This window comes from Gossypium hirsutum, chromosome A07, assembly GCF_007990345.1.
Source record: "Gossypium hirsutum isolate 1008001.06 chromosome A07, Gossypium_hirsutum_v2.1, whole genome shotgun sequence".
NCBI classification, from domain to species: domain Eukaryota; kingdom Viridiplantae; phylum Streptophyta; class Magnoliopsida; order Malvales; family Malvaceae; genus Gossypium; species Gossypium hirsutum.
The window spans coordinates 5811138-5879304 of NC_053430.1; the positions used below are offsets into that span (position 1 = coordinate 5811138).

At 32.8% G+C, this 68167-nt stretch overlaps 11 protein-coding genes and 1 long non-coding RNA gene across 20 annotated transcripts; 2 read left to right on the top strand and 10 right to left on the bottom strand.

Annotated features, from left to right (window-relative positions):
* Nucleotides 1–1080: 1080 nt before the first annotated feature.
* Nucleotides 1081–2696, bottom strand: LOC107937986 (light-harvesting complex-like protein 3 isotype 1, chloroplastic). The gene is made up of 3 exons (XM_016871007.2): nt 2150–2696; nt 1928–2065; nt 1081–1527 (listed from the first exon to the last, which is right to left on the bottom strand). The coding sequence occupies exons 1-3, from the start codon at nt 2496–2498 to the stop codon at nt 1268–1270; spliced, it is 747 nt and encodes a 248-aa protein (XP_016726496.1). The 5' UTR covers nt 2499–2696; the 3' UTR covers nt 1081–1267.
* A 107-nt stretch (nt 2697–2803) lies between these two features.
* Nucleotides 2804–6691, bottom strand: LOC107937987 (mediator of RNA polymerase II transcription subunit 31). Its single transcript, XM_016871008.2, has 7 exons — nt 6351–6691; nt 6139–6236; nt 5365–5461; nt 5120–5198; nt 3932–4219; nt 3746–3806; nt 2804–3090 (listed from the first exon to the last, which is right to left on the bottom strand). Exons 1-6 carry the CDS (start codon nt 6395–6397, stop codon nt 3789–3791), a joined length of 627 nt encoding a protein of 208 aa, XP_016726497.1. The 5' UTR covers nt 6398–6691; the 3' UTR covers nt 2804–3090; nt 3746–3788.
* A 1864-nt stretch (nt 6692–8555) lies between these two features.
* LOC107938036 (polyadenylate-binding protein 1) lies at nt 8556–12170 on the bottom strand. 2 transcript variants are annotated; one of them, XM_016871071.2, is made up of 7 exons: nt 11973–12170; nt 11711–11869; nt 11505–11607; nt 11209–11279; nt 9934–10125; nt 9733–9857; nt 8556–8942 (listed from the first exon to the last, which is right to left on the bottom strand). In XM_016871071.2, exons 2-7 carry the CDS (start codon nt 11858–11860, stop codon nt 8897–8899), a joined length of 687 nt encoding a protein of 228 aa, XP_016726560.1. In that variant the 5' UTR covers nt 11861–11869; nt 11973–12170; the 3' UTR covers nt 8556–8896. The 2 variants fall into 2 exon arrangements, with proteins under 2 accessions (XP_016726560.1, XP_040973265.1); XM_041117331.1 differs by having other exon boundaries at nt 11214–11279; nt 11711–12070.
* Nucleotides 12171–22418: 10248 nt separating this feature from the next.
* LOC107938028 (uncharacterized) lies at nt 22419–23421 on the bottom strand. The gene is made up of 2 exons (XR_001694808.2): nt 22600–23421; nt 22419–22498 (listed from the first exon to the last, which is right to left on the bottom strand). It is a non-coding gene; the product is annotated as an uncharacterized lncRNA (long non-coding RNA).
* A 3520-nt stretch (nt 23422–26941) lies between these two features.
* LOC107937988 (probable pterin-4-alpha-carbinolamine dehydratase, chloroplastic) lies at nt 26942–30913 on the top strand. Its single transcript, XM_016871009.2, has 3 exons — nt 26942–27455; nt 30364–30556; nt 30642–30913. Exons 1-3 carry the CDS (start codon nt 27096–27098, stop codon nt 30731–30733), a joined length of 645 nt encoding a protein of 214 aa, XP_016726498.1. The 5' UTR covers nt 26942–27095; the 3' UTR covers nt 30734–30913.
* A 1421-nt stretch (nt 30914–32334) lies between these two features.
* LOC107937992 (superoxide dismutase [Fe], chloroplastic) lies at nt 32335–36554 on the top strand. 4 transcript variants are annotated; one of them, XM_016871014.2, is made up of 10 exons: nt 32335–32667; nt 32772–32815; nt 33060–33134; nt 33882–34070; nt 34147–34318; nt 34409–34527; nt 35008–35034; nt 35148–35171; nt 35288–35545; nt 36062–36554. In XM_016871014.2, the coding sequence occupies exons 1-9, from the start codon at nt 32613–32615 to the stop codon at nt 35510–35512; spliced, it is 930 nt and encodes a 309-aa protein (XP_016726503.2). In that variant the 5' UTR covers nt 32335–32612; the 3' UTR covers nt 35513–35545; nt 36062–36554. The 4 variants fall into 4 exon arrangements, with proteins under 4 accessions (XP_016726503.2, XP_016726505.2, XP_016726504.2 ...); XM_016871016.2 differs by having other exon boundaries at nt 32436–32667; nt 36122–36554; XM_016871015.2 differs by lacking the exon at nt 36062–36554 and having other exon boundaries at nt 32436–32667; nt 35288–35709.
* On the bottom strand, nt 35977–39066 carry LOC107937991 (anaphase-promoting complex subunit cdc20). Of its 4 annotated transcripts, none has more exons than XM_016871012.2 (8): nt 38660–39066; nt 38472–38570; nt 38169–38354; nt 37151–37420; nt 36959–37061; nt 36567–36883; nt 36339–36500; nt 35977–36253 (listed from the first exon to the last, which is right to left on the bottom strand). In XM_016871012.2, exons 1-8 carry the CDS (start codon nt 38747–38749, stop codon nt 36110–36112), a joined length of 1371 nt encoding a protein of 456 aa, XP_016726501.2. In that variant the 5' UTR covers nt 38750–39066; the 3' UTR covers nt 35977–36109. The 4 variants fall into 4 exon arrangements, with proteins under 4 accessions (XP_016726501.2, XP_040973266.1, XP_040973267.1 ...); XM_041117332.1 differs by having other exon boundaries at nt 38472–38547; nt 38660–39065; XM_041117333.1 differs by having other exon boundaries at nt 38169–38375; nt 38660–38687.
* Nucleotides 39067–40072: 1006 nt separating this feature from the next.
* LOC107937995 (protein FRIGIDA) lies at nt 40073–44263 on the bottom strand. Its single transcript, XM_016871018.2, has 3 exons — nt 43251–44263; nt 41394–41569; nt 40073–41300 (listed from the first exon to the last, which is right to left on the bottom strand). Exons 1-3 carry the CDS (start codon nt 44194–44196, stop codon nt 40227–40229), a joined length of 2196 nt encoding a protein of 731 aa, XP_016726507.1. The 5' UTR covers nt 44197–44263; the 3' UTR covers nt 40073–40226.
* A 1504-nt stretch (nt 44264–45767) lies between these two features.
* Nucleotides 45768–51913, bottom strand: LOC107938029 (chaperone protein ClpD, chloroplastic). The gene is made up of 12 exons (XM_016871063.2): nt 51080–51913; nt 50301–50461; nt 49975–50204; nt 49783–49876; nt 49554–49699; nt 48908–49009; nt 48545–48826; nt 48360–48460; nt 47951–48245; nt 47128–47361; nt 46790–47023; nt 45768–46321 (listed from the first exon to the last, which is right to left on the bottom strand). The coding sequence occupies exons 1-12, from the start codon at nt 51721–51723 to the stop codon at nt 46010–46012; spliced, it is 2835 nt and encodes a 944-aa protein (XP_016726552.2). The 5' UTR covers nt 51724–51913; the 3' UTR covers nt 45768–46009.
* A 2618-nt stretch (nt 51914–54531) lies between these two features.
* LOC107938004 (pentatricopeptide repeat-containing protein DWY1, chloroplastic-like) lies at nt 54532–54993 on the bottom strand. Its single transcript, XM_041118060.1, has 2 exons — nt 54915–54993; nt 54532–54857 (listed from the first exon to the last, which is right to left on the bottom strand). Exons 1-2 carry the CDS (start codon nt 54991–54993, stop codon nt 54532–54534), a joined length of 405 nt encoding a protein of 134 aa, XP_040973994.1.
* A 137-nt stretch (nt 54994–55130) lies between these two features.
* LOC121232316 (pentatricopeptide repeat-containing protein At5g27110-like) lies at nt 55131–56050 on the bottom strand. The gene is made up of 3 exons (XM_041118061.1): nt 55907–56050; nt 55618–55849; nt 55131–55501 (listed from the first exon to the last, which is right to left on the bottom strand). The coding sequence occupies exons 1-3, from the start codon at nt 56048–56050 to the stop codon at nt 55131–55133; spliced, it is 747 nt and encodes a 248-aa protein (XP_040973995.1).
* Nucleotides 56051–56905: 855 nt separating this feature from the next.
* LOC107938030 (uncharacterized) lies at nt 56906–64204 on the bottom strand. Of its 2 annotated transcripts, XM_041117335.1 has the most exons (13): nt 63763–63904; nt 62619–63653; nt 62186–62320; nt 61958–62102; nt 60515–60784; nt 59978–60239; nt 59450–59616; nt 59223–59333; nt 58756–58807; nt 58566–58675; nt 58344–58472; nt 57864–57953; nt 56906–57701 (listed from the first exon to the last, which is right to left on the bottom strand). In XM_041117335.1, the coding sequence occupies exons 2-13, from the start codon at nt 63524–63526 to the stop codon at nt 57171–57173; spliced, it is 2910 nt and encodes a 969-aa protein (XP_040973269.1). In that variant the 5' UTR covers nt 63527–63653; nt 63763–63904; the 3' UTR covers nt 56906–57170. The 2 variants fall into 2 exon arrangements, with proteins under 2 accessions (XP_040973269.1, XP_016726553.2); XM_016871064.2 differs by having other exon boundaries at nt 62619–64204.
* Between the last annotated feature and the right edge of the window lie 3963 nt (nt 64205–68167).

Sequence of the window (68167 nt, forward strand, 5' to 3'; positions counted from 1 at the left end):
TCTAAAAATGTCGCCAAACATTAATATATTTCGTTATTGCAGGTTATTGCCTTTGCCTTTTCTTTTACTTTAATTCACGTGAAATTGAATGTTTTTGGTTGCCCTTCAAACAAATTATCTAATACCTTCGATTCTAAGTCAGATTTGAAAACTTATCATAAAAGCTTAGTATTAATAACTCACTTTTTAACTCAAACTCGAAAACTAGGACCTAAGGAGATGGAGAAAAAGTTATAAAATTTGACAGATAAAAATAAAAATTACATGTTAATAAAAATTATATTAAATTATTAATTTTTTAAGGTAAAAAACATTTTTTACCAATAAATGTTAGTACGTAGTCAAAAAATTTATTTGAGAGGATATATTTTTATGAGAGCTAAAATACAATTTCACGATATTATAATTAATTTATATCTTTATAATTTTTATAGAACTAAATCGAAATTTTACATTTTAAGGGGCTTTGCGCCTAGCGTCACATTTTTGAACATTGAAAATAATATTATTAGGATAGGTAGCTTTGAACCTCGAATGGACAATAAAATAGACTTGAAGCGCACCAAAAATTAATAATTTTTGAGAGGGGTTAAGCAAATTTCCCATTTAATAGGATCCAAGGCTCATTTGAATAAAAAATATTTAAACCTAAAATAATTTAAACCACCTAAACAAATAATCGAAATAATTCAAATTGAAGGACCCGAACCCAAAATGACCTAATTCAAAATGATCCAATTTAAGTTGGTTTGATCCAAAACCAACTTGAGCCATCTAATTGGTTGTAATCTAGATTCAAATTTTGTATTATTATAGTATTTTTTGACACAATAACAAATTTAAACTTTTTAATGTTTATATTTTTATCAATTCTGCCTTTATTTATTTTAGCTAAATTTGATATTGTTATTTTGTTAACAAAAATGTTAAATAAAATGTTAAAATTTTGTATATTTTATATTATTATTTTTTTTATAATTTTTAAGTTATTTGTACTGTACATGTTTTCACACATAAGAAAAAGATTTGACTGTTTTTAAAAAGTCAAAAGATTAAATCACAATGCAGACACTGATTGCATAAAAAGAAAAGTTAAAAAGTTATGGATAGAAACTTAACCAAATAAAAGCTGTTTTACAACATTTTAAGCAACCAAACTAAAACTCCCATAATTCCCATTTATAACAAATAAGCATCTCTGGCTGCAAATCATATCAAATTTGGCAATCACAAAATAAACATTTAACCAAATTATTTGTAAACTATTTTAAGAGTTTCCAGTTTTGTCTGAAGAACTTGCAGTTTCATCTTTCCAGGACGCTTGCCATTGTTTATCGTAGTAAGTAACTTCATCAGCAAGCTTCCTCAGGTTATCAAAATCTCGGGTTTTCCTCAATAAAACGATACCAATCACTGTCATAAACAATGCTGTTTTGCAAATGAAGTTGCCTGTTTGGCCGATTAAATCCATCCCCGTTAAACCGTCCACGACATATGCGGAGAAGAACCCTATCATCGCAGCTCGACCTGCAATGATATCAGTGGAAGAAGATGAAGAGGGATGATTATATAACTTCGAAAAAAGTAACAAAAATAGGTGAAAGTACAATAAAGGTAATTGTACTAGGAGATCGATTGCATTTTGTCCCTTCTACTCAAAAAAATGGATAAATTAATCTTAATAAGTTAAATCAAAAAGAAAATTAGTTTTTCTGTTAAAAATTCTATCCAGATGTTTTCTGTTAAAAGTTGGTCCCATGTTAACGTAAGGTACATGTGGTATCCTACATATATCTGTCTGATTATTTCGTCAGTCAAGCTATCTAATCTAATGTAAAAGGATTAATTTGTCCATTTTTAAAAAATAGGTAAAATGCAATCTAACTCAAAGTACAAGCCTCCAAGATACTTTTATCAACAAAAATACCATTGAGCAATTCAGCCTCTGGAAGATAAGTTCTCATGAACCATGCCCACCAGGGTACGATTGAGCTTCTAAACTGGACTGGTTCTTGGTTTGAACAAGTTTCTGTGTACATCTCCAAGTATTTTCTCCTCTTTGCTTCTATAAAAACCAGCAAAAAGCTTGCATTAATGGAGTCTCGTAAACATATCAAAATCAGTAACAAATATTAATGGAAAAGCTTACCTGCAACAATCACACTATCCCAATCCATCCTACCATTTCTAACAAACATATTCAAATCCCATGTCCCATTCTTCCACCGTTCGTCACTGAACTTCCGAGCAGAGGATTCAATCTCTAACTTGTTCGCCGACTTATCTTCAAGACCCTCTGAGTTATTAATTTGTGGAGATGGTTGATCTTTTTCGTCGATTTTAAAGCCTTTCTGACCTTCAACATCAATGGTGACAGCATCGATAGCTTGCTTTGTCCCTAGAGAATAAGCTGGTTTGGTTTGTGCATGTTGCTTCTTGGCAACATGATGTGAACTGCACGCTTTTTGTAAGGAAGCAGATATGGCAATGGAAGCCATTGTTGTTCTAAGATAATGTTTTTCCCCACTTTGCTTCTTTGATGTTCTCAGAAGCTCTTGTGGGGGGAAAAAGTAGACAACCTGCCCATACTTTCACAAAAAAGCAATATCATCTTTCCATAATTTTCTGTCAGAAGAGTTATGGGAATGTTTTTGTTTTATTTTACCTTTTTTCTTTTTTTTTCTTTTTTTTTTGTCTATTTTTGCTCTAATAGGGTAATGACTTTATCCAGTCAAAATATAATATGTATAAGCGAAATTATATTTGATTTAGTAATAGTTGAAATGATCTTCAAAGCTTTCAATGGCATGATAAGAAGCAATGCATTTAAACAATAATAGTAGCTTTTAAAAGGCATGATAAAGGGCACTAAAAATTCAATCTAGCATCATGGTTTATACTTTGTGGTAACCACTACAAAATAAATCGAAAAGGATTTAAATGCCGATGGCTACCCCAATACTAAATCAGTCTTTTACGGTGGTATAGCGATGATCTCTAACAATAATGCCATAATAATAAGATGATTCCACCGTTTCCTATGTGTTACTGTTCATCCGCAAATGGCTCCCCGAGTAATGGTCAATGAACCTGCACAATGGTTCTATGTTATTACAGATCTGATGTGATAATACCAACAGCAGCAAAAGCAGGGATATAACAAATAGCCTTCTGCATTTCACTTGAACATTGATCAGTGTCAATATATCGCAGAAATCAAGCATACATAGTGACAAGCCCTTGGTGTAATGTAAAAGTTCAGGTAAAAGTACCATGAAGACCTCTGTACTAGGAGTCAAATTATATTTTGCTCCCTTTACTAAAAAAATAAGTAAATTACTCCATTTACATTAGATCAAAGTGCAAACTGATCCTTTTTTTTTAAAAAATTTATCCATTTCTATTGTTAAAAATTGGAGTGGCTAACGAAATAACTAAACAATTACGTGTAGTGTATACTTCGTGCTGATGTACATGGGGCAATTTTTAATAGTAGAAATAGATGAAATTTTTTATAGAATGACCCATTTGCTCTTTAATCTTACATACAGGGACTAATTTGCCCATTTTTTGAGTAGAGGAGGCAAAATGCAATCTCACTCCTAGTACAAGGGCCTTCATGGTACTTTTACCAAAAGTTCATAATAGCTAATGTGAATGTTAAAAGTCACTAAAACATAATTTATATATTAATCAGTATAGTAGGGCTTTGACTTTATGAAATATAAGAACATAAGACTGTTACCTCATGAAATATACATCCTGTTACTTTCAACATAGATGGTTAGTCAATTTAAGCTTCTTTCCTGTGATAATCAAAGTGATATTCATCAGAATCAGGGTCTTTAAGGTCCTATATATATAATATGCATTTATTCATTAAAAGTTCTCAAATGAAAATAAGTTAAGAATTTTGGAGGTACAAACTTACATGCTTCCTTTTTCTTCGATCGATTCCAGTATTCCTCATATCATTTTTTGCAAGAGCAGATCCAGAGGGAAGACCATAAGGCATTGGAGAATGAGTTGAAGCAGGAGCTGGAGGAGCAGTAGTCATAGCAATATTGCTAGCAGGCAAAGACTGCTGAGGTGGAGCACTAGCAGGAGGCGGGGGTGCAGGTGTAGGAACTTCTTCGGGAGGAGGCTTAGGCAAAATGAATTTCAACCGATTGTTTCGGTAGTTCTTCCAGAAGAAAAATTGCTGTCTGTGTGCCACTTCCTATAAAATTTTGGTGCAAAAATGAAAAGACATCCCAAAAGTAGTACATATTAAATTTTTATTGTGCATATGGTTTACTAGACAATATCCAGTTAAATCAAATTATACTGTTGTGTTATACCAGAAAATATCCAGTAAAAAAACCTCTACAGTCTTTCTCAATTTTGAAATTGAGAAAACTGGTCCCTCTCAAAAAAATTGTAGCAATTTAATCTCTCAATTTCAAAAGTGAGCAATTAAGGACAATTAATCACAACATTAATGTCTTTGGTCAATTGTACATTGATTGGTATAACAACAAATATAGCTCTTGACATGTTTTGTCAATTTGGTCTAGATTTTAAAAAATTCAATAAATTTAACCTCAACATTTACATAAATATTACAAGCTAAATTTGTTAAATCATTACCAAATTAACAGAATGTGTAAACTTTAAATGCTAAATTTGTTATTATAGCAATCAAAATTATGTACAATTGGAAGAAAAAATTAACGCCGTGATTAATTGTCCTTAATTGATCATCTTCGAATTGACAGGGATTAAATTGCTCTAGTTTCTTTTAAAGGGACCAATTTGCTCAATTTTGAAATTGAATTTCGAAATTGAGAGAGAGACTAGAGAGGTCTTTTTACTAAAATATCCCTCTTAACATCTACAACTTGTTTGATGCAAAGCATATAACGAAAAATAACTTTAGAGCCTTATAAAAACAACTGCATTACTTTATGATTATCACTGTCAGCATCAGGTCAATAATAATCTTTTTTCTTTTTTTGCATGAGCTCATGGTCTTAACTAGGGGACCCCTAAGACCTTTAATACAAACATACAAACATGAATTTCAATGTGATAACAATTATTAGGCTAACAGCATGAGCAAGAAGCATTAGAGCTTAACCTTGTTGGCAGGATGTGCCATTGCATTTCGGAAATTTGCATTTTGAAGAAGTTCAAGGAAATATAGACAATGAGGATACCTGCAATCATCTTTTTTCTTAAGTTCATGTGTCACATAAAAAACCCCAAAAGAGGAAGCTATAAATTATGGAGCTATTACTCATCATTTATCATGTAGTAAAACGTATTTTAGTTTAAAGGAATTCAAGCCTAAAGTATCACGAGGAGAGCTTTCAAGTTGCTGACATGATAAATTTTATGTACTCCGGTCGTTGCCAGTATTGAAGATATTTCAAGTATCCAATGAATGCCTCATCTTCAAAATAGCGGTTTTGAGCCAAATCTACATCACAAATTTAATGAGCAATTATCAATGAAGAATGCATCCATTTTCTGAAATGAACAAATGAATACAAAACAAGTAAAAAAGAATGAAGCATAGACAAAAATACATCTAATGAATAAGATTAATTAAATTTTGACACAATGAACAGCCAAATCTACCCAATGTGTCGGCGTGTTTGAGTATTAATTCAGGTTGCATTTGACCTGACAATTGGTGGGTTGGCTTGGTTTTGAGTTGAGTCAATCTGGATCAAGTCCATTCTGATTTTAAAATTTTAGAGTCATTTTGTGTGAGTTCAATTTTGGGTTCAAGCTGAAAGAAGTTAAAAAAGAATGAAGCATAGACAAGTCAACAACACAATTAATGAATAAGATTAACTAAATTTTGACACAATGAACAGCCAAATCTATCCAATGTGGGAATGAGGTCAAGCATTAGTTCAGGTTGCATTCGACCTATCAATCGGGTGAGCTGGGTCAAATTGTTTTGGGTGCGGGATGATCAGGTCAGGAGTTCGAATCATAATTGATATGTCTAGGGTTCTTTTTCTATATATATATAAAGTTGATAAAAATTCTTCTCCTTTGATGAATTTAACAACACAAACAGCAAAAGAACTCCGTTTTGACAAATTTCGCAGGTTAACCCTAATTTACAAGGAATTGGGCACTTACAGTGGATATAAGTAGGGTTGGCAAGGCACTGCACGAACTCCAATTCGAGTAAGAATCGTTGCCGCCCATCGTCTGGATCCTTGTACACGTTTTTGGGCCTAAAAAATCATCCATTTATTCCAAAAAAGAAGAAGCAGGTAATGTTACATATTCCTCTCACAAATTCTGTTAAACGAGACGAGGAAATGAAAGCAAAAGAGATATAAGCTTACGAGGAAGGAGTATCGGAAGTGTTATCACTTTCTTTAGTGGAAGCCATTGATACAACAACCTTCACTCAAATATGAAAAACGGAGAAAAGGCGGTGATTCAATTTTAGCTACGGTTGATCAGTCGATCAGTGCCATATAGTGAAGTTCAATGAATCTCTCAATGATTTCAAAACCCCAACCCTAGATATAACAAAACAATGAAATCTTAGAAATTCAACAGTTTCAATACAAACAAAATGGCTTAAAAACTGGATTCGGAGGGAATCGGAGATTGGAGCGAAGCAAAGGGAGGAACAATGGTTCCCTTTTAAGGAATTTGTCAAGTAAAGTCTGATCGGTCCAAGCCCATTACGTATTAACAAATTATATTATTTTTTAGGCTAAACTTTATCAACAGTCCCTAATTTTGTTTAAAATTACATTTTGGTCATTTAACTAAACTTTCGAAATTATGTAGTAAGTAATAACGGTATCAGATTATTACATTTTAATCACTGGTTCATTAACTTATGTTACTACGATAGTGTGACACGTTAATCGAAAGGATTACTAACTAATTTGATCCTTGAATTATTGTTAAAATATCATTTGAATACATTAATAATTTGTTTTAATAATAATTCTAAAAGTATCAAAAAATTCTAATAAAAAACTTAAATTCATATTTTTAAAATAATTATAAAAATATTTAGTTATAATTTCAAAAATTATAATTTTAAGATTATTAATAATTTATGATAATTTTAGATTTTTCTAATTTTTTAAAATTATTGATAAGAAAAATGCTAAATGTATTAAAATAATATTTCAATAAATTTTATGGGACAAACTAGTTATTAACCCTTTGAGTTAATGTATAGTAATCTTAATATCATTAATGATTATTACGAAATTTTAAATAAAGTTTAAATATTGTCGGTGGAATTTACCCTTTTTATCTGTTTTAAGAACTATTATTGCTGTAACAGTGTCAACAAAATTAATAGAAATTATATTATTATTATCTAGTTAATACAGTTGCTCTTGTAACAATCATAACGTGAGTTGAGTAGTTTAAGATTTGCATAAAAAATTATTTTTTAAATGAAATAATTATTATTATTTAAATCAATTTAGTTAAAGTGTTTCACTTAATTCAATTACTGGTGAGTTTGGATAGGCGGGGTATCGTACGTTTAGATTATTTTTTGTCTCATATTATAGTATTGTTATAATATCTAATTTCACCATCACGGTTGTTTTTACACTCCACTCCAAACCAACCTTAAATTATCCTCTCAAGTTTGAAATAATACTAACGCTTTAAAAAGAAAGTTCGAACAAAAATATTGATACAAAGATAAAATTAGCTCTTAAAATTTATATTTTTTTGTCAATTTAGTCTTTATTATTATTTTAACTAAAATTTGCCCTCAACGTTATAAAATTGGTTGAATTTGACATTCAACTTTTTAAAAAGAGTCGGATTGTTTTTTTATTAGAAATACTAACTAAAAAAATTAAATTTCTAAACATGAAAACCTATATGGTAATTCACAAGTAACTCATGTTTTTTTTTTTAAAATATCAACTTTCTATATATTGATTAAAATTCTTTTTTTTTTAATTTTTGAATATTTTATGAAATTTAAGTTATTTGACATAGAATATAAGATATAGTGTTACGTCAACATAAATTACATGTGAACTGTTATACAGATTGCTAACCAACATCATTATGCCAAATTCTTTTTCAACGATTAATGGATAAATTTAGTTAAAAATAATAATAATGACTAAATTGATAAAAAAAAATATAAACATCAAAAGCTAAATTCATCATTATGCCAAAATATTATCTAAAAAATAAACTTTCAAAAAAACTAAATCCAACTCAAGTCTGCCAGACTCATTTTTTTTAAAATTTTTTATACTATATATTTATATCATATAAGAATTAAACATATAATAATATAAAAATAAAAATATTAAAAATATTTACTCTTAAATTTAATAAAAACATATTAAATTATAAAAATTTAAATTAAAAAACATATATCTTTTTCCAAAACTAAAAAAAAAAAAAAAACTTGAATTAGCCAATGGCAAAAAGATTGAGGAGCTAAGACAAATTTTGAGGCACATATTTAGAGCCCCAAAAGCGTTTTATCCCTTAAAAGCCCTCAACTTGCAGTAATTCATCTGGAAACTATAGCAACAAGCAACTGCAAACTGCTAACCTTTCCCTGCATTTATAATATCTATGCGAAAGTCGTGTTACTTTAGCAAACAAGAATCTCCAACATAAACTCATCAACACCCAGAAAATTAAAAAATTTCGAAATATTTCACTACAACATTTGCATATTTGCCTCATTTCTCCCTGTTGAATCAAATCATATGCAAGGTCAAATGAACGGCTCCCTCCATGTTGCATATTTGCCCTTCGGTAAGTAAATCGCAGTTCGACTTTCTCCCTCCGTGTTACATAACAACGCTACGACCATTATAAACTAGAAGTAATGCTCTTCTCAAATTTTGCAACATCCAACAACGTGAGATCCATCCTAATATGGCCTGTATCTGGTTGGCCGCCTGAACCTTGGAACCCTCCTGAAAATGAGGTTAACAAAGTTGATATATTCAATAACAAGGTTATCAAGAGGAAAAAATCGCATTCAATTCTTTCAAGTCTCAACAGATTACTGTTGAGCAGAGTAACTTTTTTCAGGAAAAATCTTCGAAGTGTCATCCGTCCAACAGCCAAGCTCAAGTGGTACCACACTTGAAAGTATGCGGCTTATATCCCTCACTTAGGTTGGTTCGAATCCTCCCACAGATAGGTGACTGATATAATTATTGTTACTCATTATATTGATACCTCTCCTCTGAGCTTTGCAGGTCGTATCTCCACCAACCGAGGTGTTTCCCTCCATGAACCCTACAGTGCTCTTAGCAGAAGAGGGAGACAAAACCCCAACACAGGAAAAATATCTTACCATCACTGGGGGTTTGGCCGGCTTCCCGGAAGATGACATTTCGAAGATTTATCCCGAAGGAATCAGCCCCTTCAACAATTACGAAGATCAGATAGAAGATTCTAAATGCTAGACACCAACCAAATCAAATTACTGTCAGGAAGGTGGTTTGGAACCCCTATAGCAAAAAAGCTTAAAGCTTAAACATTAGAGGCATAGAAAATGCAGGATAGCAGAGATCATAATAGGCATAATTTCTGAGCAACGGGAGATTGTTTCACTTCCATGCATCTCATCCGGAAAAAACAGAGGGTTATAGAAAAACCAACAACACTAGCTAAAAAAGATATGCAGAGTTACTGAACATATCAAGTTATCTTTTTTCTTATGCGACAACCAAACAAGAAACATATTTCCACGCTTACCCATAGCTATAAGGAGGATAGAAAACAGGACTAGGCATAAAAGGTCTTCGGGAGCGGAAATATGGGTTGGGTCGCCTTCCTCGATATTGTTTCATTCCAGGAACATTTGTCCTCTTCGCAGAGACCTGTGAGCAAACCAAACACACTTTTATCAACATGCAGTTTAGTTAATGAAGTAATAATCCAAATCAAGTTATAAACCTTCAACTGACGACCATGCAATTCTGTTTCATTTAACAACAGAGCATTTTGAACAGCGTCAATTTCAACAAATTCAACGTAGGCGAATCCTTTAGGTTGACCAAACTTGTCGGTCAAAATTGTCACTCTGTTAACTGTTCCACAGGATTGGAAATGCTGCTGAACTTCCTCGGGTGTACATGAGTAGTCTACCTGTTGTTAAAACGATATATAGAAAGAAACAAAGGGTTAGCGCACATTGAGTTACACTTCGTTACATCGGAATCATTTATTAATTGTACACCTCAACAATCCAGAAGTTGCCCAAAAAAAGCCAAACAACATAAAACAGCATATGAAAAGCAGCATCAGTATTCCTCAAAATAAGTTCATATCGGTCAAATTTGTTTAAATCACATTGACTTGTTATAGGTAAAATACCATGGAGGTCCATGTACTAGGAGTCAGATTACGTTTTGACCCCTTTACTAAAAAAAAGGGCAAATTAATCATTGTCTATTAGATCAAAGAGCAAACTGGTCCATTTTGTTAAAAATTCCATCCATTTCTACTATTAAAAACTAGCGTGGCTAACAAAATAACTAGACATTTATATGTGACATGTCAAGTGTACCTCATGCTGACATTCAGGGTCCAGTTTTAACAGTAAAAAAGGATGGAATTTTTAACAGAAGGACCAGTTTGCTCTTTGATTTAACGTACAATGACTAATATGCCCCTTTTTTTAGTAGAGGGGATAAAATGCAAATCGACTCTTAGTACAAAGGCCTCTATGGTACGTTTATCACTTGTCATATTATCCATGGATATGCACATAACAACTATGTTACTTGAACTTGGGTGTGAGTATCGGATAAAGGTATGTGTCCAACACAGATACAATCAGATTTTTCTAGTTTTCCATGTGTTTAGAGGATCCATGAAGGTCACATCCCCATATTCATCTGTTGGACACGAATGATGGAGATGGGTTCTTCAAAAGAAGTAAAGAGTTAAAGCAATATAGCATAACAAAGCATTTCAAGCATACAATATGCTCAAGCATAAAACCAAATTAGGTTGAAGGGATCAAACTGGTAAAACTCATCCTACATCCTTATTAGTCACACTTAAAGCAGACTCATAATTTCAGCTTTGCTTATAAGTAAATCTCATCATCATTCATCAAGACATTAATTAGATAGCAGATAAGGTAATCGTCACGATTTAGCCAAATAAACAAATAAAGAAGATTCAGAATTTAAAAAGACATTGGAAAGGGTTGATAAACCTCACATTACCAACATATATCGAGCGCGAATCGACTTCCTCCTTTTCAGCTTGAGTTGCAGAAGTACCTGAGGAATCTTCATATGTATCCAAGAAAATGAAAGTAAAACCAAATCAGTTTATTAGAAATAACAGTTCATTAGACATAACAATTCACACACACAATATTCCATAATCCAAAAATAAACATTCAAATCTATAACAGAGAAGCTCAATTTTATTTTCAAACTTAACAAGTTAATTTTTTCATCAATTTGTGTCGAAGTTGTTAAAAAAAAAACCAAAAATTCAGATAAAAAAACCTTGGACAGCGCCCATTTCCTTCTCGACTTTAGCTTGCATTTCACGTAAAGCTCCGGCCTCATCCTCGATCTCTTTAAGTCTCTTTTTCATGTCCTCCAAATCCTAAAATTATTATTATTTTAATAAAAAGCGCTTTTGATTAGACAAAAAGCTCAGCTAAAGCTAAAATTTATAAAAAAAGAAAATCAAGAAACAAGGGACTGACCTTGGAGTTGGAATTAGGATCTTGCTCAAGATCATGTTCGTTGCCTTCGTAATCTTCAGCTCCACCAGACATGTCAGCGTCCATCTCTCCTTCCTCATCAGGAATCTCCCCTCCGTACACCTCGTGCTCTTGCTCTTCATGTTGCTCCATTCTCTCCCTCTTTTGGATGTTGACAGTGAAAGTTTGTCAAATTAGGGTTTTGAATTTAGGTTTTTTGTTTTTTCAATGGAATTAAAAGAAATTAAAGAAAACAACGGTGAACCTGAGATTCTGCGCCGGCGTGTGCCTTCGATTAATTTTCGATACGAAGATCGACGGATGATAATGGCGAAAGAAGGTAAATTTAGTAGTTTTCAGTAATCATTGAGGGTAGGTTTGGGCTTTCACTTTCATGAGGCCCAATCCTAGAGTCCATTGTCTCCGACCTCTTCTTATAGTTTATCAATTTTTAGCTTTTGTTAGATAAAGACATGATATGCATATTACTTATACGGAAATTATACGGGTAAACTAACACCCGTACTAAAATAAATTTGTTTTTCTCTTATTAATTTATAAAAAATTATAAAATAGTCATTTAATTATTTAATTATTTTTATTATAAGTTATTAAATTATTAAAAAGAAGATAAAAGACAATATATAAAATTAGCATAATAGTAACTTTAATCATAAACATTTATATATTTTTATCAATTTAGTCTTGAATCTAAAAAAAATTAACTTTCAACATTTACATATTGTGTAATTTAATATTTTTTTTTACATTTTTTTCTTTGTGATATTAAGGGTTTTTGAATTTTTTGATGTTTCCATTTTTTATATATTTTCAATCAAAATTAGCTGATAATTTTTTTTTTGGCTTTTCCGGTGAAAGGGTGAAAAAAAAGCAAAACTCCAAAAAAACCATATTACACAATGCGTAAATGTCAAGGTTAAATTTTTTAGAACCAAGACTAAATTGACACAATGTATAAATGTTGAGAATTAAAATTGCTATTATGCATATTTTAAAAACTGACACATCATATTCTCATTAGCAATTTAATGACAAGTGACCAAAAAATACAAAATCGAATAGTTGGGTGACCATTTTGTAACTTTTCATAATTGAGTGACAAAAAAGAAACTTATTAATAATTGGGCGACTATGGATGACCTAATTATACATTCAAGTCTGACCCTCATTATATCACCTAGAATTGATAAGGATGGCAAAAAGATCCAAATTCGATGGATTCTAACACGACTCGATTTGTAAGGGTCAAATTATTTTTTTGAAAAATCGGATTTGAGGTGGGGGTCAAAGCAAGTAAAATTAGAAAAATAGTTCAATCGGGTTTGAGGTAAATCCATGTTGCCAAGATATATACAAAAATGCCTTTGATATATATATTGCTTTCAATATACATATTTATTAAGTTTTAAGTCTAAACTCAAAAAAAAAACTCACGTCAAGATAAATAAAAATAAAACAATTAAAAAATATATAATCTTATCTGCTTCAAAATAGAAAAAAAATTGAATTAAAATTTGGGTTGAGTTGGTCGGAGTTGTCTCTTATTAAATTTTGGTTTTATGGCAAAATTTTTTCTTAAGAGTTGGTGTCGGGTCGAGGCGGGCAAAAATCTGCCTCACCTCGCTGCCATCCCTAAGTATACACCTAATGCTTTAAGGTAGAATTTGATGAAACTTGGTCTTTTTAGAAACCTAATCTCATCCTTGCTAAGTGCCATGTCACATTAAGTGGACCTATGTAATCCCAAAATATAGTGTTTCTAAGTATCTCACATCGACTCCAATAGTGTTCTTAGTTGATAACTTGTCACTTTACCATCTGTATCTATGAGGTAAAGTGCTTGATAACTACGACCTGCAACAAGTTAACCTGTAACACCCCACACTCGATCCGAATGTGTGATGTCATATTATGTTGCAAAAGCATTTTAGACTATCTTATTACATAACCACAAATTTTAATTCATAATTATAAGTCAATTCAATTTAAACATTTATCATACTCACATGTATGCATTCATCATTTTTAGAATTCAATTAATCATATTACGGGGTTATGAAGTGTCAAATTTAAAGTTAGGACTCCAATCCAACTCAATTGTCAAATTTCAATATAGTGTTTTGAGACAGGGTCTAATTTTTTTTTGAAAATTTTAATTTTGATGTTAATATGTCTTGAGACACTAAAATTTGTGTCTCGAGGCAATGCCTTTTATGCCTCGAGATCGGGTATTGATACCAACCTCACATGTTTTCTTATTTTAGCTTCAATGAGTTCTTGTCTCAAGGCAAAGGCCACTCTATCTCAGGACATAAATGAAGTTGTCTTGAGACTAGCTTAGTAAGTCTTGAGACATCAAGCTTTAGATTTAACAATAAGTTAAATTTTATTTAAACGATCTTTGAGATATGATCTTTTTGTCTTGAGGCTAAATGGCAATCTAACCTAAACCACGCGTTTTTAAACCATTCCTGTTTATACCTAAAACTTATCTTAACATTTCACCAATACTTAATCCTCAAATTGGCACATGGAGATACAACTTAACATCTTCCAATCATAGCAATCCATGCCTAGCTAAATACTTTGCATAGCAAACCTCATATTACCTAACACAATTATCTACTAATCACAAAATGAAATCCGACAAACACTTAATACACTGAAATATCAACCTAAAACTACAAACCAAAAATCAACCTAGGTACATGCCAAAAACCAAAAACAGAAATATACGTACAAGTAGACAACAAATTGATTTCTGAGTTGAGTTGTCGAGTGGAATGCTTTACAATTTATATTCTACGACAACTCTCGTCTGAGACTTGCACATGAAAACAAACATAACCATACACTGAATATTGAATACTTAATAGTGCTAATACAATTCAAATTCAATACAATAATATTGAGGTAAATCAAATATACAAAACAAACATCAAATTCTACTATATTACTCTCTTTTTTTCTTTTTTCTTTTTTCTTTTTTCTTTTTTCTTTTTCATCATGATAATCATTTAATTTCTCCACATTTTTTCATTCAATATTTATTCAACGTTTTAAAATTTCTTATAATTATGTATTCAATATCCAACAAGTCATTTATCATCACTTTTATTACTTATTAATTTCGGTCTCTGTTATCTGATAATATAATAGACATTAAAACAAATACTCGAATTTGTATAACGAATGATTCACGATTCTCTGAGAATTGAGATTGATTTATTTTGCTATCTTGGATTGCCCGACAATAATGATTTTTAGTATTTGTTTATTCTATCATCTCGGGTTGTTTGGGAATAATGGTTTTTAATATTTGTCCGTACTGTTTATTTTGTCATTTCGGATTACCCAACTATAATTGAACTGCATCTAACATCATTTAACGGGACATGATTGTTATTATTATCAATATAACTAATATCAACATGGTGTCAAGAACAAATACTTGTATCTATCAAGTATATACGTGTATATATATATTAAGCACCATCAATTAATTTCAAGTTTTTTATTGTTACCTCGGTATTTATTTCATATGCATCTATAGTGACTAGTTAATTTATAAATAAGTTATTGAAAATGAATTATAGAAGTATAAACCAAAAACGATTATTCGTCAACAACTTTAGCTTTTCCTTTTGTTTTAAGACAGTCCTATGTCTTCTTTAGCTATGAAATTAAATCCAAATACAAAAACTCATTAATTACACGATTCGAAAATAATGTATGATAATTTAAACATGAATGCATTTGTTACAATTTATTCTTTCAAAATTCCTAATGTCTAAAAAGCTCATATATCACGATTTACCTGGTCGAATTTAAAATAAAATTCATAAATTTAGTATAAGGAGCTCCTATAACCATTATTTATTAACAAACCCAAAATTTTTTATTTTTAAAAATTGAGTCCCTATTACATAATCTTAACTAATTTCTTAAACAAACTTTCAACTAGAATCAACACATTCCTTAATTTTTTAACTTAATCCTAACTCAATCTAAACTCATTATTCAAGAATCCATCTCTATCCAAGCCAAATTTCATTAACATCCCCAACTTAAATAAAACTCAATAATAATTAAAATCTAACACTTGTGGACTAGAATTTTTAGGTCTGCTGTCCTTGGCACGCTACTATTTGTCGCTCTGGCAAAGTGATTAGGGTTTTTTTTATTTGTTTTTTTTTTGGTTTAGTTCTGTGGAGGCGGAGCTTCTTGGCTGTGATCTTTTGTGCATTGTTGATAGAAGGCATAGTTTGCGATTGGACCTGCAAAGATGGAAACCGAATTGGCTCAATTTTCAATTAATGAATAAGAAGATGGAATTATTCAAATATAGCCAGATCTGAATAGAGAAGAAAGATGGGAGATTTTCCAACCTGTGGGTTGTTTTCTTACTGCTAGCGTCATTCACTTTCAGCAATGAGGAGTACTTTGGCTAATTTGTGGCACCCTGTTTGGGGCGTTCAGATCCGATATCTGAGAGAGAAAAGGTATTTGTTTCAATTTTTTCATATTATGGATCTAGAAAGGGTTATTAAGGGTTCTCCTTGGACCTTCAACAACCATTTGTTGCTTCTTTATAAATTGAATTGGGGAGAGGATCCACTACAAGTACCCTTAGTTATGACGCCATTTTGGGTTCAAATACATGATGTTCCCATTGGATTATTTTCTGAGAGTTTGGCTGTTCAACTAGGGAATTTTTTGGGGGGTTTTTTGGAATATGATGGCTTTAATTTGGGTAAGGAGAATAGGAATTTTATGAGGATCAGAGTCCAAATTGATGTAAGGCATCCTTTAAAAAGGAAGAAGCAAATTCTGTTTTCTGGAAGAAGGTCATATGTCAATTTCAAATATGAACGAATATCGTTATTTTGTTTTTTTTGTGGAAGATTAGACCATAGCGACTCCTTCTGTGAAGCAAAGATGACACTTGGTGTGGAAGTAGCTGAAATGGGTTGAAATTTGTCTCTACAAGTCCAGACTCGAAGAGCGTTAGTAATGAAGAGTATCTAGCTAAGAGAGGATGGAGAGGGGAAAATGAGAGATGATGGGGGTCGTATGGTAGGAGAAGGGAATGGGTTTTGGAGGAAGGAAGATAAAAGAAGTTATGTAAAACTTGTGGACCCAGTTCTTGGATTTAATTTTGCAACACCCCCACGCCCGAAACCGTCACCGGAGTCAAGCTTGAGGTGTTACTAAACTTATCTTACCTTTTAAACAACTCTAAACCACTTATTTTAATTTTTGGAATAAACTGTTTTTCTGCGTCATGGTTGCTTAAAAATTCATTTCTCGAGTTTCAAAACTCAAAATTAAGATCCGTAAATTTTTCCTGAAACTAGACTCATATATCTATCAACTAAATTTTTTCTAGAATTTTTTACTTGGCCAATTAGTACAGTTTATTAGTTAAAGTTCCCTTGTTTCAAAACTCGACTACACTGACCTCTTCTTACTACGAACCATTTTTCTTCCTGTACAAAATTCATATGACTAAGCCGTTTGTTTCTCCCAAAACTAGATTCAACAAGGATTCTGACCATATAAATTACACCTTCTAATTAGTTTTTTACTATTTATGGTGAATTTTCAAAGTTGAAATAAGAGATCTAGAAATCGCTCTGACCCTATTTCCCTAAAACTCAGATATCTCATAAAATATAATACCTTTACCTGTTTTTCTTATTCCATAAGAAAATATACATAATAAGCTTTCATTTCATATATTATTCATCTTCAAACTATGTTTATACAATTTTTAGTGATTTTTCAAAGTTACATCATTTCTGTTACTTGAATCTGTTTTTAGGTTACTTTCACATTTTTCATAATTTTCATATGATAATCATCATTCAATCATACATATTAATAAACATGTACATCATTGGCTATTTTATTAGCTAATCACTAGCAAGTATTTACATATCATTCATTGTTCATATTATGCCAAAAGTAGCTAAGTTTCTATACATGCCATACCCAAAACAAAATGTCTAGTTATACCGAGTTATTTCTTTGATAGTGTGATCGGCCTCCGACGTTTCCTTTGATCCCCGAGTGACTAGATAAGTACTATAAGAAGAAGAAAATAAAGAGACTAAGCACTAGGCTTAGTAAGCTTACAAGCAAATAAATCACAACATTCAACATAATGGATAATTATGCATAATATCATCTAACATCATAAAATTCTTTACTTCTCAATTTCTATCTTCTTCTTTATTCCCTTACCTTCTTTCTTACCTGACTTTTCCTTTTTCATAAGTATAATTTACTTTTCCTTTACTGTTAATTCACTGTAATTTAACTCGTATCCTGACCCGTTGAACCACTCGGAATACTAAGGACACTAGGGTCGTCCCTGTCTATCAATATCCTGCCAATGCCATATCTTTGACATGGACGTACATGAATTATTCCTGTCTCCAATGCCATATATAATAAGGACTTACATGGCTCAATCCTGTCTCCAAAGCCATATTTCTAATATGGACTTACATGACTCATTTCTGTTCTGTCCTGTCAACCCTAATATCCTAACATTCCTAAGGTTCAACCGGGGCTTTCTAACACTTTTCCTCTGTCACTTCACCTTAAATTCGCCTTTAAATATTTTCATAACATAAATATATAAATGCTAAAAATTGACAATAATAATGTAAAATAAAAGAATATTGCATTTATTTACTATAACTTACCTTGATACAAAATGTGACTAAACTTTACAATTTAGTCCTTTACTTTTTCTTTTCCCCGATCTACTCCCGAATTTTGTTCTTCTTGATCTATAATAGCAAATTTAACTTATTTAATATTCACATTTATTAAAACAGTCATTGACCCAAACTTTCACATATTTACACTTTTGCCCCAAGGCTCGTAAATTAAACTTCATCCTATTTTCTTATGTTTTATAACATGCTGATCATTTTTCCCTTTTATGGCAATATCAAAATCACACTCTAACATATACTTATGACTATTGGTATTTTTTCCCATTTTAAGCCCTTTTACTCGTTTTCACTTAAAACCGAGTAGCATAAGTTGTTTAAAATAATTTAAAACCTCATATTCTATCATAAAATACCAAAATACACAAATTTCAGCCATGGGTATTTTTCCAAATATGAACCCTAAGTTAAATTATTGCTAGAATAAGCTTAATTAAGTTACCGGGACTCAAAAAACGTAAAGATCATTAAAAATAGGGCTTGGAATCACTTATTATGAAGCTTGAAAGTTGAAGAAACCCCAGCTATGGAGGAGACAAAAAATCGGCAAAAACTAATTGAGAAGATGACCATTTTTGTGTTAATTTTCCCCTTTTTAATTCATTTAATATCCAAATGACCAAATTACCCCTCCTTACTAAACTTTCAAAAATTCCTTTCATGTCCTAATTTTTGTCCATGAACTTAAAATTAGTCAAATTGTTATTTAAACCCTCCTAATTAATATTCTAAAGTAATTTCATACCAAAAACTTCTAGAATGCAAGTTTTCCAAATTATTCGATTTAGTCCCTAACCTCAACTTAAGCACTTTATGCATAAAATTTCATCACGAATTTTTCACACAATCATGCAATCATACCATGAACCTCAAAATAATAATAAAATAAATTTTTCTAACTCGAATTTGTGGTTTTGCAACCACTATTCTGTTTAGGCTCTATTTTGGGATGTTACAAATTTAGTAGGGGGATCATCCGGTTCTATTCAAAGGGTGACGGGTGTATTGTCAAAACAGATGTATGACACTATAGAGCATGATTTGGAGGACCCACCACTAATCGAAGAGGAGGGGAAGAAAAGATCCAGAATTGAATATGATAATTTCGTAGAAAATAATGATTATAGTATGGTGCTATCCAGTAACAGGAAAGTGGAGGAAAGCAATTTAATATTACCAGCGACTGTTAGGAGGCAAGCCAGCCGGATGCAATGAAAATTCTAAGTTGGAATGTTTGAAGTTTGGGGAAACCTCGAACAATCAGAAGACTTCGGCATTCGCTAAAGACTTACAATCCCCAACTAGTCTTCTTTATGGAGACTAAACTTTGTAGTTTACAAATGGAGAGAGTTCGAAGAAGTTGTGGTTTTGCAAATGAATTGAAGTTGATTCAGAGGGAACAAGAGGAGGCTTGTGTATGGCATGGAAAAATGATATCACAATAATTCTCAAAAGTTTTTCCAAGAGGCATATTGATGTGATAGTGGATGACGCAGAAATCAGTAGAAATTGGCATCTTACGGGCTTTTATAGTACCCCTTATGTCCGAGACAGAGAAGACTCTTGGGCTGTATTGAAAACTCTAAGTCACGAGGAAGATATCCATTGGTTTGTTTGTGGGGATTTCAACGAAATTTTGTATGGTTGCGAGAAACAGGGAGGCTTACCAAAAGAAGAGAGAAGGATGAATTTGTTTCGAAAATGCTAGAGGAATGTCATCTAAATGATGTGGGTTTTTCGATAAGGTGGTTTACTTGGGAGAGGGAAAATCTTCCTGAGACAAACATACGAGAACAACTGGATAGAGGGGTTGCTATTGCAAGTTGGATGGCTTTGTTTCCCGAAGTGGTAGTCCAACATCTGGTTAATTCTTTTTCTGATCATTGCCCCCTATTGATTGAGGCTTGTAAAGAAGAGGTCATGAGAAGAAAGGGTAATTTTAAATTCGAAGCATGATGGACGCTAGAAGATTCTTTTTATGAAGAAGTTAAAAACCTTTAGGAAATGGCAGTAAGTGATCTTTGGCAAAAGCTTGAGGTTTTGAGAATAGGGTTCAAAATGTGGGCAAGGACGATACGAATGAGCAGAAACTGGAAGAAAGAGATGTTAACAAAGAAATTATCAGAATTAGTCAATGCTGAAACGGAGGAAAGAAATTTAGCTGACTTGGTTGACACAAAAATTCAGCTAAACTTTGAAATTGAAAAGAAAGAATATTACTGGGAATAGAGGGCTCGGTTGAATTGGCTACAACTTGGCGATAGGAACACAACTTTTTTTCACAGCCATGCAAACAAAGGAGGGGGAAGAATCGGATTAAGAAGCTGCAATATAACAATAAGGAGTTTATGAAAGACACTCGGGAAATGGAGGACGTTGCATGGGTAGATTTTGAGAATTTATTTACAACAGGGAGGACTATTTTTAATGATCACACTTTTGCGGGTATTAAATGTTGTATCTTTGATGAAGTCAGCAGTAAACTCTTAGCGCCTTACGACAAGGAGGAAATTCGAGGAGCTTTATTTGAGATGGGGTCCACCAAGGCACTAGGGGAAGATGGATTTTCAGCCCTTTTTTACCAAAGATGTTAGGTTAGTTCTGAACGGTGAGATGGAGGTTAGTTCTGTTAATGCTACACAGATTGTGCTGATCCCGAAGATCTCTAATCCTTCTCATTTGACTCATTTTCGGCCAATTAGTCTATGTAATGTTCTTTACAAAATTGTGGTGAAGGTGATTGCAAATAAATTTAGAGTCATTGACAAATGTATTGATGAAGCACATAGTGCATTTGTACCAAGAAGACTCATAACAGATAATGCATTAGTGGCCTATGAAATATTACATTCGATGAAATAGAAGAGGGGGGAAGAAGAGATTTATGGCAATCAAGTTAGACATGAGTAAAGCCTATGACAAAATAGAATGGAACTTTCTCCAAGAAATCATGAATAAAATGGGTTTCGCTCAAAAATGGATTGATTCAATTATGAAATGCATCTCTAGTGTCTCCTATTCAATAGTGTTTAATGGCATTAAAGGAGACAATTTCTATCCAACAAGGGGACTTAGGCAAGAAGACCCATTAAGCCCTTTTTTATTCTTGATATGTGGGGAGGGCCTATCGGGTCTAATGCGAATGGCTACTGGGGAAGGGGTTATAAAAGGTGTCAAAACCAGCAGAAGTGGCCCTAGGGTGTCTCATCTATTGTTTGCTGATGATTGCTTACTGTTTGAAGAAGCATCAAGCAAAGGTGTAAGCGCACTTAAGCAGATCTTGCGAGAGTATAGAAATAACTCAGGTCAGTGCGAAAATTTTGACAAATCGACAGTATTTTTTAGCAGTAATTTATCTGAAGAAGTCAGGCAGATGGTGGTCACCCAATTCAGAATTCGTAGCTCTAATGAATTTGAAAGGTATTTAGGGCCGCCAACTTTAGTTGGGAGAAGGAAAAAAGAATCTTTTCAAGCATTGAGGACAGAATAAAACAATGGATTGATGCTAATCAACAATACCTTTCAGCCGGACATAGCGTCGAAAATCCTGAATATTCATGCTGACTTTCAGGTGTGGAGAGAGAAGCATTCAGGGGAGTTCTCAGTCAGAAGCGCCTATAAACCATTACATAATGCTAGCTTGAATCCTAATGTTTATCTTTTACAACCCGAAACAAGAAATTTCTATTAGAAATTATAGGATTTACAGATACCAGGTAAAATAAAGATACTGGTCTGGCGAATTTCCTGGAACTATATTCATTTACTAGTTAATCTAAGATCTAAGAAAGTAACAAAGTACGCTTGGTGTCCTCGGTGCAGACTTGAAGAGGAAGACAGTAGCCATATCTTTTGTCTTTGTCCTGCAATCAGTGAAATATGGAACCTCATCAATCTCTCTTGGACCAGAATTCATGGTAATCAAAGTTTTTGGGAATGGCTAACCTGGGTTCTTGAAAGGGGTACAATAGATCAATGCCGGTTCTTTTGCTGTGCGTTATGGTGCATATGGAGTACCCGAAATCTTTTAGTACATGAAAAGAAGATTATTCCAGTTAGGGAGTTAGCAAGGAAAGTAAGTAGTTACATAGCAGAACTGGATGGGATCCGAATGAAAATACCTACCTTTTATACCAAAAGGGGAATCAGTTATACCGGGGCGACGGAGGGCATCATAGCTCAGTTTGACGCAGCCTTTGATAGAAGAATGCTAGATCTGCCTCAGGTATAGTCGTTTGAGACCAGATGGGAGATTTAAAAGCCTCAAAGACAGTTATACATGAGGATATTCCCACCCCGTTCGTAGCAAAAGCCCTCGCAGGATTAGACGCCATGAAGTTAGTAATAGAAATGGGGTTAACAAAAGCAACGATAGAAGGGGATTTGAAAACAGTCATTCAAAAATGCCAAAGGATGGAAATGGATAAATCGGTTCTTGGAGCGATTATTTATGACATACAAAGCAGGAAATTCAGGGTAAAAGAAGTTATTTTCAAGTTTATTCATAAAACAAAGAACATTCAAGCCCACAATCTAGCAAAAGCAGCGTTAGTGAGAAGGGAGACACATACCTGGGAGGGGAAACGATGATCCACAGTATAGCAGAACCAGAGGGGAGATGGAGAGAACCTCCGGATTGAAGATGAAAGGACACGGAGTAGGGAGCAGTTCAGGATAGCAAGATTTGGATATCTTTTGGAATGGCTATCCATTAATGCGTGGCTGTTGGGAAATGAAAGGACGAGCAAAATAATAAATGGCCAGGCTGGCTGATGTGACTGGGAGATTTTCTTTGATTTCATTTTGTTTTCCATCTATTTATTTTATTTCTTTGCTGTCTGTCATTCTTTGTTTTTAGTTATGGGTTAGGTAATAGGTACGTTCATTTCTTTGTTTTGTTTTGCTCTTATGGGCAGACGAACTTGAGCCCAAAAGTTTATTTGGGTATTGTTTTATTCTTTTATTGTGAGCCCAGTCATATTATTCAAAAAAAAAAAAAACACTTGTGGACTAAGGGTGAGTTTGGATGGGCGGTGCGTTTACCTGCGGTTAGTATAAAAAAAGCGGTGGCGGTGAGATTAGATACTGTAGCGATACTGTAGCGATACTGTAGCGTGAGACAAAAAGTAAGCTAAACGCACCGCACCGCACCCAATCGTCCATCCAAACCCACCCTAAGTTTTGATAATTAAGATTCCATAAAAATTTCGAAGAAAATGTATTGTTTATCTTGGAATTTATGTCCATACGAAGAAAAATTGAATTTTCTTTCTTGTTCTCTCTTCCATTTAGTGGCGAAATGTAGTGGAGATCTAGGGACCATGATCCTCCTAAAATGGTGAAATTTTAATTTAAATCCTTTATAATTTATAAAATTTTAAATTAATAATGATAAAATTACATTTTAGTCTTCAAAAAATGATAAAAATTTAGTTTGATCATTTAAAAATTATAAAAATATAGATTATTAAAATAATAAAATTATATTTTTACTATCGTAAAAATATATAATTTAATTGGACAAAAAACATCCCTAACTTCGCCACAGTTCCGCTCACGGCAATATATATATTAATATATGTATAAAATTTAGTAGTTTAACTAAATTATTTAAGCCATTAATCCATCAATATTCATACATGTACAATTTTTCTTTTCTCAAATGATGAAAGAAAACCATTAAATCCCACTATCATACTATTATAATGGAGTAATTAATTCCAAGGGCATGTTTAATTACCAAGCAAGGACAGTCATAAAGCTTAAATCAAAATCTTTTCATTTTTCACATTTTAGCAGCTTAATCCTTGTACTATCGATTTAATTCAATCTCACTCACAAATTCGACCTCTCAACTCTGTATTTTACACATAATTATTCTATTATAATTTTTTAATAATTTAATTCATTAAATTCAACTTAATTCAAATTTTTCGACACCAATAAAAATTGAATTGTTACACAACCTCTCTCTATAAATGCTTTCCTCCAACATCAAAGTAAACGGAACATACTAAGTAAGTCGGTTATTATATGATCACTTTGCAAAAGCTTTCTTCTCAAGTTCTTTATATAACCTCCATCTTTAGTGATTTTTCACATCATATATACAACGTGAACTATCACTATAATCTATCCAAATATTTTGTACAACTTAAATGTTAAAATAATTGGCGTCGTCGGTGGAAACAAACAAAAAAACTATGCCTCTACTCTTAAGGAGCTATCATCGTCAAGAATAAGAATACCAAAAAGCCATCCATTATCAACACCAAGGCAATTCTGGACACCAAGAGTATTGTAAAAGCTTATCATCCATCCTTTCTACATTTTCAACGATGAAGAAACAAGCATGCACTTCCAATTTTCTTCTAATACATTGAGAATCATCACGATAAAAGATATTGTCAAGACTCATGAGTGAGAAAAGATTTCAAGCTTATAATTCAACAATATAAAGAGTTGCAAGCCTAGAACGAGTTTTTTTGAGTTTAACTTTATGAGTTTGCTCAAGAATATACCCTGAAGGACAATAAATATACAAGAAAGAAATAAAAAGAATCTTTTCAGGGCCAAACACAGTTATTAAGACACTAATATAAAATCAACCTCACCTGATCTACATCATCCAACACCTGAAGATAAAATTTTTGGCGAAGCCCAACCTCACCGAGCATCATATCATATAAAGTGGGCTATGCAATCCTCAAAAAAAAAATATAAGGAATAGCACCTATCAACACTCATCAATCCATCACTTCCCGAGCCTAACATCTCTATATATATCTAGTCACCTCATATCGACTCCATCAACGTTCTTAACTGACAACCTACTACTCTATCATCTGTTCTTATGGAGATGATTGGGACTTATGCCAAGTTAACCTCCCTTTACAAATACCTTCGTTGAGCACCAAAGCAAGGGACATAACAATTTAACTACTTAATATACAATCACCATACAAAAACTTTCAACGAACTTCTTTACGTACTCTAAACTTTCACCTTATGTGACTCTCCATATTGTATACAATATGAACCATCCCATAATCTACCCAAATGCTTTCTATTAACTTTGTTGTTATAACAATATCATTATAATTATATTAAACATTATTTTTATATTTATAAAATATGTTGTATTTATTTAATATTTAACTCTCATACTCGAACTTATTAAATATGCTTTCCACTATTTTTACTTAAAATATTAATTGAAAAAAAATCAGAAAATGGTAGTCACAAACGAACAAAAAAAAAAAGAAAAAGGAAAAGAGTGGGTCGCAGTCCCCAACCTCACGATAATATCAAATATGATAATATTAAAAACCAACAAAAATAATAAGAAATAATTATAATATGATATAAAAATGGTAAATTACAGTAGTAGTCACCTAACTATTAGTAAATTTCTTTTTTAGTCACCTGACTATAAAAAGTTACAAAATGATCTCTTAACTATTCGATTATTTTCATTTTTGGTTAGTGTTGGAGATTGAAGAAAAAAGTTGTTTGAGTTTTGGTTTTCAAATTTGTGAAGTTTAAAGTTGTTTCGTAGAAAAAAACTTAACCGTAGAAGAGAAGAGGAATGAAAACTTTCGGTTGATGCAGGTGGTGCGAATAGAAAATGCCATACAACAACGATTTGAACAGCCCAATAGAGATGCTCATGGGTCAAGTCGGGTCAGGTTCATGCAAGGCATCTAGACCAAATTTCCAAGCCAAGGTTCGACACGAAAAATGGACTTACTTTTTTGCCCAAGCTTGGCCCAGTTTAAGAAAAGTAAATTCGGGCCTAACCTGATCCATCCATATTTGATTTTTTTATATAAGTTTTTATTTAAAAATAAAATTTAAAAAAATATGTTACACTAAATGTTCTAAAAAAAGCTAAAATAAAAAAATTCTAACACATTAAAAATACATTAAAAAGTATTTATATTAAAAAAGCGGTTCCATAAAAATAATAAATGTTTTATAATATTAACAAAAGTAAATAAATATTTTATTGTATTAAATATGATTTTTAAAATTTTATAATTTGAGTTAGGGTATTTAGTTGGATAAGTTTTTTTATTTTAGGTTTTGAATAATGAGTTTTAATTGTTATTTAGTTAGTGATTTAATATAAATATATAAAAATATTATTTAACATATATAATTAATATGATATTATTTATAGCATAATATATTCGAGCTGGATCAGGTCAAGATCAGGCAAAAAAATCTTGCCCAAGGCTGGACCCTTATAGAAAGCGGGTCTTAAATTTTATTCAAGTCTATTCTTTAAGCCTCGTATTTTGCCCAAAACCTCACAATTTTTAGGTAGGCTTTCAAGCTTGGACGAATAATTTAACTCATGAACAATTATTTAAAGTAAAACTTTCAAATAATTTAGTGACTATTTTATTTAAATATTTTAAAATTAATATACAAACTTATTAAATATTTAAAATTTAATCGCCTTTTATATATTTTACCCATAAATTTAAAGAAAAAGAGCCAGGGACACAATTATAACGCGCAACTAGCCACTAACACACTGATTGGTTGGCAATCAGTTTGAACGACCGGATAAGCCTGCGCCACAAACAGTCTTACAGGCTGAAAGTCAATTTCCGATGGCCTCCGCCGCCGCACAGCTTTCCTTCAGCCTTCCCTTTCCGCCTTTCTCTTCTCCACGCCATCGCCCAGTAACTGCTTTTCCTTACCCAACCACTCAGAGTCAGAATCAGAGTCGAGTCTCCCTCAGAACTCGAGCTTTAGGTCCTGACTTTATGGGTGATTTCGGGGCACGTGACCCTTTCCCAGCAGAGATAGCTAGTGGATTTGCTGAGAAAGTGTTGGGAAACGTCGACACAGAGCATAAGATTCTTATCCCTAATGCATCAGCTCTCTCTCTTGCTAAGCAAGATTGCTCTCCTATTTCTCCTTTACAGCCTCCCTTGTCGGTGGATGAAGCTAAGGCTCTAATGAAGAAGGTGACTTTTTGCAATTTACCCTCTTTTCAAATGCTTTTCATTATCATGTTCTGAATTGAGGTCAATGGGATTGAATTGTTTTTTTGGTAAAAATGTATAATAAGTTTCTTAACTCTTCGTAAATTTGGAAATCAGTCCTATACTTTTATTTCTAGTAATTTAATTTTACTATTTTTCAAATTTTCAAATTTTCAAATTTAGGTTAATATTAATATTATTAAAACTATTTTGTTATACTTAGAGAATTAAATTCTTAGAAATAAAAATAAAAATACCAAATATTATATTTGTGAAAAGTATAGAGAGTTATGGTATATTTCAACGTTGATTTTTTTACTTAGTTTTTGTTGTAAGCTTTGTTCATGCTTTAGCTCTAAGTGTTCTCTTCTTTATTAGCAGCAATCTGATTTAGAATTTGAAATTTAAACCGAGTTTGTTTCACTCAAAATGGCTTATGAAAAATGTGTTTTTCTAATTTTTTGAAAAATAATTTATAAGTTAATAAATCTTTTACAAATTAATTTACCATTTTAAAAAACACAAGTTCTTTTTCAAAAAAAAACTCATTTATGAGTAATTTTATTTTATATAAAAATTAACTTAAATCAAATTTAATATTATCATATTAATAAATTTAAAAAATATATTTAAAATTATTAAAATCTGTTCAATATTATTAAACATACATATTTAATTATTTATATTTACTAAATAATTCAACACTTCAATAAATTATTTAATATTATAATTTAATTTTAATAATAAAACTTGAGGATAGTAATTTTAAATTTTAAATAATATTCTTAATTATTATTGAAAAATATTAATATTAATATTTTAGTAATAAATATATGTTACAATTTATAAATATTTAATAATAAATGTTTTGTAATATAGAATATAAATATTTTAATTATATAAAAATAAGTATTTATTTAAATCATGCTAGCTTTAATTATCCTTTCCAACTCTAGTGTGTCACTATCCACTCTCGTATATGTAATATATATTAATTTAAATTAAGTTTTAATTAGACATTGTTTATTTTTAAAGTTATATATGGTATTAGTTATTATAAAATAAAATTTTTTATTGTCAAAAGGAGATGCTATTTTAACATTTAGTAACAAATATATTTATGTTGTATTTGTTTTACTAAGAACAATTTTTAGAAAATGATTTTAAGAAAATTTATCCAAAAAACAAAAAATATTTTACGCAGAATCATTTAAACGCCAAAAACTATCAAGGTTTCTAGAAAATCAATCAAATTTTCAGAAATTATTTTACTAAGCTGTTTTCAGTGAAACAAACAAATTCATAAGAGCTTTTATGTTTCTTATTTTCATGTTTCATAATGTCAAAATTCTGCTATGCAATCTAGTCACTCTCAATTTCGATCCCTCTAAAAAATGTTGAAGCAATTTAATTCCTATCAATCTTAAAAGTGAGACAATTAATCACAATATTAATGATTTTCTCTAATTTTACATAATTTTGATTGATATAATAACAAATTTAATCTTCAAAGTTTTCTGTCTATTTCTATATATTTTTGTAGCTAACCTTTTTTTAAATATTCTTTTTGAATTTTTTATATATTTAAAAATTTTATACTTTTTTCAGATAATTTTATGGATTAGGACCGAATTAATAGAATATGTAAATGTTGAGAGTTTAATGTGTTAATATATCAATTAAAATATTGTACAATCGAGGGAAAACATTAATTGTTGTAATTAATTGTCTTTAGTTACTCATTTTTTAAATTGACAATGATTAAATTGCTTTAATTTTTTTTAAAGGGATATATTTGCTCAATATTGAAACTGAGAGATACAGAAGAGGTGTTTTTACCCTATGCAATCTTATGATCCTAGAAAAGCTCTTAGAAAACCTTAATTCATGTCTTATATTAGTAGCTTGAAGACTTTTGATTTAGTAAAAAGGAAATTCATGGCTTATAACATGTTTCTCTAGTGCTGCAAATCTCCTCCTAGAGTCTAATATTCCGTTTAAACAGTTTTCGACCGAGATCGAACATTGCATCCATTAAAGCAAATCCGGACCGGAAACTTGTATAAGCATCTTGTTAAAGATGCTAATATACAAATCCGGATCGAAAACTTGTGCTAGTAAGTCGTATATTTGTTGCTCGAAAACTCTGATTTAGTGAAAGGAAAAGAAATTTCTCCGGTGATCGATCATACATCGTTGTAAAGCTAGTTTTCTTAATCCGGGGAAGACGATTGAAAGATGTTAATGTTAACATCTTGTATTAGCATCTTTAGTTGTTTGTTTAGCTATATACAAGTCCGGATCGAAAACTTGTGTTATAAAGTCGTATATTAGTTGCTCGAAAACTCTGATGTAGTGAAAGGAAAAGAAATTTCTCCAGTGATCGATCATGCATCGTTTTAATCCGGGAAAGATGCTAATGGTAACATCTTGTATAAGCATCTTTAGTTATTGTATAGCTATATACAAATCCGGATCGAAAACTCATGTTATAAAGTTTTATAGTAGTTGCTTGAAAACTCCGATTTATTTGTAGGAAAAGAAATTTCTCCGGTGATCAATCTTACATCGTTCTAAAGCAAGTTTTTTAATTCGGGGAAGACGATGGAAAGATGCTAATGGTAACATCTTGTATAAGCATCTTTAGTTGTTTGTATAGCTATATACAAATCCGGATCGAAAACTCATGTTATGAAGTTGTATATTAGTTGCTTGAAAACTCCGATTTATTTGAAGGAAAAGAAATTTCTCAGGTGATCGATATCACGTCGTTTTAAAGCAAGTTTTTAATTTGGGGAAGACGACGGGAAGATGCTAATGGTAACATCTTGTATAAGCATCTTTAGTTGTTTGTATCGGTGTTGAAAAATAGGAATGTTTTTGCTCGTAGGTTGTTGGATGGAGGCTGTTAGATGAAGAAGGTGGACTTAAACTGCAGTGTTCATGGAAATTACGAGATTTCAAATCCGGAGTTGAACTCATCAATCGGATTTATAAGGCTACGGAAGCTACCGATCATTTCCCGAGCCTCCATTTGGAAGGACCGAATCAAGTCCGAGCTGAACTGTGGACTGCTTCGATTGGTAAAACCGAACTCCCCGACTTACTGTCTCTCCTTTAATTACCTTCTAGCAATTGAAGTTAACTTATTGTTTGCTTGAATTGCAGGAGGGTTGAGCATGAATGATTTCATTGTAGCTGCCAAGATAGATGAAATAAAAACATCGGATCTTGCGCCTCGTAAACGGATTTGGGCATAAATCGGAACACTGATTTTCTTTTTCCCGGGAAGTTATCGGAGCATATCCGATAAAAACCATGGAAGTCATAAGACTCAGGGAACTTCAATGCTCTTGATGAAAGATTCAAACATTTTTTGACATATACACTCCTTTTTTATCCTTCTAAGCCTTTGTATATGGAATTATTTGTTGATTTTACATCTTTATTAGTAACATCATTTTTTAACAATAAAATGGTGATTCTATCAAAATGTGTAGTCAAAGGTAACAAAAAACCTGGAAAAACCAAAATCAGAATTCAATAGTAATATTGGATTGACATAATTTCTTATTTGACCCTCTAACTTTACATCAAAAAAAGTCATTTTAACGATTCATTTAAAATTTCACTTCTTTTAAAACTTATCTTATTTGTTAGGTTACCTCAAAATGAATGGAAAAATTTAAGTCTATTAATTTCATTAACATGGCATGTAAGTGGATATCACGTTAAGAATTAATTAATTTTTTAAAATTTAGAAATTAAAAAAAAACTAAAATTTATTAAAATTATTAAAAGTATAAAAAAATATTTTTTTTATTTTAAATTTTTAAAGATTAATTAATTACTAACATGGCATACACGTGAACTACTACATAGATGTCACATCAATAAAGTTAATATAAATTAAAATTTTCATTTATTTTGAGGTGACTTGACAAAAAATATAATTTCGAGACTAAAAAAGTGAAAAATTAAATAGAAGAGGTAAAATATTTTTTTTATAAAGTTAGAGGGCCAAATAAGTAATTATGCCTATTCAATTTAATTCCAAATTTTTGTTAATAATTCCATTTGGTTTATATTAATAAGAGGTTTTAGTTGGACCGGTTCAATTGACTATTTAATAGTAATTAAATAAATAATTATATAATTATGAAAATTATAAAAAAATAAAAAATATATATTAATAGTTTTATAAAATTTATTCAACTAGTTCAATAGTTGATTTTTTTTTCCGACTTTCAGTTTTTTGTCTTGATTAATATACCAATCAATTTTTGGTCCGACAGATCCAATCCATTTCCAATCATACATATTGGTAGTATAGTAAAGTTTGACTTAGTTGAATTGGTGAGTAGTATTTTACCATTCTAACTCGATTTAAATTATTTTCGAATTGATTTGAGTGACTTGAATTCAAGTCCTGTCGAATAAGTTTGTTAAGGTTGAATTAAAACAAATTAAACTAACTATATTGAAATCTTGTTTACGATATGACTAAATTCTAAATTAAAAAAACATAAATTAGATAGCATATATAATAAGTATGATAAATAAAATAATAGCACGTTGTGAAATTATTAGGGACTCAAGAGATATTTACATTAATTTATTTTTTAAATTACTTAAATTATTTAAGTTGTAAAATTCAAGTATGATTCTAATTTGAAAAATTAATTATTAATTTAAATTAATTAAAAAAAACTGAATAACTCCCTTCAATTAATTTGAAAGTTGAATTTTATCGATTTATTTTTTAAATTATTCAAGTTATAAAACTGAAGTATTACTCTAATTAAAAAAATTAAATTATTAATTTAAGTTAATTAAAAAAACTGAATTTCTCTTTTCGATTACTTTGAAAGTTGAAAATTTTAAATTGTTTTTTGAATTGAATGGAATTTTGTTAGGCAGTACCATATAAATTTAGTACAACTACGTCCTGCTCTTCAAAGTAGTGGATGTACAACCAGACAAAGCATGTCCGAAACACCACGTGACGTGGCGGTCGTGATAGACTGCTGATATCGCAGTTAAACTTTCAAGCTTTCTTATCTCGCTTCGCTCTTCTCTAGTTACATTGTATGAGTTTTCCTTAAAAATAAAAGAAACCCGACGAAACTCATTCGAAGAATGGCGGCAACTACTTCCATGGTTACGTCATTAACCTTCACAATTCCTTCGCTAGGTTAGTCGGTCCTACTACTTTCCCACCATCGTTATCCGCTTCTTTCTCTATTAACAATCTTCCTCTGTTAATGTTAACTAATCTTGGAACTTGCTAAAAAGCAGGGTTTCGCCTACCCACTCGTAGCTACCCATGTGTAAAACCCCAGGTTTTGCTTTGCTTCATTGCTTTCCCTATTTCTTTATACTGTATTTCCTTTCTTTTGTTTTCTGTTTAGTGAAGTTTTGAGTTGTGAAAATGGAATGTGGAGTGATGTATCCTTCATGTTCGATGAAATGTTTCAATGATAAAAGAGGTTTCTAGTTTTTTGAAAGAGATGCATTAGTTATACGTCATTTGTTTTCCCCCCATGGTCTCATTCTTAGCCAAAGACGCTGTTTGTTTGTTTACAGAGACGTTTTGTGAGGAAGGCTGCTTCAAATGTTATAACGGCAACATATGAGTTGAAGGCACCTCCATATCCCTTGGTAAAAATCTCAAAACTTTTTACTTTTTATTAATATTGTTATACCCGCACTCGCGAGCACTCGAAGAACTCGCTAAACCCCCTTAAAGTTTAGGCCAACAGTGAAAACTAGATCCCACCAACCAAGAACTTGGATCCCCTACCTCACGGGCCTAGAGTTAGACAAGCACATGTCCGGGGACCATACCCCTGACAAAGGTGGCTTGCCTACAGCCGTACACTGCGTTTACTTATTATCCTGATAGGGTAGCCTTCACCTAGGATGAGGAACATCAATAGGTCGGTTAAACCAAATAGTATGGAACCATTAGCATAAAGATACGTGTAACCTCGAGAAGGGGCTGACAACACTCCTTATAAGGCCTCGGAGGCCCGGAACCAGCCAAGACACTCACTATATTCTCTCTTGCTCCCTCACTCTCTCGACTGATACTTTCTGCTTCTTCCTCTTTACCACCATACTTGACCACCTATGGTTCTCTATCTGCCAGGTGAACTGTCCACCACCATCTCCTCCATCATGTATCAACAAATATTGTTTTTATTGGAACTTTCTTTTTGGTTGCAATCTCAAAATACAAAAAAGGACCCCATTGCTAACTTGTTACTGCCTGCTGGAGACATTATCTGCTACTTTGTTTAGAGGCATCTAGAACATTTGTCAATGTTCATTTCCCAACTCCAATTCAAATATGAAAAGAATAATGCAAAGAATGTTAAAAATTTTGTTATTTCTTCATATTCTCAGAATGCATTGGAACCTCATATGAGCCGAGAAACCCTGGAGTATCATTGGGGAAAACATCACAGAACCTATGTGGAGAACCTAAACAAGCAAGTTGTAGGAACAGATCTAGAAGGGTTGTCTTTGGAAGACATTATCATTGTTACATACAATAAGGGTGATATACTCCCTGCATTCAATAATGCTGCACAGGTTTATGCCATAAGCATTAGTGAATCTCAAATTTCATATTATGTTTTTCTTTTTAAGTTTTATAACCCGTTTGCAGGCCTGGAACCATGATTTTTTCTGGGAATCAATGAAACCAGGTGGTGGAGGAAAGCCATCTGGGGATCTTCTAGATCTGATCGAAAGAGATTTTGGTTCATTTGAACGATTCATTGAAGAGTTTAAGTCCGCTGCAGCTACTCAGTTTGGTTCTGGCTGGGCTTGGCTTGCATGTAGGTGACTACTTAGAATGGCATCTTTACTTATTTCCATTAAAATTCTCTAGTTCTTAACGTAATTTGGACCGTAATGCGTTGATGCAGACAAAGCAAATAGGCTTGATGTGGAAAATGCAGTAAATCCTTGGCCATCAGAGAAGGATAAAAAGCTTGTAATAGTGAAAAGTCCAAATGCTATGAATCCCCTTGTTTGGGACTACTTTGTGAGTATCCTTGCTCTACACTCATAATTCATGTTACAACTGTATATGTATGTATATTAGCGGTAAAAGTACCATGGTTAGAAGTCAGATTGCATTTTGCCTCATTTACTCAAAAAATGGGCAAATTAGTCTTTGTACGTTAGATCAAAGAGGACATCGGTCATTTCTATTAAAATTTCATCCATTTATACTGTTAAAAGCTGGTGTGATTGCCACATGCATCTTATGCTGACGTACAAGAACAAACAATAAAAATTGATGAAATTTTTAACAAAAGGACCAGTTTACTCTTTGATTTAACGTGCAGGGACTAATTTGCTTATTTTTTGAGTAGAGGGGGCAAAATGCAATCCAATTCTTAGTACAAGGGCCTCAATGGTACTTTTACCGTATATTAGCTAATATAGAAAGCAATCTGGGGAGGCTATTATATTTGTTAGTTCAATGCATCTAACATTATCATCTGTTTCTTTTCTACAGCCACTCCTTACTATTGATGTCTGGGAGGTACTACATGTTTAATTTTACTTTTCCCTACTGATTCGATTTTTAAATTATTTCCAAATTCTTCGATTAACTAAAGACTAATTTTATTGGTGTGATATGCTCTATGTTAACAGCATGCTTATTACCTTGACTTTCAGGTAACATTTTCATTAGTTTTTAATTGCTTGGACTTGTCCGATGAAGAATTTATTTGTTGGTTTCTAATGTAATGTTGTCAAGTGAGTAAAACTTCGTAAATCTTTTCTACTGGCAGAATCAACGACCAGATTATATATCAGTGTTCATGGAGAAGCTTGTATCTTGGGAAACAGTTAATACTAGACTTGAAAAAGCAAAGGCTCGAGCTGCCGAGAGGGAAATGGAGGAAGAGAGGAGGAGAAAAGAAGAAGAAGAGGGCAAACCGACTAATGAAGAAGATGATGATGATGATTTAGAGATGTACGTAGATAATGACAATGATGATTCAGAGGCTGAATGAATTTAACATACAACAATGGTATTAGGATTCCATGTGAGTAAGTCTTTATAATACGCTCGAAATTTATATCGAGGTTAGTTTGTGCGGCCAACAGAATAGAAATCCTTTTTTTTTTTTTTTGTATCTATACTGGATAGCTAAACCCTGATGTAGAAAATCAAGTGATGTTTCAATAAAGTACTGCCATTTTTGTGAAATTCCTGCGTAATTTTTTTAGGTCAGCCATGTTCAATCACCAGTGTGCCGAAATCCTAAACACAAATATGTTAAATTGAACATGTCATGTGTTTGAAATGTCATGTCATGTTTATTACATTTTTATCTTGATCATTAGATTTGTTGTGTTTGGTGTCGTACATTGGCATTGATCATGCATCTTTTCCACATGACTGTATTTTGACATTCAGTTTCAGGTATTCACCGTATTTTCCAGATGTTTTTTCATATGCTTGAGGATGTATTGGTATCAGTCAAAATACTAGAGTTTCATTGCTTGCTTGATTGTAAAAATGTTAAGCATGCCGTTTGATTATATCTATATATTAACAGGATAATTTACATACCAGCATGTTTTGAACTGTTGCTCCGATGCTGTTACTATCTTATCAGAGAATTCCTTGAAGAGAAAAGACCTTGAAGATCCGATGCCATTGAAGTTCCAGTCATAGGGGGTCCAAAAACATCCCAAAACCGAAGAGTCTCATCTGCCACAGCCGATACAACAGTTACTCCATCAGGGCTCTACAACAGGAAAATACAAGAAACTTCAAATTTCTTTTCATACAAATTTCCTACTGGATTCTTAAAAGTTTGAATAGTTAAAAACCTGGCATAGGTTGATAATTCTGGGCTCATGGTTCCCAAACTCCCCCACTTTTGTCATCGAAGGGTACTTCCAGAGGCATAGTTTGTTTTGATCCTCCCCTGTACTGTATCCATGGCTACTCAATATCTCCTTGTGATGTCTGTTCCATTCCAGCCCAGAAATCTGCTCATTTTACAGAAAATTACTAATAGTTGAATAAAAAAACCGAATAATGCAGATGGATTTTACCTGTGCTTTGGTTTCAATACTGTGAATGCAGATTCCTTTCTGTGTATTCCATATCCTAATACACCTATCATTCCAGCCTCCTCCAGATGCAAGAACATTATGCTGATATGGGCACCAAGCAAGGGCCTTGACTGCGGCGCAATGATCTGTGAATAGATGGAGAAACTTCGATGAACTCATTTTGGAAGCTTCCCATATGTATAACTGCTTTTCACTGCCTCCACTTGCCAACCTATCACCTTCATTCGACCATTTCAAACCGCACACCTCATCGGAGTGCTTTTTTATGCTGGAGGCTAAATGATTCCGTGCTCTAACTGCAAATAAGATCATGTATGATGGATATTTTTACAAACTGTTCAAATATCTAGTTTGATAGTTAGAATATCTACTGTCATGATTGATAATGGACTTGTCCCGGCTTCCCGATGTTAAAATGTGGCCGTTCCATGCGGTGGATGTTATCCTTTCACTATGACCTTGAAGGCTCCTAATCTGCAGGTAAACAGATACATGATGAATGCTTTGAAGCAACCTTCTAAGAGCTCTGATACGGTAAATGAATAGAGAAAGAGAGAGGAGACAAGTTTCGAAGATTCAGCATCCCAGAGCTGTAGGTTGGAGCATGTATATCCAACAGCTAGAGTTCGGGCTTCCTCGGACCAGGTTATGCTTGTAGGCCAGTTGTCCTCTTCACGAACATGGAACAACTTGTGTATCCTCTGGTCTACTGAGTTCCATAAGTACAGTGTTGGGCCCAAACCAACAGCTAGAACGTTGTTTTTGCCCCAACTCATGATGTTCACATAGTAGTCATCCAAAAGCCCCGGTGCATCCAAAACTATCATTTCTGCCTGCACCACACACCGGATCGAACAACGAATGGTATAAGATCAGTCCCATCATTTCCTACGTCATCGGTACTCAAAGGTTCTTTTCAAATACAGATGTGTTCCATACGGGTGCCTTTTTTCCCCATTAATTGGTGGATCAAACTTCATATACATATTTGAATGTGTCAGTTGTCACACACGAGTTCTAAAGAGCCTAAGCAACATAGATCATTTCATGAAAGAATCATCTTTTCATGAAAACCAGCCCAACCATCAACTTTTATGAATCCCAACATTGGAGCTTACTCCATTCTACTCTAGGGAAACAAACAAAATGATAAAAATGTCACAGCTGATAATTTTGGAGTCAAATTTTTTGAACTTCCACTATTTTTGGAGTCAAATTTTTTGAACTTTCACTATTTTTTGTAAAAACATATCTAAAAACTACATTGAAAGTTTTTATAATATATTTTTTCAATTTTTTTAATCTATAATAAATTTTAAAGAATAAGATGTCAAAAGTTGAAAATTTTGAACCACTAAAAGTTAAAATGTGACAAGTTTACTGAGAGAGAGAGAAAGTTACTCCTAAAGTTAAAAGATAGCCCATAGATTGAAAAATATGAACTTGATTGTTTTTCTAGGTATTCAGGATGATACTCCTTATACGTGTCAGACGTGCTACATATAGAAGCTCTAGGAAAAATGAAGATTTCGGGAAAAAAATAAGGGGTTTTGTGCTACATATAGAAGCTCTAGGAAAAACCTTGGGGATGGACCGATATGGAGCCTGTTTGCTCTTGTTATCCGATATGGTAGCCATTTCTTGTCTCAACTCATCAACGAAACGAATGGATTTTGTGCTGGATTTTGAGCTTCCTTTGAAAACCATAATCCTTTTCCCTTCAGAATTTAAAGACTGACTCTCAATCAGTTTCTGTTGATACACTTCCTGCCATCAATGAAGAGAAAACTAAAAAAAACCATAAGTTTTCATCTTCAGATTTTTGCCATTTCTAAATCAATAAATTTCATTTTCAGAAACACAAAGGAATGGTGAAAAACGTACATCGCATTTCGAAGATTTGAAGTCGGTGGTTTTGTTGGTCAACAGAGTGTGAGCTCTATCAAGATCCATCAAACTTCTGTTGGGTAAAAACCGATCCCCCTTAATGAAGAACAAATGAATTCAAGAAACTTGCAGAACATTCAATGGAGAAAACCCCCCCCAAAAAAAAAGATGAAATTCATTTGTACCGGAAAATGGTATCGAGTGGGACTGTCATGGAGTCTTCTTGGAGAATACCAATAAGATTGAAGGAGTCTCAGCTTATCGCTTTGATCCATTTTCAAGGGTTTCCAAGAAACACAATTGTGGAGAAGAAAGAAAGTAAGAGAATGGAGGAAAATAAAATTACTGCAAACCCTTGAAGTTTGCAGTAATTTGCGGAAAATAGAGGAAAATGGAATTACTGCAAAAGTAAGTAAGAAACGCAACAAGGCTTTTGAACCTTTCTCTGAATCCCGCCAAAAGGAAGAACCGTTGATATGGTTCAAAGGTTTGGGTCGAAAATAGGTTTGAATTTGTTGATAATGGGTTAACGTCACAGTTTACCCCTAAACTTTCATTTAATGTGCAATGTGGTATATGTATAAAAATAACTTTGTCTCATACCGAATAAAAAATACGTGACATTAAATGATTGGTTTTGAGTTTTGAATATAATTTACTCTTCAATTTTCAACTGATATGTACTTTTTTCTGTTTAAAGTTTCTTTTTGAAATTTTGTTTACTGCTTAAAAATAGAAATAAGATGAAAATATCAAATAATTTAATTAACCTGTAAAAATCATATTCAAAACCCAAAATCAATCATATACCTTATAACGACACATGGAATTATTTATTAAAACGATTTTAAAGCTTCGGGGTACACTGATACTTCGCAGAATATAATCCATGTATCAAATTAGATATTTTCTTTGCAGAGGTATTATATTGCACATTATATAAAAGTTTAAGGACTGATTTTGACATTTACCCTTTAATATTCTTGCACTTGAATTGAATTCTTGTCTTGTTCATAACATTTTTGTATTAAGATTGTACTTCATAACATTTTTGTATTATGATTGTACTTAATTATGTTTATGTTAGTGTCTTATAATTAGATTTGTCAATTTTGACCAAAACTTAGAATCAGTTTCAAATTCAAACTCAACTTAATTCAATCTAATTATAAAAGACTCAAATCATATATAACTTCAATCCGGAAAGACCAAAAACTAAAATGACTCAAATAAATATCCAAAATAATATGAATTTGAGAATCAAGCCTGAAATGGCCCAATTAAAAAATACAAATAATTCGAACTTGAAATAACTTCAACCTAAAAATACCCAAACTTGGAACCCCATGTAATAGCATGACGATGACGGTCAAGAGTATTCACCGCTTAAAGTGTGGCCTGAATTCTAGTCGCGTTAGTTGTTCGGATTTAGCCCTATTATTGTAATTCCAAAAAAAAAAAAACCCAAAATTGAAACAGACCTTTAAAACTCAAATTGAAACCATCTAAATTGATCAAACCGGAATCAATCTAACCAATCCAAACCCATCTAATTGACATTCAAGCAAGTGGAAAAGGCAGTAACTGAATAGAATGGCTATCAAACAGAGAGAAAATGCCTTCATTGAGATCATACCCATAGAAACCATCTATGAAAGTAAAAGTGAACTGCACAACTAGGCAATCATATAGCAAGGGTGACAATCGACAACGTGCCGGTCCTGTGAGATCTACTGACACGAGACTTGTTTTTTACCCTAAAGAATCAGCAAACCGATATAGATCTGCCAATGTCCTAATAGTTCTATCTGGCAGACCAACAAAGCCTTCTATAGATGGTGATGACCCAAATAAATCAGCAAACCACTTGGATGTAGATTGTGCAACATAGCCTTGTTGCCATGTATATGCCAGACCATTGCCACTCATACCGCCGCTTCGTACATTGGTGGTTCCTCCTATCTGGTCCATCTCAGTTTTCGGAAAAGAATTGGTAGATCCATGTGGTGCAGCAGAGGCAACAGGATAATCGTTGGCATGACAAGAATTAGGGACCAAACCATCATATAACTTCATGCCTTCAGCAAGAATAGCAGACGGTTGCTCATGCGACTGATTTACATTAGATTTTGGCAAAGGGGACCCTTTGGTTGCAAATTGTGATTGCTTCATTTCTTTGCTCTTAACCGTACTCGATGATCCCATTTCATCCAGTTTTCTGTTTGGCTTTATTTTTTTCTCCTCAAGCCGTTTATGTAACTCTGCAACTCTTTCTTCCAACTTGACTATCTTCTTTTCAAATTGAATTGAACCAAGAAGCTCCGTTACATCATTACTAAGATTTTTCGGATACTGGACTATCGATTCAAGAGCATCTAATTGCTTTTCATTAGCCTTTCCCATCTGGGCTATCCCATTTTCGGGAAAACAACAGGTTGATCCATGTGGGGCAGCTGAGGTAACAGGAGAATTGTTGGCATTACTAGAAATAGGGACCGAACCATCGCCTTCGGAAAGAATAGTGGTCAGTTGCTCACACAACTGATTTGCTTCAGATTTTGGCAAAGGGGACCCTTCGGTTGCCAACCGTGATCGCTTCATTTCTTGGCTCTTAACTGTACTTGATGATCCCTTTTCTTTCCGTTTTCTTTTCTTCATTTTTTTCTCCTCAATAATTTTTTTTAGCTCAACAATTTCTTCTTCCAACGTCACTATCTTCTCTTTAATTTGCCATGAACCAAGAAGCTCGGTTGCATCAATACTACGATTTTCCGAATAATGGACTATAGATTTTAGAGCATCTAATTGCTTTTCATTAACCTTTTTCTGCGAAAGGCCATAATACAGTAAATGCAATGTTTAAGGATGAGAAAACATGTAAGATCATTTGTGTGAACAAGAGATTAAAAAGGACCATACCAGCACCACGTGGGACTTATTCGCTTCCTGTTTTGCCCCCTCGAATGCTTTTGTAGACTCTTGCAAGAATGAAGTCAACATTGTCTTAGAGGAGAATTTATCCTCAAGCCCAAAGATCGAAGCAACCTCAACAGCTTCGAAAGGCATCCCATTCTTCACCATACTCTCTATGATATCTGTAGCATACAAAAGTGTCTTACGTTAATCAGATGCAATTATATTTAGTTCGCCATTAATATTTGTCTGATTTCTGTGAGAATTCTTGTTATGGACACTTAAAAAAGTGAGGCAGAAACAATGTTTTCAAACGATTAATTACAGTCTTTGTGACTCTTTTTTCTACTTTCACTTGATATCACAAACCTCTCCTAAATCAAGGAGATTGAAATAAGAAAGACACTAATTACCGATCTCCAGGCAGGCAGGAATATAATGAAATCAAAGGGTGACTCAGAGCTGACTAAGTGACGAAAACAGATTCTAAAGCACACCAAGAAAGGCTATTCTTCATTTTTGTGCTGTTCTTGTCAATTAGTAAGCCACCTTCTCCTAAATCAAGACGATTGAAATAAGAAAGACACTAATTACTGATCTCCAGGCAGGCAGGAATATAATGAAATCAAAGGGTGACTCAGAGCTGACTAATTGACAAAAACAGATTCTAAAGCACACCAAGAAAGGCTATTCTTCATTTTTGTGCTGTTCTTGTCATTAGTAAGCCACCTTCTCTAAGGCATTCCACTTTTGAGCTAGAGAATAGTTATAAGGTTACATAGTAAATGAAACTACCCATATTGATTTCCCTATTTGTATTTACCATAGTAGCAATATAATTTGAAACTAATTTGTGAAGTTTGTAAAATCCACAGGGTCATAATCTTACCTAAACTGATTTTAACCACAAAGAAAACAAGGGTAATTATCATGAAAAGGATAGTTAGAATTTGAAACTAGGATAGACAATTCTTAGGAATAATGAAATTGTACATGGAAGGAACTTGAGCTCAAACTCAAGTTTGAGTATTGTTGAGGGGATCGACTTCTTTGGGAGAAGTGTTCGAAGTGTCATCTGCTGGGCAGCCAATCAAATCCCCAACAATGGTAGGTACTGTCCTCGTCTCAAGGTTTTGTCTGCCTCCTCCAACACGGGGATAATACCTATCATTGTTGGGGCTCCATTTACTGTTGAGGGGCCAACTTCTTTGGAAAAAATCATCGAAGTGTTGGCCGAATCCCCAACAATGGTACCACTTGAGCTATATATCCCTCAGGTTGATGGTTCAAGTACCCCGTGCATGTGATTTACATAATTAATGTTACGCACTATACTGATACCTCACTCGAGAGCCTTGTAAGTCGTATTTTCACCAACCAAGGCATTCCTCTTTGCAAACCCTTCAGGGCTCTCGACAAAGAAGGGAGACAAAACCTGACACCTGGACAACACCTACCATTGTTGGGGGTTCAGCCAACTGCCCAGTGGAGACACTTTTAAGACTTCCCTGAAGGAGTCTAGCCCCCTTCAACAATAAAAAGACAAAAAAGGAAAGAAGACAAAGACCCTGACACAGGACAAGAGCTACTATTGTTGGAAGTTCGGCCAACTGCCTGAAGAACAACATTTCAAACTTCAAAGACTTCTTCTGAAAATGTCAGCCCCTCAACAAGTATATAAATCGTGTAAGTGAACCCAAATAGTTCAATTTCATTCTATCAAGCTTGAGCGGATTAATCTAAACAGTGTTAACTACCATATAAGAACAATGACACTCCATATTAATGATGACATTGGTAGCATCCAAAAAAATTCATAAACTTATAAGCAATTCATATCAATGGAACCTGAAAAGCAATTACCTGGAATTTTCCCATGAAGAAAAGGAGAGCACTTTACTGCATCCGAGATGCCACTGAGCTTAGTCAACTTAAACAAAACCCCCAAATCCTCATTACTAAACACTTCGGGAATCCCAAAACAAGCAACAAAAAGCAACAAACCCTTTGCATCAGTTTCATTGGCTTTATCCAAACCACCCTCTCCAATCAACCTCTTTCGCCATTCAACAGCTCTTTTCCGTGCTTCTACCTTAACATTTGCAGCAATTAGAAACCCACCTTCACCTCTCATCATCAAAAGGAAAAATTCCAAAACCAAAACAGAAGCTTGCCTTGCCAAAGGTATATAAGGAACCTTGATTTGAGCCTTTTTGCCTAATAGAAAGAACCTCCCAATGCAATCTAAAACCAATTGGGCTGGTTCTGGTGCAAGCTTTAGAGCCGCAGGGACTTCTTCTCGAAGCTTTGGGATATCTGATAAATGGGTAATAATATATTTACGTACTCTTTTGCTACGCATCCTTTCGCAAAGGTTTCCAATTCCATAAAGCGAGGATACCGAAGGAGAAACTGTTTGGGGTACTTTTTGCGTTGATTTGGGAGAAGGTTGGGGTACAATTTGAGTGCTTTGTTCATTGAATTTGGAGCCAATGGCTTGGTTAATGAAATCGAGGTGTTTGGTTAATTCGTCGAATCTATATTTGAAAGCTTCGATTGCAGTGGAGAAGGAGGTGAGGTCGTCAATGAATTTTAATAAATGGGGTTGTCGTTCTTCTTGTTCTTTTTCTTGCAGTTGTAGTTGTAGTTGTTCTTGCTGTCGTTGTTGCTGTTCTGGTTCGGTTTTGACCACCGCTAACGGCGGCGGAATCGGTAACCGGGGAGGTAGGGACGGCGGCGGGGAATCAAGTGGATCTTGCTTGATGGCGGTGTAACTGAGTTTGATTGAAGGCAATGAAGGTTTGGCCATTACAACTTCACAAACTAAAATCCCGGCGGCTTTTCTATTTATAGTTTTACCCTGTAATATAAAAATTAGGGTTAAAATTTGTTGTTACTCATCCTTTATAGAATTTTAGGTTATCCTTTGTCAAATTTTGTTAATTTAATAGTGATGGAATATTATTTTAAAAGTAGATAATTAGTTTTTTAAAAAAGTTTAATATATGGATTCACCCTTAAAATAACCCATTTCTTTCCTAATTCCTTTTTTTTTTTCTTTTCTGAATCACATTGGTTAGTATCCGTTATACAAATCGATCCTTATAATTAATACCATTTTTTTTAAGGTTTAATATATAGATTGACCCTTGAACTTGACAATGTTTTTCATATTGACCCATAAACTTCTTTTTAAATCTATTATACAGATTGGTCCTTATATTAACACATATTTTTTTGAAGAATTTGTTGATGTAGACAAGTATGGGGTAACATGTGGAGAAATAAGGAGACAACACATTGATTCATCTTTAACTATTCTTAAAATATTTTAAAAGACCTTAAATTTTTGAAAAAAATTCAAAAGATATTCAAAATTTTAAGAAATAGTATAAATTATAAAAATTCAAAAAATTCAAAAAATTTAAAATTACAAAAAATATATTCAAAAATTGCATTTTATTTTTATTTTAGATAAAATAATTTTTTTAAAATTTTATGGGCCAATCTATATATTAAACCTTTTAGAAGTAGTATTTTATTTTTATTTTAATTAAATTACTTAATAAATTAACTAATATATCATTTTGATAATTTTTGTTTATTTCTTTCTCTCACAATTAAATTAATGTCTGCTTAACTTATAATATTAAAACTTAAATTAACATTAAATTTTAATTTTATAAAAGAATTTTTTTAAAATTAATTTTAATTTTTTAATATTACTTGTCCAACTAAATGCACTCTATCGAACCTAAACCAAGCTTGGATAAACAAAATTTGATCTCAAGTTGACCAAATCCAAAACAAAATACTATTCATTCATTAAAGATTAAAATATGCTATGTACAATTCTAAATTTGGAATTTAATCCATTTACTTTTATTTTAAGGAATTTAATCCTACTTTTTGGATTTAAAAATGCAACAACTTCAATAGTTAATATTATTAAATTTTTTTTGTTAAATTAATATTTATTACAATATCATTTTTAAAATGTCATAATAACAAATTTAATGGATAAATTTTAACAATATTAACAATTGAATTTAAATTTTGAATCTAAAAAAATAGAGAAATTAAATTCTTAAAAATTAAAATAAAACAAATTAAATTCTGAATATAGAAAAAGTAAATATTATGTTATTAAATCATACAACTAATTTGTTGAAATATAAATGTAAATAATTTTTTTTAATGAAAAATTATTTAAGATCATGGTCCATACATCATTTATGGAAGATATTTTCTATGATATAATGACAAAATTTTAGAAACAATATAAAATGATATAGTACTTGTCATGTGAAATGCAATCATAAAATGCACATTTATTATTTATTATTTATAAATATTTAAACATTGAATAAGTTCAAAGAGTGCTGAGAAAATGAAATGTATACTCCATATGTATAGTTTAACAACTTGAAGGTTTACTTATATACAAATATATACCATAAACTGCCCAAAAAATCTTCCTACATTATTTACATCATCATATAATATATTGTAACCAGAGAATGGAGAAATGAGTTGCAGATGTTGAAACTCGAAACCTAATTACATGAATTCCCGGATTTCGGATTAGATTCGGGGAATTGTATGGTACTAGGAATAAGCAACTAGAAGATGGACGCTGTATCAGACAAGCTGATGTTCCGATCTGATCGACTTGTAACAATGGGGTTTCCTAAAGCATCAAGATCAATAACGGCTGTTTCACCGGGACTGTAATTTCCAGCCAGGAGGGCTTCACTTAGGGGATCTTCGACTATTGCGGTAACTGCCCTCCTGAGGGGCCGTGCACCGTAGGTCTGGTCGTAGCCTTGCTGACAAATGAGGTCCTTGATTGATTCAGACACCTCTAAACCGATTCCCAGTGATATGAGTCTAGCATTAACCTCTTGCAACATCAGGTTTACAATCTCGAGCATCTGAAAAGAAACCGGATAGATGTGACCAACAGCATTTTGGTATAACATAATCCGAGATCCCGGTAAATTTTCAAGTTCAAAGTGATGGAGATCTATGTAGCATGGATTTAGGGGCACACAGAATATGACTAGGAGTCAAATTACATTTTAACCCTTTACTCAAAAAATGAGTAAATTAATCGTTGTACATTAGTTTAAAGAACAAATTGGTCATTTCTGTTAAAAATTTCATCCATTCATACGGTTAAAAAATAATGTAGTTGACGGAATAATTAGAGAGTTACACATGGCATGCTACATGTACCTCATGCCAACATACCAATTTTTAAAGGTAGAAATGGATGAATTTTAACAGAATGATCAGTTTGCTCTTCAATACTAATTTGCTTATTTTTTAAATAGAGGGAGCAAAATGCAATCTGAAGGCCTTCAAGGTACTTTTACTTTAATCAACAAAAAGGCACAAACCTGAGGTTTCTCGAGAGATCGAAAGACAACTACTTCATCAATCCTGTTGAGTAACTCGGGACGGAAATATGCTTTCAGTTCCTCCATTACCAGAGCCTTCATTCCAGCATATGAAGAAGATTCATTATTCTCGAGCAAGAAACCAATGGAGCTACGTCTACCCTTTGCAATCGCAGAAGAACCCACATTCGACGTCATCACTACCAATGCATTCTTGAAAGAAACTCTTCGACCCTGATTAACAGAATCTCAAATGAGAGACATCGATAATCAACTAATATCAGCCGCGTATAGATGATGATAATGTCGCAAACAAGTTCAATTGACAACGAACGAACCTGTGAATCTGTGAGGTGACCATCTTCAAACAGTTGGAGAAGGATGTTGAATATATCAGGATGGGCTTTCTCTATTTCATCGAGCAATAACAACGTGAACGGTCGTCTTCTAATAGCTTCCGTAAGCATACCTCCCTCTTCATAACCGACATAACCAGGGGGTGATCCTATTAATTTACTCACTGTATGTCGCTCCATGTATTCACTCATGTCCAATCGAAGCATGGCATCCTCCTGCAATGATGGCATTAGAGGACGGAAGAAAAGATAGCTTAGTGTTATGGGGCCAAGTCATACATTACCAAAAAACAAACCTTACATAACATTTTCAAATAAACGGGTATCCTTTCGTGCCTAGTATCTAGGATGGTGGAATCTTTAATTCCATTATAGTGGAATCCTTTTAAAATCAACAGTTTTGGTTAAAAGACAGAAATGAAAAGACTGTAACTGTTTGATCAAACCATGTCAAAAACTAAAAAATTGTATTGATGACCTGGAACCTGTTAACCGGTTACCGAAAATGTTAGTTTTTCTCTGGAAATCAGTTTATCTCTTTCTTTAGTGTTGAAATCGGTTGAATTACTTAACAGGTAAATTCACATTTCTCAATGCAAATCCTCCATGGCATGATCAACAATGGATTGGTATATCTATTTCTACCCGTTTATTTCAACCATTGATTTAAAAAGGATTCCAAGATATCCCACTACAATAAGATCTCACCTTAGACATTACCATCTAGGACATATCAAAATTACACAACTCATAAGTAAATTAATGGGACAAATAAATAAAAGGAATGAATAGCATGAAGCCTTACCGACCCAAAATAGCATGCCGCTAAGGCTTTTGTTAATTCGGTTTTGCCAACCCCGGTTGGACCACAAAAGATCATTGCAGCAATTGGTCTATCAAGATCCTTTAGGCCAACGCGGGATCTCTTAACAGCTCGAGAAATGGCAGCAACAGCTTCGTCCTGACCAATAACCCTTTTCTTAAGCATCTCATCAAGGCAAATTAGAAGCATTCTTTCATCTGCAGTGAGCTGCTGCACTGGTATCCCTGACCAAATCGAAGCAACTGCCGCGATTTCTTCAGGTCCCACCATTATAGGTCTGAAAGAATCACCTCAAAAAAAATTAGTTAGAAACCAGACAAAGCTAGACGACCAAGAAGCTAATATATCTAACCTTCAGCATGACCCGGCAAGAGAAAAAAAAGGAACATACCCATCGTTCTCTGAAGTAGAAGGCAAAGGAGATTCTAGGAGTTCACTGGAATCATCCACACCGAAAGCACCGGCATTGTTTTTCAACCTGCTGGCAATGACCTATTCATGACAGAATTGTCGAAAGGAGGTTAGGGTCTTAAAGCACATCAGACGCTAGCGTACACACAAGGTCAAAGATATTACCACTTCATGCATGGCTTGAACAGTTCTAATTTCTTCCCAATAATCGTCAGGTGCTTTTGAGAGAATATCAGTTTCTTGCTCTCTTTTCCTCCTAAATGCTTCAATACGAGCTCGGCTTCCAGCTTCATCAATGAGGTCGATTGCTTTATCGGGAAGATACCTGTCAGGAATATATCTTGCTGATAGGTACACAGCAGCATTGATTGCTTCTAGAGTGTATCTGCAGTGGTGATGAGATTCGTATTTTTCGCGTAGACCAAGCAGTATCCCGACTGCATCCTCCTATCAGGTAGCACATTACATCCAAATAAGGAAAGAGGGAAATAGATAGTAACTTTTAGTATAGATTGGATTAAAAACAACCTGACTCGGCTCGTTGATCCATACTGGCTGAAATCTTCGTGCTAATGCTTTATCCTTTTCAAATTGGGTCCTATATTCCCCTATAGTTGTTGATGCGATGCACTGCAAAAGATGTTGTATTAGTGCTTGATAAAGAAATGCACCATAATAAGAAGAAAACAATGTCTACTCCTATAAAAAAGCCTTCTATGAGAAAAGGGATTGGACTCCATTAGAAGGAAAAAGGGTCTCACCTTTTCATTCGAAGAAGTAATCCAGATGTGTTAAAGATGTTATTGTTTGATTTATATGGGTAAAGTACCATGGAGGCCCCTCTACATAAAAATTGGGCAAAATAGTCTCTATACGCTAGATCAAAGAGCAAACTAGTCCTTCTATTAAAAATTTCATTCATTTCTGTTGTTAAAAACTGGTCGAATGAAAATTTTAACTAAAAGGACCAATTTACTCTTTGATCTAACATAGAAGGGCTAACTTGCCCATTTTTTGAGTAAATGAGGTAAAATGCAATATAACTTCTAATACAGGAACCTCCATGGTACTTTTACCAATTTATATGTCATCTTCATTAACTGCAGTAAACATCATGCCTATGTTTTTGGCATATAAGGTTCTATGTGAAAATTACAGTTTGAGAAATAATTACCTGTAATTCACCCCTACCAAGTGCAGGCTTCAATAGATTCGCAATGTCAAGACCAGATCCCTTGTTTCCACGGCCAACCGTACCAGATCCAATAAGCGTGTGGACTTCATCGACAAAAAGAATGATATTACCTGAGGAACAGATATACCAAGTATGAGAGAAACAATAAAATAGATTCCAGCTCTCGAAAAAGCAACTTCTCATTGTAGGCACCTGATTTTTTTTGTCTCACTTAGCAAAGCAGTAACACGTGCCTCTAACTCTCCCCTCTCCTTCGCACCGGCCATGAGCAGTCCTATGTCCAAGGACATTATTTTTTTATTCTGTGCACAGTAAGCGCAATAAATCAATACACTTCGAAGACACAACCTCAATAGAAGTATGACAAGAAGCATTTGGATTGATTTGTGAAGAGGCGGACCAAAAGAAATGCTGGGATTTCTGCTTGTGCGATACTAGTCGCAAGTCCTTCAGCAATGGCTGTTTTACCAACCCCACTTTCACCAAGAAGAATCGGGTTATTCTTAATTCGGCGACAAAGTATCTGTACAATTATTTGAACTTCAGTCTCTCTGCCAATAACAGGGTCAATAAGTCCCTCACTTGCACGGGCTGTAAGATCGATACAGAATTGAGCTAAAGCACTTTTCCCTGACAATTACATATGAGGAACAAAGCATTACCTTCTGTTATTCTAAAAAAAAAACATAACTATACAAAAAGAAAAGGATTAGATCAAATTTTTACCTTTTGTCTTGTCAGGGGACCTCAAAACAGCAGCATTACCAGATGAAGATTTTTCACTCATCTTTTTTGATGATAATGAAGGTTCCCTACCATCTTTTGCAAGCTCCCCTTGTAATCTGGTGACTGCTTCAGCTGCCAAGTGATTTATATTTGCTCCCAATCTGAGATTTTTAGCACAAAAGTTAATGAAATGAAACTTGTTTTGTCTTTTAGACCAAAATGCTCATGCAGATGTGCATCACTTGGCAGAAAAACCAAGCAAAAATGACTTGTCTCTATAATCAAATGTTATATAAAATTAATGACATAAATTTCTTTAAATTGTAAGAACTTATGCTCTTTTTGTATGAATATCATGATGAAACAACAAAATTCATGCTTTTTCATGAGCTTCTGAATTAACTATCAAATACTATGAAGCTTATATTTGCTCCCAATCTGAGATTTTCAGCACAAAAGTAAATGACATGAAACTTGCAGCGTCTTTCAGACCAAAATGAAAATGCTCATGCAAATTTGCATCACTTGGCGGAAATCAAGCAAATAACTTGTCTCCACGATCAAATTTATACAAAATTAATGACATAAAAAATCTAAACAAAGTCAAATGTGTTCTTTAAATTGTAAGAACTATGCCCCTTTGCATGAATATCATAATGAAACAACGGAATCCAAGCTTTTCATGAGCAATACAGCACATGTTGATTATATATATATATAAACATGTTCCATTAACAAATAAAAATAAAAATGCTCATTTTAAAAGGAAAAAAAAAAACCTTTTTAGGACACGACTAGCACTTCCATCATCAACGGTAAATAAACCAACAGCAATATGTTCAGGGGCAATAAAATTATAACCCATAGTCCTTGAATACTCCACAGCAGCTTCAAAAACCCGTTTTGTGCTTATGGAAAACGGTACATCCGTTGAAGAAACAATAGACCCTTGTTGTTTATTATCCAAATCCTCACCATGGTTACTACTTTGCCAAATGCTACGAACAGCATCACGAGCATTCTCAATTTTCAAACCTGACCCTAAAAAACCATTAGGGTCACGATCTTCACCAATCAAACCCAACAAAAGATGTTGGGTAAAAACCATGTCTTTACCAAGAGATTTGGCTTCTCTTTGAGACAAGATCACGGCTTTGATTGCTCGTTCTGTAAAACGCTCAAAAACAGCAGAAATTTGAATGGGTTTTCTTCTTTTAAAAGAATGAGGGTGTTTAACATGATGAACAAAGTTATTACAACGAGAGATTGAGAGACCAAAACAAGAACTTGAAGAAGAAGAATAAATTGAATTGTTGAAATAAAAAGTTCGATGGAAACGAAAAGGGAAACGTGGAGGTGATGAAGGAAATATGGAACGTGAATGTAAATGAATTGCTAATGAAGAAGAACATAAGACATCCATATCTTTTTCCAGACAAAAAATTGTGGGTAGTTTTGCCTTAAGCTACACGAGTTTCATTAAGGATAAAAAGGAAGAGAAGAAAGGAGAAAATATAGGTTGAGTTTGAGATGATGTCCAATCGAAATTGAAGGATATTTTCTTGGCTGTGCTGTCGAAGGAAAGAGAGGAGGAAGAAAGGGATGGAGTAGAAGTGTAGGCTTGACACGTCAAGCCACCATTTCTTTTTTGGTCAAAAAATGGGTTTCTTTAGAGGTTAAATTCTGTTATTAGTCCCTGTATTTTATAAAATTTTTGGATTTAGCTTCATATTTTAATTTGATTATTCTTTATACTTTTCAAATTTTAAAATTTCAGTCCTCACGAAAAACATTAAATTCATTAAAATTTTATACCGCAAACATATTATTATATATATAATATTATGTCAATTTATTATTTTTACGTATTACTTATTAAAATTTTAATTAATAGATTAACGACCATTATTTAAGTGAAAATTAAAATTTCAAATTTCAAAACTTAGAACGATTCATTGAATAATGTAGACTAAATCAATAATTGTAAGTATGTTACAAAACAGTGACTAAATTTAAACAACCAGGTTTAATAGCTACTGTTTGGATCAATACTAAAATTTGAGAAATATAAAGACTAAAATTGACCGAGAATTATAGTACTAAATTTAATCAAATTAAAATATTAAGACTAAATCTATAATTTTACAAAAATAAAGAATAATAGCAGAATTTAACTTTTTTTAGAAAATAAAAAAGTCCTACTTTTTAGTAAAAGCCTTTGGTTTAAGACAAGTCACCCCACTGAAGTAAAACAAGCAAAGAATATATCTTCCAAAGGTTGTTTTGTTCAGAGACAAAAGTGCCAAAGTACTTGCCTGACATAGCCAAAAACTTTTGGCACCGTCGAGAATCGGCGCAAGGTGCACCGTTGAGGTTGGTTTTGGGCTCAGAATCTTCCTTGAAGTAAACTCTGTACCAATCTTTCAAGGAGATAGATTATGAAAAGCTGAATACGTAATTTGATATTTGTGTTAATTTTTTATATAATTTATGATTTTATATTTAACAAAAGTTATATATTTTAATACATGAAGGTAATAATATTATTTTTTTTATTATTTTCATTAGATTTTAGAGTTAATTTGATGAAACTTTATAATTAGCTAATAATATCAACAATTAATTTCTTAATCAACCTTAAAGTCTGGATTAAACTACTCACATATGGTTGTACTTAATAAATTAAATACAAAATTAAATAAATTCACAATTGATACTAAATTTATTCTATTATCAAAATCATTAAACATTCAAACCTAATAATATTAGCAATTAACTTTTACTAAATTAACTTTAAAAATCGAATTAAATATTAAAAAGTTAACATCATTACTTTTGAGTATCCAAATATATTTTTATCAAATATAAGTATCAAATTGGACTAAAAAATAATTTAAAAAATTATTAAATTATTTTAAAAAATTATTTAAGTTATTAGGCATTTATATACGTACACATATATTTTATTTTGAGAAATGAGTGATAAGAAGATGGACTTGCACCCTCGATTTGAAATCTAAATATGATATTAACGGATTTTAAATTAGCGAGACATTGTTACTAGATCAATAACTTATTGGTTATTCATTACCATTCAATAAAATATTAAAATACAATGACAAATTTATCTTTTAACATCTATCTATTTTATCAATTTGACTTTTTAAAAATTTTTAGTTAAATTTGATCATTTACTTTTTAAAAAGAGTCAAATTTAATCATCAATGTTTAAAAAAGAGTTGAATTGTTATTTTTTAACAGAAATACTAACTAAAATGTTAAATTTTTAAACATAACAATTCGCATGACAATCATCGTGCTCTTTATGCAACTTTTTTTTGAATTTTTTATAAATTAAAAATTTTTGTTAACTTCGCATATAAAACAAATAGTATCATGTCAACATAAAGTATATGTGAATTATCATACAGATTGTCACACCAATATCTTTAAAAAATTCATATTTTAATAAGCATTTCTATTAACTATTACGATTTGATTTTTTTAAAAGGTTAATAATCAAGTTTAACTAAAAAATAAATATTAAATTAACAAAATAAATAAATATTGAAGGATAAAATTATTATTATTCCTAACCTAAATTATCACTCAAGTAAGATTTTCACAATTCATTTCCAAGAATAGAACCATAATATCGCCAACTTATAGAGGCTACGGTCTTTCTGAACTAAGCACCAAATTGAGTAGTGATAAAATTCAGCTCAACCAGTTCATCCTCTCCAAGAATTCAAGGAAGTTAAGTGATTAAATTGCATGTTCAAGTTCACTCAAAAGCACCTTTTAAAACATTGAAAACTCAAAAACCTGAGATGCAGGGTTCAGCAAGGGACAAAGTCAAAAAATTGCTTTATAGACCCAGAGAAGAATCATAAATTATTGGGGGTTCAAAGTGTAACTTTACCATTATACTAACATATAATTTCATAAAATTTTAGGAAGTTAAATGAAAATCTACCATTATTGAGGGGCCAAGGCTTCTACCTGCCCCTTTTGTCTTCGTCTCCATTCAGCCAAGGACGAGGCTAGAAAATTACTGTAGGGGGCCAGAGAAGAATCATAAATTATTAGGAAGCAAAAATAAAATTTTACTATTATACTAATATGTAATTTTATAAAAAAATTAAAGAGTTAAATGGTAAATCTACCATTTTTGAGGGACCAAGGCGTCTGCCTACCCCTATGTCTTCGCCCATGAGTTCAGCCTTGGTTGCTACCAATAATCATTGCATGAGCAAGTTCCATCTTGAAAGTGATGGAACCTATATGCATCCCTAACAACAATCTTCCTCCCATAAACATAAGAGACAAACTTGAATGCTGAGTAGCAATCATTGCAGATGCGTAGATTATTTGTAACTTGAACACTCATTTCTGGATCAATCTTCATGATTCCAAATGCCATAGCTAGCTTTTCACTGTGATAGTTTAGAATATGTTCTTTATCTTCATCGTCCACGTCGTGCAGGACGCATGAAAGGTTCGGAACATACCCTACCATCTTAATCTCAGCTGCCAAGCTCTCTACTTTCCCATAAACTTCTTGCCAATATGGATTCACTTAATCAGCTGAATGGAAGCCGTAAACCTCATTACCGAGCTCAACCACGCTGAATGCTGAATTCTCAATCTTATATCTTTCATATTTTGTCTCAACTTCACTACTTCTGGCCATCTGTTAGAGGCTGCATATATGTTTGACATTAGTATATAGTATCCGGCATGCTTCAGTTCAAGTTCTTACAAGCTTCTTGTGGCCAGTTCAGTTAATTCTGTATCCCCATGAATTCTGCAAGCCAAAAGCAAAGCACCCTAAACACCATCGTTTTTTGGTATCGTTATCTGTTGAACCATATCGAAAGCTTGGTTGAGTAATCCAGCTCTGCCTAGTATATCAACCATGCAAGCATAGTGTTTCACCCGGAGGCTTTCGGAGTGCTTTTTCATTTCTGCAAAACATTTCCTCCCTTCATCGATAAGACCGGCATGACCACAGGCGGATAATAGAGAGGTAAAAGTAATATGGTCTGGCTTAATGCCTGTTTGTTGCATTTGTGAGAAGAGATTCAATGCTTCTTTCCCATAACCATGCATGTCATACCCAGAAATCAGCACATTCCATGAAGTGATATTCCTTTCTGTAGGAGGAATATCATTAAATAACCTGGTAGCAGTGTCTAAATCTCCACATTTAACATACATATCCATCAGGGCATTGCATATATTTGCATCGATTTTAATCCTTTTATAACAAAATCGTGGAACTTCCTTCCTAAATGTTGAGAGCCTAAATAAGCACAGGCAGAAACCATGATCAACTTTGTTACTGGATTAGTGAAAGCCTCAGAATCCAACATCACCTCAGAAAGAAACAAAGCTTCACTAGCTTGACCATTTTGACTGTATCCTAAGATGATAGAATTCCATGAAATAACATGTCTTTCCTCCATCAAATCAAAAACCAGTCGAGGCAAGCTCACATTGCCGCATTTTGCGTACATGGCAATAATTGCATTCCCAACAGAGACATACTTTAAATAACCATTACAAATGGCATAAGAATGAACTATTTTAGGTCATTGACCAACAGCAGAGGCAACACTCACAATTGTCACTGAATCTGACAAAACACCGTGAAGTTGCATATATTGGAACAACAGAAGAGCCTTATCCGGCTGTTCAGCCTGTTCATAGGCCGTGATCATGGCAGTCCAGCTAACAAGATCCCTCATTGGCATTTTATTGTATATCCCTCATTGCATACATGGTTACTAAAGCAGCGTCCACCTAGAAATCCAAATCAAACCCAGTTCTTATAACATCCTCATGAGCAACTTTCCCTTCAAGAACCAAGGATTTTGAAGCGCATGCTTTAAGAACAAATCGAAAAGTGTAGTTATGTCAAGGGCCAGTTTGAAATTCTGTTATTAGTTGCGTTTTAATGTTAGAATTGTTATACGGTGAATTTTGGGAGAGTCGGTACGAGGCGTTTTGTATTAGTGATTCGGGTGCGTTTTAGTTAAGTCATTTAAGTAAAACCGGGCGTTTTATTAGCCCAGCTGTCGAGATAACAGCTAACTGTATTTCAATTGTTCCAACGACTTTCTCAGCCATTAAAACATCAATGTCGAAATGGGGGTGGTTATGCCTTCCGTTATGGAATGAAATTACTGTGTTTCTCTTCTCCGATCTCTCTTTTCTCTCTTCTTCTCTATTCTCTCAGTCAGTCAAGATCGCCACCGTATCAAGTTATTGGGACGCATAAGAGGATATAACTCCAACACTTCGACGTGGCAACCACCATTCGCATATGCCCGAATCATTGTATTCCAAAGAAAAGAATAGGGCTTATCACCACGGATACTATCGAACAATGAGCAAGCACTGTTGTGTTCACCAAATTTGGCATTTTTTATGATAATTTGAGCACCCAAATGAGAATTATAATTGATAATGCCTGAAATAGTAAGAGAAGAGTGCTCCTGTTTGAGTGAAGCCAAGCTGTTGCAGATATCAAAGAGCCCATTGTAAACGTTCTCTATCAAGTCAAGAAATGAACTGAAGGCATATGTGGAGTTGAATAAATGTAGATAAGAAGGGTTTAGGCGACGCATAATTTCAAAGTGAAGATCAAAGCAATTCGTACAACAGGTATGAACAATCAAAATCTTACAAAATGGATCTCACGATCCATGTAATTCATATTCCTACAATAAAAGCACTAGGCTGTGGTCTTTTTCTTTTTCCTTTTACAGTATATATATGATACATAATGAATTAGACAAGGGATATATAATGTCTTGGCCATAAAAATCTCGAATGTTACAGGTTATAATGGATGCTGAGGCCGGATCAAGAACTCTGAGATGAGTCAACCTGGCTCCAGAGCTTCTCGGCATATGTTTTATCTTCTTCTTTCTCCTCTATGACATAATTAGTTGCTTCGTTTACTTCCTCGTTGTCTTCATCTGATACCTCTTCCGTCATATTTTCTGTAATTTCTACTTCTGCAAGGCTCTTTGCTTCTCGTTCTGAAAGTTCAGCTAATGCCTCCCTCATAGCCTGTGCTGTTGCTGGTCTGTCTTTTGGCCCGTATTTCGGTGCAGGCACAACAAATGGTAAGGCAACATCATCCAACTTCGTTCTATTTTGGTTAGCAATGCACTTGGTCTCCATTGGAGGAAATACAAATATGATACCAAGTTCATAGTTACAGACGTGAAGCCTTGAAGTGGAGTTGGTCTGAGCAAGTCCACTAGCTTTTATACCAACTGAACTGGAAATAGGTCTTCCCCAGGCAGCTGCACTAAAATTATGAGACCCACAGTAAACCCAACCAGATGAAGATGAGCTTGCCTTGGACCAGAAACGCCTCCGTGCCACCTGCTTGAATTTGCATTTTATTCATTAACCTTTTCCCCTAAAAACATTGAATTGTGCAAGCATTTGGCAATGTGAAGAAACAATGCTAATATAAACAGACTCCAGATGTTTGAATTGTTTGTTCAAGAAATTTTCTGATAATTCAAAAAGCAGGTAAATCACCTTTACGTGCATTGGATGCCCTACTCTATTCGAGGGAGAAGGAATTGCATCATGTAGTATACCCACATTTCTCAATCTTTGCCATGTTTTCTGAACAAAGAAATGTATGATTAACAGAAGTGTGAAAAAAATAATCCAGGAAATTACAACTGTTACACATAGGGACAAGTGTGTTGTTACAACTTGACACAAATTACCTTTTTGAAGACTTAACATATCCCTATTTGTTGGACCATCAGTTTATAGTCCCATGTCAACAGACTTTTGCCAACCATTTAGATTTAGATCATTTAAGTACTGAGTTCTAATCCATAGTTTTGGTAGACCTTTGCACTCTAGGAAGGAAGAAACATATGTTCTACCACTAGTAATGCTTTTCATATGAAGTTGGAGATGAATCATGGTTCTTTTGGTCAACCTAGGATTTAAACACTTGTCAAGAAAAGCTGCACACTGAGGTCACGGTAACAGAGACCTTACCTCTGAAAAGAAAAGAATTCGCCTTGAAGGAGAGATGCCAGAACATGCATTTTTCACCTGCTCGATAGTGGGAAAAATAATTCTAATGGATGGATTTCTCAATTCTTGACTAGTAGTCCAGCCGCCCCACTGTCAAGTAACACCATATTACTGTGTGTACATACATATTTAAGAGCATGATGTTCAACATTTCATGCATAAAACCAAATCAATGTAAGTTACCTCTGGATCAGACTCCTCTGAATCAAAAATTTGTGATGACTTCTTTCCAACAGATGCGGCAAAAGCAGCTAGAAACGGTGCACTGACAGATGAACCAATTGAGGATGCACCTTGAAAACAAAAGATATATCAGACAAAACTAATAACAAGACAAGTAGGTTGCTAAATTTTGAAGGGAAGAAAAAGTTACCATAAATGAAATCAGACTCTTGTGATTCAGGCCAATTGTATTGACCTAAAACCTATAAAAAAAAAAGGAGAAAAAAAGAAGAAGAGATTTTAAGATAATTATCAAATGTTTCCAAGTAACATAACCTCATACAGATACATCATACAATAAATTATTTCATTCTGTATGACTGTATCTACCAAAATGCAGGCAAGTTTTTTATTTCAGACACTGACCAGAAATGAAGATTCAACAATCATGTTGCTTGCTTGACTATTGTAGAAACAAGCAACTATAAAAGTGCTAGTAATCATTTAGTGGTTTTAAGATACAAATACAGCATGAAACCGTATTTTGAAATACAGATTTGCGATAATAAGTCATAATGACATATAATTAACACCAGCAGTCTAGAATTACAATAATGCACAAAATGAAATTCATAGAAACATGACTATAATTTGGAATGAAGCCACTAAGTTCATTACCTCTTGAAGTCGCCAAAGGCCTGTACACCTCTGAACTGACGCAATGAGAGAGCATAATGCAGCAATATTTTGATCTTGCATCATTTTTGACATATCTAAAAAACTTGGCCCCTACACAAATCAAAACATGTTAAATAGCTTCATTACAAATAAGAACAGATACCATCTGTGATACCACAAATTATATAACATGATAACATCTCAAATAAATAGCCAAAATACCATGCCTGTAACACATGCAGTATCAACTGTACTTTCTTGTTGTTCCCACCAAATGTAGCTGTAATGGCTTCTTCACGACATACATATCCATGAAATTCAAAAAGTCCAATATCCCATAATGGAGAAACCCATTTTGCGACATTCCGCGGCAAAAAACCAAGTTGAATGCAATCTATGCCAGCCACAACAAGAAACATAATGAGGGGAAAAGGGCATTAGCAACAAATGGCTGTGTTAACCTCAAACAGTTACAACAATTATAAAAGTCCGTGATGGTGGTAGCTAAGATGAAACTTTGAAGTCAACAAAAGTACCAAATCTCAGTAAACAAGAAATATGTTAGCAACATAACTCCATATCCACACGGTTTCTGATAAATAAAGATGATCTCAACTATGAAGCAGCTACTAGTTTCAGTTCTTTTTAAAGTAACTAAACCATGGAACTACTGATACATCCATACTATGTAAAGTGTATCCCATGCACTAACTTTTAAATGGTCCAAAGTCTAAATCAAGTTATCAGAAATTTACCTCCTGAAGAGATTTTATCAGGGTTAGGAACAAGAACACTCACAGCATTCTCATCCGCAGGGATGTTTGTGTTTCTTCTCAAAACAACATTTAACATCCCATTTGCGTTTTCACAAGTTTTGCCAAGAAAGAGCGCCAGTTTCTTAAGTTGTGCACCATTCCTGTCTGCTGTAGTGCGAAAAAGGTGGCTTAAACCAACCACAGACACTTCAACCAGACCAAGGAACTTCGCATCCAATGATGAGGGTGTTATCTGATTAGCCTGAAATGATAGAAAACAAGGCTTCTTCCTATCATTGAACCTAATATAAAATACATGTAAAACACCAAGGACTAGCTCGTCACACAAACACCAAAAACCTACCTCCATCTTAAGATTGAAGCAATACTTTATGAATGCCATATATTCCAATTCATATTTTATACAAGGAAATAGTCAAAACAATATTAAAAAAGGTGAGCCAGCTCAGCATTCAAGAGTCCACTTCACAGAACAAAATAAGAATGGAAGAGTGTTAAATGTGTGGGTTACGATACCTTCAATGCTCTGTCTGAATGCATTCCAGGTACAGAAGCAACCAGGTATCCCATAGCATTGGTAAAGTCATAATTAGTCAACTCAACAATCCAATGAGACTGACCAGGTACATCAACAATAAGAGATGCCATAAAGCCAGCTAGCTGAGCAGCGAAGTCAGATCTTGAATTACTCATTTCTCCATAAGAAATTGAAAAGAGAGACAAATAATCAGGTTCCCTTCTACGCGGAAAATCTTGCCACCAAACAGTGTTGGTTACATTCTCCCACTGCAGTATCCAAAAGTGCTAATATAAATAAATAATAAGAACTAAGCAAGAACAATATCAGCATAATTGAAAAACTAAACAACAAATAACTGCAAAAAATTGAGCAGCTAGCACTTTTCTGAGTAAAATAAATAAATAGCCAGCATTTTCATAGAGAAATCAACATAACATCTTTCCAAGCAAATATACTCAAGTATCCAGGCAAATTTAACCCACCAATTGACATCCCACCCAAAAAAATTGAGGAAGTCTACTTTTTACAGAATAAAAATCCCCCCTGCATCAGCAAACTTCAGGAATAAGGTGATTTGTCTAAAATTTGGCTTCAGTTATTATGGTGAAGAGGAACACATATGCATAAGACATGCATTCTTGAGAAAAAGAGATAGGGACATAGTGAACTCCATCAGTATAAAAGGAGATAAACCAAAAATTATAGTCTACTACTGTTTAAAACATCGTGATAGAACTCCGATAAACAAAAACATTGAGGTAACTAAATTATGAAAACAGAACTTACATCTGCACAAATCTGCCATGTCTTATTTAACATACAGCAAAAACATAGATAAAAATCAAATCACTAGACATTGAAAAAAAAAATGTAATTACCTGTTTTGCAGCTAAATTAGCATTAGTAATGACAGCATGGATACTTTTTTCTCTTCACAGGACAAGCAAAGGGAAGATAGTATACATGTTGTCATTACTTCTGCTAATTTAGTTGCAAAAGGAGGTAGACTAAAGCATATAGTCCACCACTGTTTAAACAGCAGGATACAGAACTCTGATTAAGAAAATATTGAGGTAACTAAATCGTGAAAACAAATCTTACATCTGCATGAATCAGCTATGTTTTATTTATTATATAGAAAGAACAATAAAACATACTCCCTCTGTCCCAATTACAATGTCACAGTTGACTTTTATGGATCACTTTTTTTAACTTTAACTTCAATTATTTTAAATATTTTAATTAATTAAATTTTATAAAATATATCTAAAAACTATTTCATTGAGATTTTTAAAATGTATATCAATAATAAATTTTAAATAAGTCAAAGTTGAAAATTTGTTACCACCAAAAGTCAAAGGTGACAAGTTTATTAGGATGAAGGGAGTGGTTAAAAATCAAATCACTGAACAAATTGACATAAAAAAAAAAGTAATAACCTGTTTCGCAACTAAATTAGCAGAAGTAATGACAATACGGATACTGTCTTCTCTTTGCACTACAAGCAATTTTGGGTGATGGCAAGCAATTCCTCGTTGCTTGAGATCATTACCAAAAGCGATAACCTCAGGGAAAGGGGGAAACCTAATACAATGTTGGATTAGAATTAGGGAAAAATGCCAGTATCAGCCGATATAACTTTTAATATGCTCAAGTAAAATACTTACACTGCAACCAAGTTTGGAAATTCAGGGAAGGGTGTGGAGGTTCTGGCATCAGGGCTTGAGCTCCAACATCTCTCAGCATTATGACAAGCAACTGTTACAGGCAGATGGCAAGGAATTTCACAGTGCAACAAAAACCTACCAAAAAAGACTATTAGGTATGGATACAGAAATTATCATGAAGAGTATGTAGAATTTCAATATATTGAGGGGAAAAACATGTAACTCAATTTATCACATTGGTATCACAAAACAAAATTAACCATTCTTTTTGGTGTAGAAATATGTAAAGGTATAAAACCAATCATGTAAAATACTTTCTGCAGAAACTTGTGTAGTTATAGTGACTCTAACTGACTCTAAACAGGATATTCTGCGAACTTTTGCCAGTGGAGACTAATATATAAGGAGAGCAAAACGAAAAGAAAAACTTTACCATGAAATGTCACTTGTAAATGTAGCAATAAATATCTTTGAAATGCTTTGAACAGGATATAGAAGTTCTCGCAAGGAAACAACAGAATGGTGATTTGATGAGCCACTATCTGAATAAGCAAGGCGATTGAGGTAAAACATCTTCCCAGGTGCCGAACAATAGTTTAATGAAATCTTGCTTGTCCCAACACCATCAACGTCAGGATCATTTTCTTTCTCGGGAACATTTATTAGTGACATCCCGCACCTGTTATTAGCAGCAGCGTCCTCACCACTGCATTCAACAGGGCCCTTACTACATGGAAGGTCACTAGGTAAAGGATCACCAAAAAAATCCTGGTCTAACTCTGAAGTTGCCACTTTTCTAAAAGAATTAGACTGCACAGGTTTGTCATTTTTATTAGAAGATTGTGGTTCCTGCCTGAAAAGTGGAAAGAGGCTACTAACCTCTTCTTCACTGCCTATTGCACATTTCATTCTATCACTTAATGTCAACCCTAGAAACATGTTCTGTCCAGAAGCTAAAATGTCACATTTCCTAATGCAAGAGATGGGGTCATCACTGTGCAATATACTCCGGCACTGACTTAAAAGAAACTTGGCTCTCCCTATAGCATCACTAGATTTTGATCCAGAGAAGTTCCAACTTCTATTCATCTCCTTCGCTGGGAGGGCAAAAACCCTTTTGTTCCTCTTTCCACTTGACACTGTTCCTTGGGAATGTCTTGATGAAACCATTGCCCCAAGTGACCGTGGCATCCCACCAGTAACCTCATCCAACTTGGAAACTATTTCCTCTTTAAAAACAATCCCTTGAATAACAAAACCAACTCGAACCCGTAAAGTACACTCACTTTCATTCCCACAAACAAGCAAAACCTCATCACCAGCAAACAATTCTCTAACCATACCCCGTTTAACCTTAACCTTATTCACATAAACCCCATTCAAAGAAACCCTAACCCTAGAAAACCCTAAAACTTCTTCCCCTTCTTTATCTTTCTCTTCCAATTCATCATCATACAACAAAAATCTTCTGCGAAATTCATTAACAATAAAACTAAAATCATTCGAAAAAATTGTTCCATCGAGAATAAATATTTTACGGTCAACACTGTCATATAAAATCTGGCAATGTTGCTTACTTACGAACCGACTGCCGAACGTGAAGTTGCAGGAACCATTGGCTCGACCAATAGTGTAAGGCCGGTCAGGTTCTAGGCGGAGTGATTCGATAGGAGAACCGGTTTTGGAAGAAAACAAAGGGACATCGAAGCTCTTAACTTCAACTGATGCTGATTTTTTCAGGGTTTTTGGTTTTTTGCGAGGGAAATGATGATTATTATCATCGGTTCTCTTCTTATATTTGTTTGTTAAATGAAAAAATGAATCTTTCATAAGAATTGTTAGGGGAAAATTTTATTGTAAAATTTATGGGATAAAAAATGAATTTGAAAGAAAAAAATGGTAAAATAATAGAAGAGAAATTGAGAGGGAAAATGATTGAATTGATAAACCATTGTTCATGACTATAACTGTTTATTGGCCAAGCGGGAAAGGATGTACAAAATTTTTGAGAAAAATATTCTGTTGGAAAATTGGTTTAGTAAAAAAATTAAGGTATAGGATGTTCTCGGGTGTTAACATTCAAAGGTTTAAGTTCGACCTAATCTAAGCTATTTTTTAATTAGTAATGGTTTATATTATATTATATTATTATATATTATATAATTTATACTACATAAAAATTAAATATATATAAAAAATATGGACTAGATATTATATATAAAATTTTAATAAATAAAAATATATAAATTTATTAAATATTAAATTAAAAATAATATAAATATATATTTTTAAAATTTTTATAAAATAATATGAGTATGCATAAAATAGATTTGGGTTAACCATTTATAAATATAGATGAATTTAAGAAAAAATTTAAGTCCATATTTTAATTCAGTTGAGTTTGAAAAAGCATAACATATGTTAATATCATATATAAGTTCGAGCCAAACAAACCTATGAACACCTTTATATAATTTTCCCTCCTAACTTTTATATATTTAAGCATCGTCTATTAGGCTTTTAGCGATCCTCATTTAAAATCCAAAAGTAAAAGGATTTTTTTATTATAAAAAATAAGATTAAATCACTAGTTGAAGTCTGAACTTGGCAACTTTTCTTATATTGGAACTTGGATTAGACAATTGTTCCCATATTAGGACTTAAATTTTTTTTTGTCCAAGTTACTCCTACATTTGGCAATTGTTCCCCATTAGAGCTTAAACTTTAGGGTTTTTATGGACTAACTTGGAAAAAAAAAAGAGTTCAAACCGTAACATGAGAACAATTACTAAGTTCAAAGCTTAACTTGGAAATAAAATTCAAACCCAATATGGGAAAAGTTGTCAAATTCAAACCCCCAAAAAATATTACATAAGTGGTAAGAAATAGTTTAATTGAATAATATACATTATAATTAATATTACACATTGTAATTAATATTACACAATATATTATTATATATGTAATAAATACTATACGAGATAATATATTGTGTAATAGTCTTGACTTATATGGAGTTATGGTTAATATTTTTATCAGACACTTGTTTAACACGAATTTAAATCGCGTGACCTCCATCTCTCACCCGATATTGCATAAAAAATATATATTGTGCAACAACATTAAATTTTTACGAGATTTAACAAAAATATATCAAATAAATCGTAGGAAAGAACACAAAAAATTTACGAGAATTTACAAAAATATATTAGGTAGATTGTATGGAAATATATTAAATAGGTAGAGGGAAATTATTAATGGTATATATTATATTTTAACTAATTTCTTATTCATGTAATGTATGGATTTATTTGTATGTATCAATTAAAATATGGTTATTTAAAAAAATGTGTTACAACATTCTAAAAATGCTAATATAGATAATATTATTAATTACCTCTAACTTAAGAATAATTATAAAACTAATAAAAGCGGAAGGGTTTATGTTGCAAATAACACTATTTATCTTTTAGATTTAAATGTGTGTGATTTGTAAATATTTTAACTAGATCAACAATAAGAAAGAATTATATGAAATTGTGATTCCACGTTATTCTTATCCCTTTCAAATAGAAAAATGACAAATCAAATGAGGAAAATGCTGAAATTATGAAAACCTTATTTAAGATAATTTATCCTTGCAATACATTAATTATTGTATGTATCAATTTATATGTAATAATTAAAAAAAATTATAGACTTATGAACCATTAGATAAGTAATAAATAATAATCATGAATAAAATAGTTAAAATATGTCAATTGAGTTTTAGTTCGATTGGTATGAATATTGTTGTCAATATAGGAGGATGTGAGTTCGAGTGTGTTGAAGCGCGTTATCCTCTTATTTATGGGTTGGGAAGGGACTATAGGTAATTCTAAATATTGTGTCAAAAAGAATAAATATAAGTAGACCCTTAATAATGAGATTATTAATAATTACAATATACTCTTAATTTTTTTAATGTCATATTTTGCTGTTAACAATCGCAATATGTTTTTGTTTATTAAGCTTCAAGCTCTCTTAGGGTGCGTTTTGTAATACTTTTAAAAAGTTTTTTTTAAATAAAAACATTTCTATATAATTTATTTTTTTAGAAAAAAATGTACTTCTCTCAAGTCAAAAAGTAACGAAAAAGTACCTTCTTTTTTATAAGCTAAAAAATTTAACTTCTCCCTAAAAGTGTTTCTTTTTTCTCCCAAAAATACAATTGAGAAATATTGTTAAACTAAGCCTTAATATAGTATCCACCATGGGTTTAATGAATGAAGATGTTGTCCATTTCTAAGAGTTGAAACGCTGATTGTTGTTACATCCTCTCGCACCCTAAACTGTCTTCTGCTATCTCCCTCAAACCTTTGCCTCTTGTTACTTTAAAAAAGAAATTGACAAGGTTATATCAAAACCAATTTGACTTCGATTTGTTATTGCATTTATTTAGTTTTAAGTTTTGAAATCAAATATGTTATGAAATTTATGATAAAAATTTGAAATATTTATTGTATCTTCATTTAAAGTAATTCAATAAACAATTATTGCATTTGTGCCGATAATGAAAAAGATAAATTTGTGTATAGAAATAGTGATGACTCAAAGAATGTGACCACTAATAAAAAACAAGAGATAGAAACATGGGGCATAGGGAATATTGAATGAAGCTCTTGTATTTGTGATGGTTATAGGAAATATTGAATATCATTTTGCTACCTCAAGAGGTAAGATTCCATAACCTTGGTCCCTCATCACCTCTTTATATTATGTGATTCTCTTTTTTTTAAGTCAGAATTTCATATTCATAATAATTTAAGATTTTGTTTATTGGTTTAAAATTTTACTCATTTAATTATTACAAAAAAATATTTTTTTATTGAGATAAGTATTTAGTACATTAATAGTGTATTTTTTTATTCTACAAATAATCTTAACAAATTAATATTCTTTTTTTAATATTTATTGTAGTTCTATAAGATATTTGTCAACTCCCTACTCATGGAATCTAAAAACTCCACTAGTAATGTATTAAATAATTTCATTAAAACTAATTACTCATTATATGTATTTTTGAGAATTTATTTATTTATTTAGTATTATTAGTCCAACACACATAATATATATATTATGTTTTTGGAGAAGGATCTACTTATTCTAGTGTAAAATTAAAGTGATTTTACATCATTTTATACCAACCTCCATATATAATGCTCCACTCATATACATCATACATGTCAAATTGGCGTAAGTTGAAAATTTCTAACTACTTTTTTTATGTAAAATTATATATTAATATGGACAAAACTTTAGATAGACATGATAGAGACCTTGAATGGATTAAAAAATTTACATGCATGACGAACATAATATCATGATGAATTTATAAGTTAAATTATGTCAATTGATATTGTCACTATTGTCAATATAGGACAATATGAGTTTGAGTGTACTGAAACGCATTATACTCTTATTTATGAGTTGAGGAGGAACTATGAATAATTTTAAGTATTGTGTCAAAAAGAATATATATATAATCAAAATTTATAATAAAATCGTTAAAAAAATTAAATTATTAAAATATTAATCATATAAAAATTACAAAATAATATAAAAGCATTACCAATAATATCTCTACTCTATTTTTTTTCCGTCATCGGTATATTATGTTTCAAGTTTGACTCTTATCCTTTATTTAATTAAAAAAATTAAATAATTTTATATTAATTTCTTTTAATTTTAAATTTTAAAAATTCTCCCAGTAAATTCAATGATACAAATTCAATTAGTATACATACTCTGTTTAATTTTGTTTCATTGTTTTCAAGTAGAAATTCTACTTCCATCTTCAACAAACCTCTGAAAAAACCAAAGGCAAAAATTGTACTGATAAGAATTTCTATAAGCTAAAAACGGAATATTATTATATAATTCTTTGAGGTTACGAAGCTCCCGCAACGTTAAAAGCATGGCATCCAATAACGTCGAAACACA

Excerpts from the sequence above, each read along its gene's own strand:
- LOC107937986 (XM_016871007.2), bottom strand. The coding sequence starts at position 2,498 with ATGGCTTCCATTGCCATATCTGCTTCCTTACAAAAAGCGTGCAGTTCA. Across the intron at positions 2,066-2,149 it reads GGATAGTGTGATTGTTGCAG|AAGCAAAGAGGAGAAAATAC; the intron begins GTAAGCTTTTCC and ends TGGTTTTTATAG. Across the intron at positions 1,528-1,927 it reads AGAGGCTGAATTGCTCAATG|GTCGAGCTGCGATGATAGGG; the intron begins GTATTTTTGTTG and ends ATATCATTGCAG.
- LOC107937987 (XM_016871008.2), bottom strand. The coding sequence starts at position 6,397 with ATGGCTTCCACTAAAGAAAGTGATAACACTTCCGATACTCCTTCCTC. Across the intron at positions 6,237-6,350 it reads ACTTCCGATACTCCTTCCTC|GCCCAAAAACGTGTACAAGG; the intron begins GTAAGCTTATAT and ends ATGATTTTTTAG. Across the intron at positions 5,462-6,138 it reads CAACCCTACTTATATCCACT|ATTTGGCTCAAAACCGCTAT; the intron begins GTAAGTGCCCAA and ends TTTGTGATGTAG.
- LOC107938036 (XM_016871071.2), bottom strand. The coding sequence starts at position 11,860 with ATGGAGCAACATGAAGAGCAAGAGCACGAGGTGTACGGAGGGGAGATT. Across the intron at positions 11,280-11,504 it reads GGAAATGGGCGCTGTCCAAG|ATTCCTCAGGTACTTCTGCA; the intron begins GTTTTTTTATCT and ends ATACATATGAAG. Across the intron at positions 10,126-11,208 it reads GCTCGATATATGTTGGTAAT|GTAGACTACTCATGTACACC; the intron begins GTGAGGTTTATC and ends TTTTAACAACAG.
- LOC107937988 (XM_016871009.2), top strand. The coding sequence starts at position 27,096 with ATGGCCTCCGCCGCCGCACAGCTTTCCTTCAGCCTTCCCTTTCCGCCT. Across the intron at positions 27,456-30,363 it reads CTAAGGCTCTAATGAAGAAG|GTTGTTGGATGGAGGCTGTT; the intron begins GTGACTTTTTGC and ends TTTTGCTCGTAG. Across the intron at positions 30,557-30,641 it reads ACTGTGGACTGCTTCGATTG|GAGGGTTGAGCATGAATGAT; the intron begins GTAAAACCGAAC and ends CTTGAATTGCAG.
- LOC107937992 (XM_016871014.2), top strand. The coding sequence starts at position 32,613 with ATGGCGGCAACTACTTCCATGGTTACGTCATTAACCTTCACAATTCCT. Across the intron at positions 35,035-35,147 it reads TTACTATTGATGTCTGGGAG|CATGCTTATTACCTTGACTT; the intron begins GTACTACATGTT and ends CTATGTTAACAG. Across the intron at positions 35,172-35,287 it reads CTTATTACCTTGACTTTCAG|AATCAACGACCAGATTATAT; the intron begins GTAACATTTTCA and ends TTCTACTGGCAG.
- LOC107937991 (XM_016871012.2), bottom strand. The coding sequence starts at position 38,749 with ATGGATCAAAGCGATAAGCTGAGACTCCTTCAATCTTATTGGTATTCT. Across the intron at positions 37,062-37,150 it reads ATGCTGAATCTTCGAAACTT|ATTAGGAGCCTTCAAGGTCA; the intron begins GTCTCCTCTCTC and ends GTTTACCTGCAG. Across the intron at positions 36,884-36,958 it reads GTCCATTATCAATCATGACA|TTAGAGCACGGAATCATTTA; the intron begins GTAGATATTCTA and ends TCTTATTTGCAG.
- LOC107937995 (XM_016871018.2), bottom strand. The coding sequence starts at position 44,196 with ATGGCCAAACCTTCATTGCCTTCAATCAAACTCAGTTACACCGCCATC. Across the intron at positions 41,570-43,250 it reads TCTTCATGGGAAAATTCCAG|ATATCATAGAGAGTATGGTG; the intron begins GTAATTGCTTTT and ends TGTATGCTACAG. Across the intron at positions 41,301-41,393 it reads ATAAGTCCCACGTGGTGCTG|AAAAAGGTTAATGAAAAGCA; the intron begins GTATGGTCCTTT and ends GGCCTTTCGCAG.
- LOC107938029 (XM_016871063.2), bottom strand. The coding sequence starts at position 51,723 with ATGGATGTCTTATGTTCTTCTTCATTAGCAATTCATTTACATTCACGT. Across the intron at positions 50,462-51,079 it reads GCTAGTCGTGTCCTAAAAAG|ATTGGGAGCAAATATAAATC; the intron begins GTTTTTTTTTTT and ends TAAAAATCTCAG. Across the intron at positions 46,322-46,789 it reads GATCTCTCGAGAAACCTCAG|ATGCTCGAGATTGTAAACCT; the intron begins GTTTGTGCCTTT and ends GTTTCTTTTCAG.
- LOC107938004 (XM_041118060.1), bottom strand. The coding sequence starts at position 54,993 with ATGGCCAGAAGTAGTGAAGTTGAGACAAAATATGAAAGATATAAGATT. Across the intron at positions 54,858-54,914 it reads ATTCAGCGTGGTTGAGCTCG|TTTATGGGAAAGTAGAGAGC; the intron begins GTAATGAGGTTT and ends ATTGGCAAGAAG.
- LOC121232316 (XM_041118061.1), bottom strand. The coding sequence starts at position 56,050 with ATGAGGGATCTTGTTAGCTGGACTGCCATGATCACGGCCTATGAACAG. Across the intron at positions 55,850-55,906 it reads TTGTGAGTGTTGCCTCTGCT|TATGTCTCTGTTGGGAATGC; the intron begins GTTGGTCAATGA and ends GGTTATTTAAAG. Across the intron at positions 55,502-55,617 it reads GTTGATCATGGTTTCTGCCT|ATTTAGACACTGCTACCAGG; the intron begins GTGCTTATTTAG and ends TTAAATGTGGAG.
- LOC107938030 (XM_016871064.2), bottom strand. The coding sequence starts at position 64,015 with ATGAAAGATTCATTTTTTCATTTAACAAACAAATATAAGAAGAGAACC. Across the intron at positions 62,321-62,618 it reads TTTACAAGTGACATTTCATG|GTTTTTGTTGCACTGTGAAA; the intron begins GTAAAGTTTTTC and ends CTTTTTTGGTAG. Across the intron at positions 62,103-62,185 it reads TTTCCAAACTTGGTTGCAGT|GTTTCCCCCTTTCCCTGAGG; the intron begins GTAAGTATTTTA and ends ACATTGTATTAG.